General features: G+C 41.6%; 1 protein-coding gene across 1 annotated transcript; it reads right to left on the bottom strand.

The window, feature by feature from the left end:
- Nucleotides 1-28,937: 28,937 nt before the first annotated feature.
- On the bottom strand, nucleotides 28,938-69,967 carry LOC143933376 (sialic acid-binding Ig-like lectin 13). The gene is made up of 12 exons (XM_077456244.1): nucleotides 69,938-69,967; nucleotides 69,337-69,480; nucleotides 68,026-68,100; nucleotides 66,209-66,266; nucleotides 61,500-61,865; nucleotides 58,033-58,389; nucleotides 45,473-45,727; nucleotides 41,771-41,800; nucleotides 39,420-39,692; nucleotides 37,033-37,126; nucleotides 31,747-31,864; nucleotides 28,938-31,040 (listed from the first exon to the last, which is right to left on the bottom strand). The coding sequence occupies exons 1-12, from the start codon at nucleotides 69,965-69,967 to the stop codon at nucleotides 30,945-30,947; spliced, it is 1,896 nt and encodes a 631-aa protein (XP_077312370.1). The 3' UTR covers nucleotides 28,938-30,944.
- Nucleotides 69,968-72,089: the final 2,122 nt, after the last annotated feature.

Here is a 72,089-nt window from a genome sequence, read left to right as displayed (position 1 = left end):
ATGTATACATTACAGGAGTAACATTACTACTCTCCCAACATAGCAACTGATCGACATCATAAAACTTACTTTACTGCTATCTAAATATAAGCTTATACAGGTTATTATTTTGTTAGACATAAACCCATAGATGTATTAACTTACTATAGTCAGCGTGATATTGTTGCTTCTCTCCTTCTTTTGTGTAGTCGGATCTCATCGACGCCTCTACTAATGGTTATGGTTACTCTGACTCATAGTTATTCATAATGTCACTCTGCAAATTTACAGGAAGCCCAATATAGGAGGTGTCATATTGAGCGCACATCACTTCCTAATCATTTTTTAATTTTCAGTGACAGTGTATACACAGTAAATACCAATCAATTAATATATAATGAAACATATATTAACTAAGATTAGTATGAAATGTCAAATCTTACTGCTACTCTCATAATATACTGCATTTACCATGTGGCACCACTGTTTTTTTTACAGATAAATTATTTTTGTATCATGTAATATCAAAATTCTCCAAATATAAGTGATATTTTACCAGGTCACATCAATGCTCTCAAATATAAATAATGTATTATGTGATGTCACTGCTCCTAAATATAAATTATATTTTATCATGAGACACCACCACACTCCAAATATATATTATATTTTACTGAGTGACATCACTGCTGTCCAAATATACATTTTATTTTATGATGTGGCATCACCACGCTCCAGGTATTAATTATATTTTCTATTATATTTTTTCGTACCCTTTAAGTAAAAAAAAAAAAAAAAAAAAATATATATATATATATATATATATATATATATATATATATATATATATATATCCTCTGCTGCTGGTCACATGTTCAAAATAAAAACAGCCTACAGAGTAAAAATTTACCTATAGTAGGGTGCTTTTTCCTGCAATTTGACCTAAAGTGGAGGGCCACCCTGAAAAAAAAAATACATAAAAAAAAAAAAATGTATATATATATATATATATATATATATATATATATATATATATATATAACAAAGAGGAGTGTTTTTAATGGCATATAGTACACCACTCAGTGCCAAATTCAGCCAACCAGTAACTCTGCAGTATAGCGTACCCCTCCTAATTTCCCGTGAAGTAAAATTCATATAAGGGAAAGATTCAGCAGCCGTTTAAATAAATAGAAAAAATATAAACAATAGTATAAAAACAGTTCCTGTAAATTTAAATACTAAAACAGCGCTCAATTAGAAAAATGATCCTTTAAGCAAAACCATAAAAAAAAGTCCTTTGTGCAGTAATGGTGATGATAACAGTTCAACCAGCGTTAAAAGGTGATTTTGGTGATTGTTACAGCACCATCCACCAGAATTCCAAGGATTTCACCACGTGCGGCATACACCCCTCATCGGGTTAAACTCACCAGACAAAGCTGATAAACAAGCCTTTAAGGAAGTATTCCCTCAATAGGTTACCATTGTGCCATCATCATCCACTGGGGTCCAGCTGACATATGTGCTCTCAATCTGCTAGGTCGGCTCTCTGGGCAGCACAGGTCCCTCTGTCTTCCCCTTTCCCTGGAGCCATATAGTATCTCATGAAATTACACCCCTCACATTTTTGTAAATATTTTCTTCTTTTCATGTGACAACACTGAAGAAATGACACTTGTCTACAATGTAAAGTAGTGAGTGTATAGCTTGTATAACGGTGTAAATTTGCCGTCCCCTCAAAATAACTCAACACACAGCCATTAATGTCTAAACCGTTGGCAACAAAGGTGAGTACACCCCTAAGTGAAAATGTCCAAATTGGGCCCTAAGTGTCAATATTTTGTGCGGCCACCATTATTTTCCATTATTATGGAATGGATCTATTATTATAGACCTGCCAGGGTCTAGAAGGAGGATGTGACCAAGAATTCTCAACCAGACGGGTTGATGGGGCTCCAGGGAGCATGTAACATGAAGAGGAAAATGACCTTTCAGTTTCCTCAGTGTTTAGTGAAGTCCACTTTGGGACCTGGAGCTCAGGGATTTCTGACAGATCCAGGTGGAATGAAATCCCTAGTCCTGGGTCCTGGTGTTGAGAACAGCCAGCATACTGATTGGTCAGGTGTGTGCTGGGCTTTTAGTAGTAACCTGATCATGGTTCTGGGCTCCACCCCGGCAGATAGGAAGTCAGAGTACCAAGGGGGCTCCACATGGAAGCCAGAGCAGCAAGAGGCTGCTAGCTATATGCACCAAGGTGGTTGGTTGGTAAAACAGTCTGTAGGGTACAGACAAGGGCCTGGAGTGTAAGGCCAGAGCTGCAGTGCTGCAAGTGAGATCCAACTAGGCTGAATGTCATTTTTTTGTGTTGATGGAAAAAGGAATGCTGAAAGCCCCTGGGAGGGAAACCTATGTTGTTTGCTGAACTTGCTTTTAATAAAAATGGGCAAACAAAGCCCTTAAAAAGAAGAACCAGCGAGTGGCGGTGCCCTTGAAGCTCTACATTTGACACTAGTCCTTTACAATATATATATTCTTCGATACCGTTAAAGTCTGTATGGTTGCTCTTTCTATTTTTCTAAAATTCTTAATTTAGACGAGGTATCCACTTATAGCCTTTTATTCATTCTACAGATTATATATAGATGACCACTACCTGCTATATATATATATATATATATATATATATATATATATATATATTGTAAGGGATCTTCCCGGGGTAGGGTGTGTTTGGAGACAGTTCACAGCAGACTTGGAATTTATAAAGCAGATCTTGGCGTTTATTCGTGGTACAAACAGTCCAGCAAACAAAAATATACAGCAACACCGTGCTTTCTAAGTACAACAAAAATAAAAGTCCTAGCCCGGCTGGGCGCTTACTAACAGGTTCTGCTCACCTATCTGACACTTACAAACACAGCGTCTTTCGCCTGGATATCGCAGGGTGAGTTTTAGCTCCAGCAGTGGCAGTGCTTGCAGCTTCCTTCAACACACAGATTGTTCATTCCCTGGCTGAGAGCAATCACCTGCAGACCCTACAGAGCCTTTAGCTTCCCAGGCTAATTAGGATCCAAGCTCACCTGATCCCAAACCCAGAACTGGATCGGGGGATGTGGAATGACAGGTCCCTCTACCAAACCTACCTGCCATTCCATATAAACCCAGGCCCGGCAAAATTAAATAACAACTCAGCAGCATATCGCTGCTGAGAAACTGATCCATCCTGGATTTACCATCTCACACTGTGTAGCAACCTAGGTGAGATGTACACCCCCTCGATCACTTCTCCAGTGACATGTCTACATATCCCCCCCCTCTTTTTCAGACCGGAGGGCTGAGCCTTTTGTCCCCACAGACAACTTACCCTTGACAATGCGTCAGCATTTGCCTGTAATTTCCCTGGCCTGTGTTCCACAGTGAAATTAAAGTTTTGTAGGGAGAGAAACCATCTAGTCACTCTTGCATTTCTCTCCTTGTTTAACTTCATCCATGTTAGGGGGGCATGGTCTGTCACCAACTTGAATTTCCTGCCTAGCAAGTAATACTTTAAAGATTCTAGGGCCCACTTCACTGCCAAACATTCTCGCTCCACAATGGCATAATTTTTCTCGGCCGGGGTTAGTTTTCTACTCAAGTACGTCACCGGATGCTCCTCACCATTCACTACTTGTGAGAGTACTGCACCTAAGCCTGTGCTAGAGGCATCTGTCTGGACCAGAAATTCTCGCCTGAAATCGGGGGTGACTAACACAGGTGGTTGGCACAAGGCAGACTTAAGGCTTTGGAAAGCCTCCTCGGCCTCTGGGGTCCACGTGACCATTGCTGTCTTTCCGCCCTTTGTCAAGTCAGTTAGCGGAGCAGCAACTGAGGCAAAGTTCGGCACAAATCTACGGTAATAACCCGTAATACCCAGGAAAGCTCTAACCTGTTTCCTTGTCAGGGGTCTAGGCCAATTCTGTATTGCCTCAATTTTATTTAGCTGTGGCCTAACCAATCCTCTTCCAACAATGTAGCCCAGATATTTGGCCTCTTCTAGGGCTAGAGCACACTTCTCGGCATTTATGGTCAACCCTGCATCACTTATGGCATCCAACACGGCCTGTACCTTACAGAGGTGACTTTCCCAATCAGGGCTAAAAATGACCACATCATCGAGGTAGGCGGCTGAGTAATCACGATGTGGTCGCAGAATCAAGTCCATCAACCTCTGGAAAGTTGCAGGCGCTCCATGTAACCTGAACGGCATCACTACATACTGGAATAGCCCATCAGGGGTGGAGAAAGCAGTTTTCTCTTTAGCCTCGTCAGAAAGTGGAATCTGCCAATAGCCCTTTGTGAGATCGAGGGTGGTTATGTACCTGGCGTTACCCAACTTCTCAATCAACTCATCTACCCTGGGCATAGGATACGCATCGAACTTGGAGATCTCATTCAACTTTCTGAAATCGTTACAGAACCTCCAAGTTCCATTGGGCTTTGGGATTAGCACAATTGGGCTGGACCATTCACTCTGTGACACCTCAATTACCCCCAGAGCAAGCATACGTTTTACCTCGGCAGATACGGCTTCCCTACGTGCCTCGGGTATCCTATAGGGCTTAAGGTTTACTCTGCTTCTAGGCTCAGTTTCAATGTGATGATGGATGAGGTGTGTACGCCCTGGGAGGTCAGAGAACTTGTTTTTGTTTTTCTGTAGAAATTCCTGAGCCTCCTGTTTCTGTGACACTGATAGAGTATCACCTACCTTGACTGGAGGGATTGGTTGTGACAAATTATTAACAGTATTTGTCGCCCCCAAGGATTCCCTGTCTTTCCAGGGCTTGATCAAGTTTATGTGATAAACTTGGAAAGGCTTCCTTCTACCTGGTTGGTGCACCTTGTAGTTCACCTCACTGATCTTTTCAACAATTTCATAAGGACCTTGCCACTTCGCCAAGAATTTACTCTCAACAGTGGGGACTAGTATAAGGACCCTATCGCCTGGGTTGAATGTCCTGATTCTTGCGGACCGGTTGTAAATTCTACTTTGGGCCTCTTGAGCTCTCTGGAGGTGTTCCCTTACCAGGGGCATTACAGTGGCTATACGGTCCTGCATTTGTGCTACATGCTCAATAACACTCTTGTATGGGGTGGACTCATTCTCCCATGTCTCTTTTGCAATGTCTAGTAGACCCCTAGGGTGATGACCATAGACCAACTCGAATGGTGAGAACCCTGTGGACGCTTGGGGCACCTCCCTAATAGCAAACATGAGGTAGGGTAATAAATGATCCCAGTCACGACCATCTTTTGCCACCACTTTCTTCAACATATGTTTCAAAGTTTTATTAAATCTCTCCACCAATCCGTCCGTCTGGGGGTGGTACACAGAGGTACGGATGTGTGAGATTTTAAATAGTCTGCATAATTCCTTCATTACTTTCGACATAAATGGCGTACCTTGGTCAGTTAGGATTTCTTTGGGGATCCCAGTCCTAGAGAACATATAAAACAACTCACGTGCAATTGTTTTAGATGCAGTGTTTCTTAAGGGTACAGCCTCAGGATAGCGGGTCGCATAATCCAGGACTACCAAAATATACTGGTGTCCTCTAGCTGACTTTACAATGGGACCCACTAAATCCATGGCAATACGCTCAAAAGGCACCTCTATAATAGGGAGCGAAACCAAAGGACTGCGAAAATGTGACACTGGGGCACTAACCTGACATGTGGGGCACGTATTTTTTAATGTCATCATATATGGCCGGCCAAAAAAACCTCTGGAGAACCCTCTCTCGCGTTTTGTCAGTCCCCAAGTGTCCCCCAAGAACATGGTTATGTGCCATGTCAAGCACCTGACGCCGGTACGGCTTAGGTACCAGAAGCTGTTCCACAATCTCATCCTTAACCTTATTAACCCTATAGAAAAGATCATTAGTCACCGAAAAATGTGGAAATCTTTTTTCAGCATCTGGTTCCTGAGGTACCCCATTCATTACAGCAACCTGCTCTCTTGCATTTTTGAGAGTGGGGTCCTGTAATTGTGCAGCCCCAAAATTATCTCTAGACACCTCTAAGTCTAGTATATTTTGCTCAGTGGGAGGAGCCTCCTCCTCCCCAGCCAGGACCTGTAAAGGAAAACAATCATTTTCATCCTGCATACTTTTATCATTCACAGTGGACAAGGCAACCCCCTTAGAGGTATCCTCACTCCTTTTGGGGATTTTTCTTTTTTCCCAGAGAGCCCAGAATAATGGAAAATCGCGCCCCAATATTACATTATGCATGAGGTTTTTAACCACACCCACTTCATATTGTACGGTGCCTTGTTCAGTCCCGACTTTAGCCAGCACTATAGGGTACATTTTTGTATCACCATGTATGCACACAACACTCATATGCTTTTTAGACTCTAAGTCCCCAGTCACCAGGCTAGCATGCACCAAGGTTACAAGGCTTCCTGAGTCCATTAACGCTTTAACAGGAAAGTCATTGATTGTAATATTGCAGATTTGCGGTTCAGTCTCTAGTCCAGGAACTGCAGCACAAGATGGTTCCGCAAATAGCGACTGACGCCGGCTAGCGTCACATTCCATGGGTTCAGAGGTAAGAGGGCAATGGGCCGACACGTGTCCCGCCTCATGGCATCTCCAACACTGGATAGGGCCTGGTCTCTTTGGCAAGGAGTCCTTTTCAGAGCCCCTTAGCCACCCGGGACCATCACCAGTCTTTTGTCCCTGAGACACCACTTGAGCCCTTTTCCCCCCATCAGCACCCCTCCACACTCCCCCAATAGATGGAAGTCTCTTACCAGCTGACGGCACAAATCTGGCGCTCCGGGGAGGTGAAGATGCTGCAGGAACATCACGGAGGTAGTCCTCAGTCGCCTGGAACCTCTCCACAAGGTTGACAAGTTCGTTTGCATTCTTAGGATCACCTTGTCCCACCCAGCGTTGCAAGTCAGTAGGAAGGGCTCGGAGGTAGCGATCCATCACGACCTTCTCTAGGATTTGTGCAGGAGTAGAAGTGTCTGGCTCCAACCACTTTCTTGCCAAATGGATTAGGTCATACATCTGGGACCTCGCTGATTTGTCCAGACTGTAGCTCCAGTTGCGTACCCTCCGGGCACGGACTGCAGTAGTAACTCCTAGTCGGGCAAGCATCTCCTCTTTTAGCCGAGTATAGTCCTTAACCTCTTGCTCACTGAGGTCATAGTAGGCCTTTTGAGGTTCACCTGTTAAATAGGGCGCAATTACCTCTGCCCACTCAGCGGCTGGTAACTTCTCTCGCTCAGCCACGCGCTCAAATACTGTTAGATAGGCCTCAACATCGTCCTCAGCAGTCATCTTTTGCAGCGCTTTCTGCACAGTCCTTCTCCCAGAAAAAATCTCTGGAGCGGCTCCCATCACCACAGGCGCCTCTCGATTTGCTATCAGGTGCTCAATAAGTTGTTGTTGTGCAGCCATGGACTGTTCATGTCGTCTATTGGCCTCTATCTGAGCCTGCTGTTGTGCAGCCATGGACTGTTCATGTCGTTGCTGTTGTTGCAAACTCACTTGCATAAACTGCTTCAGCATCTCCTCCATGTTGCTGGACTGTTCCTGGAGTGTCATTGCAGCTTTCACCCAAGACATAAGCAGCTGTAGCCAAGTCTGTCCACACCGTTGCCCCTAGCAACCGACTTTGCCCGCATTCGAACACCAATTGTAAGGGATCTTCCCGGGGTAGGGTGTGTTTGGAGACAGTTCACAGCAGACTTGGAATTTATAAAGCAGATCTTGGCGTTTATTCGTGGTACAAACAGTCCAGCAAACAAAAATATACAGCAACACCGTGCTTTCTAAGTACAACAAAAATAAAAGTCCTAGCCCGGCTGGGCGCTTACTAACAGGTTCTGCTCACCTATCTGACACTTACAAACACAGCGTCTTTCGCCTGGATATCGCAGGGTGAGTTTTAGCTCCAGCAGTGGCAGTGCTTGCAGCTTCCTTCAACACACAGATTGTTCATTCCCTGGCTGAGAGCAATCACCTGCAGACCCTACAGAGCCTTTAGCTTCCCAGGCTAATTAGGATCCAAGCTCACCTGATCCCAAACCCAGAACTGGATCGGGGGATGTGGAATGACAGGTCCCTCTACCAAACCTACCTGCCATTCCATATAAACCCAGGCCCGGCAAAATTAAATAACAACTCAGCAGCATATCGCTGCTGAGAAACTGATCCATCCTGGATTTACCATCTCACACTGTGTAGCAACCTAGGTGAGATGTACACCCCCTCGATCACTTCTCCAGTGACATGTCTACAATATATATATATATATATATATATATATATATATATATATATATATATATATATCTACCGTATATCTATATCTATATATATTATTATATTATTGAACACGTCACCATTTTCCCTATTCTCCCAGGGGCACAGACAGCAAATATATACAAGTATTATGGCGCTCATAAAAACACCCACCCGCCTATCACTATTTTTCAGGAAATGAAAAACACTTAATAAACACAATATTTAAAAAACATATTTAAAAGGCATAATAATAATGCTGCAAGTAATAATGCTGTAGGTGCAATCAGCACAAGAGGGGGAATGGAAAGGGACGGGGGGAATGGGAGTGAAAAGGGCAGATGCAAGGAGAGGACCCCTTCCTTAACTAGGCCTAAAATCCGTCAGGGAAGGGGTTAATCACTCTCAGGGGTGTAAAAGCTCTCAGGGGGGTAAAAGTAAGGTCCAAACACGGCAGCCATCCAGTGGAAACTGAAACAGGTTCCCAATTAGTTCTGTAAAGATAAGAGAGAGAGAGGCGCCTCTGAGTGTAGACTGTAAAATTCTTATTTAATGCACAGGTGGTTAAAAACACTCACATTAAGTAGTACATTAACAGGCAATGTAAAGATTCCAAACCGGAGGGAGACCCTCGATGTGTCATCTGTATCCCTTGCGCTGGGGGAGTCCTGTCGGTGTGTGTCCGCTCCTGGGGGCTGTATTAGATGCGCAGACCCGGCCGATGTAGAGCAGTGAGCGTTAGTTCTGAGGCGTGGAACGCACGAGGAACTCCAGGCGACGGGAGATGATATCACAGGGGTGGCGACGCGTTTCCTGAGCTGACAAGACCGTGTATGACAGGACGGCTGCGCTCCGCACAGACAGCAATGAAAACCGACAGGTGTTCTAATCTCTCTCCACTCTCGAACCTAAACCTAAAATCTAAATCTCAAACGAAAAAAATAAAAAACATTTTTGCCTATAGTTGTGCTTTAAGGTCAGTTCCTGATGAACAGTGTGCACCCTAATAAGCCCACCCCCCCCCCATCCAAAAAAAACAAACAAAACAAAACAAAACAAGAAACAGCATGTTGCACCTTTATAGTGTTCTCTCAGCACTCAACCTTTTCTCCAGCAGCAGGTTCCTACAGCAGAGCGAGCTACAAGGATAACAAAATGCAGAGTTCAAATGTCACACCAGCATCAAAAGTAAAAATTGATCTGTTTTTAGAAAACATATGGAACAATGAATAACTGCTTGATGTGATTAAAATGCCCATGTCTACCCCTCCACCCATGCCTGGACACCATTTTCTTAGCATATTATTTTTTTATTTTTTGCAAATTTTAATAAAATGTTAATACTGCTTATAAATGTTTCAATTTGTTTTTTTTTTCGTACCAGTGGGCAAATATATTCTTGCAGAGGAGAAGCGTGCAAAAAATATTTTCACACCTACAACTAAAAAAAGCTCTAATCTATATCAAAGTTCAGGGGCTTTCAGTGCGGGGGGGGGGGGGGTTACAGGAAGCATGTCAACCTAATGCAACCTGATACAAAGTGAAAATTCAAAGGCAGCAGCGAGACTTGTCATATAAGCTAGACAGCAATGAGACAAACTGGGAATCAGATAAGAAGTTATCTCTCTAAGGCATGACCACGATATGACAGTGATAAAATCATGTGTACCAATGAATCAATGAACTCCATTTTACAAAAAATGACCTGCAAAATCTGAAATAGTTTATCACACCTGTTCTTATAAAACACTGTGTTTGGCTAAAGAAGGGTGGCTATTTCATAGAAGATCTTTATTTGTTCCTTTTTATGTTGTGTTCTTAGGGGTCAATTCACTAAGCTTTGCTGCATGAGGTAAGGGTATCATGTTACTGATTTGCATAAATGATTGCGGTAGAATAAGATTTAGCAGTAAACAAAAATTGTCGGTAAATATCGCAAAAAACTGTGCGCTGAGCTGTTAAATCCAATTCACAAATGAATCAGGAACTAAATAAAAGTTGCAATATTTACCACCACCCTTTTGGTGGCGGTAACCAGTGCGGTACCAGTAAGAAAGTGAGGCGCCGAACGGATAAGACAGAAAGAAAAAGTAGTGCAGGGCCGGGCATGACAGTGTGTTTAGGGGAGACAACGCATGGGTTAATATGAAGAGCTAAGAGGGGAGGGGACATTGAGTAAAGTCCAGGGCGGAGTGGTACTATATAAGAAGGAGGCGGGACTGGGCTGGGGAGCAGACAGTTGTGGAGAAAGAAAGGAGGAGGCAGTTTTTACCACCTGCCCTCCCTATATGTTATCTGTGTTTGTTGGTTTATGTGTTTTCTTTCTTTCAGGAGCATGGCAGATGGTCGTCATGGCAGCTGTGGATTGGAGGTGTTTTGTTGGTCTTTGACGGTGACAGTAAACATATGTGATGGAAAGGGGTGGGGGGCTCATCGGTAGTATGTGCCCCTCCGGTGTATTCCAGCGAAAGGTTAGCTGTAGTGTAGTACTGTAATGGTTGCACTGCGGGAAGGGTGTTGTCTCCGAGCTGATTATCCGCTGGATGGTTATCGTGTGGAAAAAGGTCCCGCAGTGTATTGGTGGAATATGTGTTGGAGTTCGGGGGTGCCATCAAAGACCAATAGACTCGAGTTAAACAAGTTGTTACGGATGTGATATTTTGGTAAATATTTGATATTGGAGTTATTTATATGGTGTGAACAATAAATAGGCTGCTATGGCCATTTATACTCCAAAATTAAGGTGTGGTCTCATCATTTTAGAGGGGGTAAGAAATGGGGATGTTAGAGTACAAGTGGTATAGCAGTAAGAGGCAAGTTAGGTACCTCTGAACTACACTGGTCAAGGGGCATTACACCCAGGAGAGCCCAATTCAACCCACAGAAAGGGGCCTAATTCCACCCTCAGGAAAGGGGTACAATACTACTCTCAGAGAGGTGTCTAATTCCACCCACAGAGACCCACAGAAAGTTGACACTATTCCACCAGCAGTGGCATTATACATCGCGAGTGCGCAAGTATTTTTTCTTTTTTTTATTAAATCAAAAATGCATGACGTGCAGTGCAAATGAAAAGCAAACATTGGCTGAAATTGAACATCAAGAACTTAAAAAAAAAAAAATAATAATAATATATATATTTTTTAAAGTAAACTTTTACAAAAGTGCAACAATGGAGTATGTCAACCATGACAATTACTCCAGCTAGAAGTGACCTCTTGAAGTGACCACTGTAATACTTATGGTTATATACACCATTACTACAAGTTAAACTTCGTAATTAAAAAAAATAAGCAAAAGTGCTTAAAAAAATTTGAGTTTTCTTTAGTTTTCACAATGTAAACAGAATTGGGCCAAAAACATAGAACAATCTAGGAAAGAGCACCTTTAACAACTCTAGTAGACCATACATTTACCAAAAAACTAATTTTTATGAAAGTATGGCATGATGGATTTAGTAAAGGAGCGCAACACAGCTTAACAGCTATTTTCAGGCAACATATTGTCTTTTCCACATGGAAAAGACAACAGCTTAGATTACCAAGCATCAGGAGCCATTTAAGAAGGTAGTTCAAATTGCAATACCTCCAAATACAGATTACTTTAAAAAATGTTATATTAAAAGATTCTTTTTTTGCAAAAGAAACATGTTAAAACTTAAAATATTATAAGGAAATAACCTTAACGAGTTCCGGACCGCCCACCGTACATTTACTGTGGCAGGGCGGCCCGGCTGTGCGAAACAACATAACTGTATATTGTGGCTTATTTCAGGTCTGGGCAGTGCCAGGACAAGGTCATCTAGAGCCCAGGGTGAACATGCCAAATTGCCCCCCCCAAAGATGTATGAGCATTATATGTCAGCGAAAACCCCCCCTAAAAAAAAAACTGAGCACTGATCTGCATGCTTACCCCCTAAGCATACATTTCCCCTCCTCCCAGTACACATTGGCCCCCTGCTGAAATCCTCCCTCCTAGCACAAATCTTTGCCCCCCATCCCCCCTCCCAGCTCAAATCCTCTCTCTCCCCATATGCCCCCAGCACAAATCCCCCACCCACTCCAAATTTCTCCACTTCCAGCACAAATTTCCCTCCCCTAATCTCCCACCCTAGCAAAATCACCCTCCCTCACACACAAATTTCATCTCCTAGCACAAATACCCCTCCAATCATCCCTACTAGTACTTCCTTCACTGTCTAAAGAGACAGGAAAAAAGTGGCAAAACTCAATTTTAATTGGTAAGAATAAAAGCGGAGCTACGTGTTGATGTCCCACACGTATCGAAAACTCGGAAGGATGGCTGCTATGAACTAGCCGACCGGCTTATGTGATACGAATGTGATTTTAACTTCTCCGTGATGTAAGTGCAAATATTTCTTGTTAAGAATAAAGCTTTTAAGAGTTTTACATGATGGTGAGTCTTTTTTATATTTTTGGTATTTCCAATGATCATGTCATCTCGATGGTGGATCTCCATGCTTCAAGAGCTTTCCTGGATGGAAAAGGCCCTAGCTGGGTTCTGAGACACAGGTGTTACTGACCTTCCATGGCAGGAGGTCCGTGCAAGCTGGTAAGCAAGCATTCTTTGCGGTGGAGGTCATAAATTAAAGCGGAGTGCCATCCAAAAGTGATTTTTTTTTTGGGGGTGTGGGTACCTAGTTTTGGCAGGTACGCATCTCCCGTTTCCACTCGGGCTGCCTAGGTGGCTTGAGCGGAAGTTTTCCTCTCCCCCTCCCTCCCTGCAATCGGGCCTCCTCCCCACAACCACCGGGCAAGGCTTGTGGGGATGAGGCCCTTAACCCCATCAACATGGGGACAAGGTACTTTGGGGAGCTATCCTAAAGCACCCTCCCAATGTTAAGGGCATGTGGCCTGGTACAGTTCAGAAGGGGGGCGCTCTCTCATCCCCCCTCTTTTCCTGCGGCCTGCCAGTTCGCTTACTCGGATAAGGGTCTGGTATGGATTTTTGGGGGGCTCCATGCCATTTTTTTTACTTCGGGCACGGGGTTCTTCCTAAAATCCATACCAGACCTGAAGGGTCTGGTATGGATTTTGAGGGGACCCCCACACATTTTTTTTTACATTTTGGTTCAGGGTTCCCCTGCCATTTTTATCAATGAACTTTTATGTGTATTGCCGGGACCAACAATTCGTTATAGCCGCGAGTACTTTTAAATGTCATTTTGCTCTCGTACTGTTCTAAACACGGGAAACATGCGCCAATTTACAGGCATACTATAGACACCCTCCGGTACAAAATTTAAAGGAATATTACACTTTTATTGTTTCACTTTAAGCATTATTAAAATCAATGCTCCCGAAAAAACGGCAGTTTTTAAAACTTTTTTTTGCATTGATACATGTCCCCTGGGGCAGGACCCAGGTCCCCAAACGCTTTTTAAGACTCGTACACATGATTGGATTTTCCGCAGACAAAACCACAAACTTTTGTCCAAAGGGCAATGGCCCCAAACTTGTCTTGCATACAAACAGCACACAATTGTCGGCCAACAAACACGAACGTAGTGACGTACTACGTGTTTTTTCAGCTCTTTAGCGCCACCCTTTGGGCTCCTTCTGCTAATTTTGTGTTAGTAGAAGTTTGGGCAGTGTTGATTCGTGCTTTTCACTATGTGCTTTTCAGTTTGCGATTTTCAGTTAGTTTCTGAGCGACTGTTTGTCAACCAGACATGTTGCGGAATCGGAGGAGATAACGTGTTATTTATTATTGGCCTTGGAGTTATTGTTTTGACCCAAGTCCAGTCCAGGAACAGGAGGAGGATTTCTTGGACCAAAAATTGGTTGCTTTATTAATGGTGACCAAGTATGTCATATGCCTTTACTGTGGGAGCTCCAGGAGAATAATCCGGATGTTTTTCGGAATTATCTCCGGATGACGGACCCCGGCTTTCACCAACTCTTGGCATTGTTGACCCCCTATATTAAGAAGCAGGACACATGCATGAGGCTTTGATTTGATTTTTTGGTTGAATAATGATTTGATTTGGTATATTTTTTTTATATTTTTGGATGCATAGAATGCACGTTTTGGTTAAGTTCTATTGGCAGATATCATGTCTAATTTTATTTGTTTTCTTTTTTTAATGCACAATAGAAAAATTGTGTAGAATAATACTTGGCTATGTGTTTTACTTCAAATGACAGTTTGGGAGTAGGCAGTTACATTTAAAAAAAATACAATGAAAAACTCACAAGGGACACCAACATAGTTGTATCTTTGATCTTAAAAACTACGGGATAATGGTGTTGTGGTAACTTGTACCAAAAAAAATAAAAAATAACAAGCATAATAATATTATTCTATCACTAGAAAAAAAAGCCTTTGAAAATTAATTTGCAATAACCATCAGTATCACCAGCAAATCAGCTTCATTATTATCCCATTAACCACTTCCCGACCAGCGCACGACGATGTACGTCGACAGCATGGCACGGGCAGGCATATTGGCGTACATGTACGTCCAATATTCGTTGCCGCCGTGCCATCGGGAGCGCGCCGCCGGCGGCGCGCTCCCGCGCTGGTCGGGACCCCCATGAGTCCGGTCGCGGGACTCGCGGACTCGCGGACTCGATCGCCGCGGGCATCCCCGCGATCGTCTCACGGAACCGCCGAATGGAGGAAATGCTGAATAAACAACATTTTCCCATTCTGCCTAGCAACTAGTGACGCTGATCTCTGCTCCATGTGATTGGAGCAGAGATCAGTGTACACTAAATGAAAGCCCAACCCCCCCACAGTTAGTAACACTCCCCTAGGAACACTTAACCCCTACACTGCCACCCACTGGTTAACCCTTTCACTGCCAGTGTCATTTACACAGGAATCACTGCATTTATATAGCAGTGATTACTGTATAAATGACAATGGTCCCAAAAATGTGTCAAAAATGTCCGATGGGTCCCCGACAATGTCGCAGTCACAATAAAAATCGCAGATCGCCGCCATTACTAGTAAAAAAAAATATAATAAAAAATTATTAATAAAAATGCTATAAAACTATCCCTATTTTGTAAACGCTATAACTTTTGCGCAAACCAATCAATAATCGCTTATTGCGATTTTTTTTACCAAAAATATGTAGAAGAATACGTATCGGCCTAAATTGAGGGAAAAAATGTTTTTTTATATATTTTTGGGGGATATTTATTATAACAAAAAGTAAAAAATAATGCGTTTTTTTCAAAATTGTCGCTCTATTTTTGTTTATAGCGCAAAAAATAAAAACCGCAGGGGTGATCAAATACCACCAAAAGAAAGCTCTATTTGTGGGGAAAAAAGGACGTCAATTTTGTTTGGGAGCCACGTCGCACGACCGCGCAATTGTCAGTTAAAGCGACGCAGTGCCGAATCGCAAAAAGTGGTCTGGTCTTTGACCAGCAAATTGGTCCGGTCTGAAAGTGGTTAAAGAAGAAGAGAATTGTGCGCTGCATTTCCAAATTTCATTATTTGCCACGTCACAAATGTTAATTCTCCATTATGAATGCTAGTTTACAAGACCGACCGCCTCTGGCTCGTCCTTGCTTCCGAGCATGCATGTTTGTACTTTGGACTTTAGTCTGACGGTCTTGTGTACACACGCTCGGAAAATCCGACAACAGACATTTGTCAGAGGAAAATTTTAAAGCCTGCCATCCAACATTTGTTCATGGAAAATCCGACAACAATTGTCAGATGGAGCGTACAAACGGTCGGATTTTCCGCCAACAGCCTGTCATCACACCCGGCAGAAAATCTGATCGTGTGTACGAGGCTTTAGATGAGTCCAAAGTGAAAAAGTAATTTTTCATACGGTGCAAAATAGGTGGATATTTGGACTTCCAGCCAAGGACGACCGTCAGAGGTGTGTGCTCAATTCAGCAAGGAAACAATATTCACCATCAAATGTACTATCACCACCAGTGAAGGTAGTAGGGTAAAAGGGTGTGGGCTACCTGCCAGCAGCAGAGAGCCAAACAAGCAAAACTGATGGGGTCTTTAACATCACAGGAACCAGCTTGTGGATTGTACAGCAGATGATGTCTTGGTAGACGAAACGTTGGGACGTACCACGCGGGCTCCACAACACTGTGTTCTTCTGCTTGTGATCACATTATACAAAGGCCTTCTTTTATATACATTGATGTAAGTGCAATACTTTATTTAATACATTTTTAGCCAATGATTTTATGCTATGGGGTGATCTTTTTTTGCTGTATGACTCCTATCTGTTGACTGGTCGAGCCGATGAGTCTCTATACGCTGAGCTTGGATCATTATGCTTTCTTGATGTTTTGGTCCCTGAAAGCTTTATTGTTGAATCTGCACTGCTGTACAATCCACATGCTGGTTCCTGTGATGTTAAAGACCCCATCAGTTTTGCTTGTTTGGCTCTCTGCTGCTGGCAGGTAGCCCACACCATTTGGTAAGTACCCTATTGCCTTTACTGGTGGTGGCAGCACATTTGATGGTGAATATTGTTTCCTTGCTGAATTGAGCACACACCTCTGATGGTCGCCCTTGGCTGGAAGTTCGAATATCAACCTATTATGCACCATTTGAAAAAATGTATTTTTTTCACTTTGGGCTCATCTAATGCCGCATACATACGATCGGACTTTCTGGCGGAATTGGTCCGGTGGACCAGAGTCCATCGGACAATTCGATCGTGTGTGGGCTCCAGCGGATTTTTTCTTCCCAAAAGTCCAGCGGACCTGGAAATAAGACTGGCTTCAAATTTGTCCGCCGGACTCGGATTTTAGCGGACAATCCGTTCGTCTGGGTGCTAGTCCAATGGACTAAAACCGACGCTAGGGCAGCTATTGGCTAGTGGCTATGAACTTCCTTATTCTACGTCATCACGTTCCAATCCGTTGGACTTTTGGAGTGATCGTGTGTGGCCAAGTCAGTTCATTTGAAAGTCCGACGGACCTCAGCTCCAAAGTCCGTCAAAGTCCAGTCGTATGTACGTGGCATAAGTGTCGACGCAGTTTAATGGACATCTTAATGGTTCTCAATATGTTTATGTTGTCTCACTATTTTGAATACTAGTCTTTGCAGACAATGTAATTAATGTATGTTTAATTGTGCACTGTCACTTATATGTTTGCATTATTACATATATCACTAGTTACCTAGCACTGCACTTAACTCCTTACTATATTATAGGAAAGACTTTAATGCTCTCATTACACAGCAGGGTGATCATTATTGTCCATTATTATTGTGGCATCTTAACCACTTCAATACAGGGCACTTAAACACCTTCCTGCCCAGACCAATTTTGAGCTTTCAGCGCTGTCGCACTTTGAATGACAATTGCGCGGTCATGCTACACTGTACCCAAATGAAATTTTTATCATTTTTTTCCCACAAATAGAGCTTTCTTTTGGTGGTATTTGATCACCTCTACGGTTTTTATTTTTTGCGCTACAAATAAAAAAATACCGAAAATTTTGAAAAAAAAAATGTTTATTTTTGTTTCAGTTTCTAAACTTTGTAAATAAGTACGTTTTCTCCTTCACTGATGGGCACTGATGGGGCTACACTGATGGGCACTGATAAGGCGGCACTGATGGGCACCAATGAAGTGGCACTGATAGGAGGCACTGATGGGCGACACGGATGGGCAACACGGACGGACACTGATAGGTGGCACAAATTGGCACTGATAGCTGGCACGGATGGGCGGCACGGATGGGCATGGATAGGCGGCACAGGTGGGCATGGATAGGCGGCACAGGTGGGCATGGATAGGTGGCACAGATGGGCACTCATAGGCGGCACAGGTGGGCACTCAGGCGGCACAGGTGGGCACTCAGGCAGCACAGGTGGGCACTCATAGGTGGCACAGGTGGGCACTCATAGGCGGCATCAGAGTTATAGTAATGAATGCCAATCAGTGCCAAACAATAATGCATGCCAATCAGTGATGCCCATTGTGGGCACTGATTGGCATCCATTATGGGCACTGATTGGCACCCATTGTGCTGACTGGCATCCCTGGTGGTCTAGGGAGGATTATGGCCTTTATTACCTTTTCCCTGGTGGTCTAGTGGCGTCCCTGGTGGTCCAGTGTGGGCATCCTCGGGGGGGCTGTGCTGATAATCGATCAGCACAGACCCCCCCTGTCAGAGGAGCAGCCGATCGGCTCTCCTCTACTCGCGTCTGACAGACGCGAGTGAGGGAAAGCCGATCACCGGCTCTTCCCATTTACACTGTGATCAGCCGTGATTGGACACGGCTGATCACATGGTAAAGAGTCTCCGTCGGAGACTCTTTACCGAGATCGTAGTTGCCGGGTGTCAGACTGACACCCTGCAACAATGATCGCCGCGATGCGCGCCCCCGGGGGCGCGCAGCGGCTCATAATCCTGATCACGTCATATGACGTCCGGTCAGGATTATGAAACCACTTTGCCACCGTCAATTCCCTATAGGGCGGGCGGCAAGTGGTTAAAGTATATATCTTTAATATCTTAAAGCTAATTTTAAAGTATGTTATACATTAAATACGGTAGGCCATAACCCATAACGATTTCAATCTACTGTATTTAGTGTGATTGATGTGGTTGTTTTGTTCTTTTTTTTGTGTAGTCACACCACAGTATAACTTCTAGTGACATAATTTATTCACAATGCAATTCTGCAGTTTTTACAGGAAGCACAATATTGAGGGTGGCATAGTTACACTACTTATTAAAGTGGAAGTGAACCCAAAAGCAAACATGTATTACCAGTAATTAGATGCAATGGCTGTATTTGTTTCCTTTTTTTAGCCTTTTTTTTTTATTTTCATCTAGTGATCCAACCAGTAAGACGTAAGGAAGTGCAGTTACAGGCACGAGACAGACTATTTACTGTAACACTGACAGGGGTGATTAAAATTATCAGCTTTTATTTATGTCACTGGCCAGATCACCAGTTGAAAACAAAGGGGGGGGGGGGGGGGGGAAATACCTACGAAATGATTGGTAAGCTGCAATATAATACATTTGTGGTTTTGAGTTTATTACCATTTGAATGCCCTCTTCCTTGCAAGAAAAAATGTATTATTGTAAAGAGATACAGCTAATTACAGCAACAAATGGGTTCATTTTAATTTCTGTATTAGCACATTAGGCCAAGGGGCAAGGTACCCCTGGGCCCCATATGCACTGCTTCAATATTTACCATTGTTAGTTGTTTACTGCTTTTATACGCTAATAAAGTTGCTTTTTTTTGCCCTCCATTGCAAAAATTCAAAGCCAGCAGCTACACATACTGCAGCTGCTGGGTTTTAATAATAGGACACTTACCTGTCCTGGAGTCCAGCGATGTCGGCAATGCAGCTGATGTTTCCATCTACTGTCGGGTGCATGCCACCGCCATTGCGGGTAAGGGAACCCAGCAATGTAGCCTTATGGCTCCGCTCCTCTCTCCTACTAGCCCGGTGGCAGGGGGAGGAGGGAGCCAAGTGGTGATGTCAACAGCCACTGCTCTGGTTCCCGAAAGTGGGAATAGGATACCTGTCAAAGACAGGTATCCACTCCCCCTTGAAAGGTGCCAAATGTGGCAGCGGAGGGGGGGGAGACAAGTGAGCGGAAGTCCACTTTTGGGTGGAACTCCGCTTTAATGCATTAGGTCTATATCCCCTATCTTGCATTGTTATCATTGCTACAGTTGCTGCATACTCTTGACCACTACAGGGAGCAGGACCGAGGGTTTTCTTGGATGATTCCCTATGCCTGAGTTGACCTCAAACTTTTAAATAGCCATTTATGGTCACTTTTCCTCCGTATACAGTACATAACAGTGCTCATGTACCTATTTTTTTGTGGGCATTATAATTCCTTGTCTTTAGTATAGTTTCAGTGCTCTTTATCACAGTGCTGGTGTCAGTGCTCTCTATCTCGGTGCTGGTGTCAGTGCTCTCTCTCTATCTCAGTGCTGGTGTCAGTGCTCTCTATCACGGTGCTGATGTCAGTGCTCTCTATCACGGTGCTGGTGTCAGTGCTCTCTCTCTATATCGGTGCTGGTGTCAGCTCTCTATCACGGTGCTGGTGTCAGTGCTCTTTATCACGGTGCTGGTGATCATCTCCTGCACCCTCTTCATAGCCTACCCTGACCTTTCCTCTCCTCCATTGCCTTCATGCGCTCCTGAGTCCTGAATTGTCAAAATTTCACAGATAAAAAAAGAATGCTTGTCGTTGTTGATCCCAGATTCACTTCATACTTTTGTTATGTCAGTGGCCATGTGGTGGAACTATGTGTGCACAGCTAGTAAGTATTTTGTGGCTGAAAATATGACCTGTAGGTTTTTAAGGTTCACCTGCCATTGAAGTCAATGGGGCCCGCCCCAAACTTTTGGCCGCGTTCACGAAACGTCCCATCGGAAGTTCGTCCATCTCTACTAATGGCGCATACACATGACTGGACTTTTCGACGGACTTGGTCCGGCAGACAATACGATGGACTTTGCAGCTGAGGTCCGCCGGACTTTCAAACAAACGGACGAGGCCACACATGATCACTCCAAAAGTCTGACGGATTCGAACATGATGACGTAGAATAAGAAAGTTCATAGCCAGTAGCCAATAGCTGCCCTAGTGTCGGTTTTACCGTCGGACTAGCACACAGACGAACAGATTGTCCGCTAAAAGCCATGTCCGGCGGACAAATTTGAAGCCAGTCTTATTTCTAGGTCGGCCAGACTTTTCGGAAGAAAAAGTCTGCTGGAGCCCACACACGATCAAATTGTACGACGGACTCTGGTCCGCCGGAAAGTCCGATCGTATGTACTCGGCATAAGGTGTAGATCTGAAATGAGTGGAAGCTCTGCTGATTTTATCATCCAATCATGTGCAAGCTAAAATGTTTTTTTTTTTTTTCCTTGCATGTCCCCCTCCGATCTACAGAGACTTTACTTCCAAATGCACTTGCAGTGCAAAGTGGATTTTCCTTTAGTAAATAACCCCCCAAGTTGGGCTAAATTTCCTAAAAGCAAAGGGTGGCTATTTCATAGAAGATCTGTGGGGTTCATTTACTAAAGGCAAATAGACTGTGCACTTTGCAAAGTGCAATTGCCCTCTGCAAGTGCAGTTGCTCCAGAGCTTAGTAAACGAGGTAAAGCTTCACTTTGCAAAGTATAACCAATCACATGCAAGGAAAATGTAAAACACAGCCTTTTTGCTTGCATAGCATTGGATGATGGAATTCAGCAGAGCTTTTCCTCATTTACTAAGCTCTGGAGCAACTGCTCTCGCAGAGTGCAACTGCACTTTGCAAAGTGCACCGTCTATTTGCCTTTAGTAGATGAACCCCACAGATCTTCTATGAAATAGTCACCCTTTGCTTTTAGGAACTTTAGCCATTTAGTAAATCAACCCCTGTGTGTTCCTTTTTATGTCAGAAATCTTTGAGTTAATCGTACAATTTACTGATTAATTCAATAGATAGAAAATGAAAGTGTGTTTTGGTATTCTTTCGGGTTTCACATCCTTAATAAGAAAAACGACTTCCTTTTTGTATTGAGTTTGATCAGCAAAGTATTGTTTTTAAAGTCTATTTATAGTCTGCTATTTTTATGGCATGTGATGATGACCCTCAGAGTGTAACACAATAACAACATTAAAAGGAAACTGTAATGGTTTTTGGTCAAATTTTAAATTCCTTTTTTTGGTTTGCAAGTAATGTTTTATGTATTTTTCGTTATTTAAAAAAAAAAAAAATCTTTACTTTATAAATGATGATTTAATGTATGGTACTTCTAGGATAAGCAGGGCACAGAGCACATTGGGCTAAATATTGCAGCAGTTGACTGCAAGTTGCCTCCAGTCAACTTGATTAACAGATTCAGAGATGTCAACCACTAAAATATATACAGAATATTACTTTTATTTTAATTATTATTATAATACAGGATTTATATAGCGCCAACTGTTTACGCAGCGCTTTACAATATAAAAAGGAGACAATACAGTTATAATACAATACAATAAGATTAGGAGGGCCCTGCTCAGAAGAGCTTACAATCTAATAGGTCACTTGCCTACTGGGCACCTAAACCCCCTTCCTGCCCAGATCAATTTTTCGTCTTCTCAGTGCTGTCACACTTTGAATGACAATTGCGCGGCCATGCAACATTGTACCCAAATTGTACCCAAATTACAATTTATCTTTTTCTTCACTCATAGAGAGCTTTCTTTTGGTGTTATTTAATTACTGCTGAGTTTTTCATTTTTTGCAATAAAAAGAAAAAAGACCCAAAATTTTGAAAAAAAACAGGTAATTTTTTTCATTGATGGGCACTGATATGTGGCACTGATAAGAACTGATAAGAACATTCAAAGAAAATTTTAAAAATACATAAAATGAATTCCGAATATGAATCCCGAATACAAATGGAACATATCAATCAAATTTAACAAAACAAAATAACTAAATTAAAGCCTCGTGTTTTTTCACCTAAATGCATCCTATGCATTTAGATGAAAAAACTTCTGACACTGACTGGCCCCCCAGCCCCCCATTTTACTCACCCGAGCCCGGTGTTCTCGGCTCTTGATTGGATAGATTGGTAGATGGGCACTGATCAGGCTGCATTGATGGGAGATGGTGAAGCTGCAGATAGACACTGATCAGGCTGCATTGATGGGCACTGACCCTTATTTTGCTTAAAAGTTCTTTATTTAAAAAATACATATTTTTTCCTGAAATTTCCCTCTTAAAATGAAGGTGCGTGTTGCATGCCTGTACGTGTTATGCCCTGTACACACGATAGGATTTTCCGACAGCAAAATCCATGTTTTTTTCAGACGGATGTTGGCTCAAACTTGTCTTGCATACATGCGGTCGCACAAAGTTGGTCTGAAATTCCGCAGTGACGTACAACACATATGACGAGCCGGGAAAAATTAAGTTAGATCGCCAGCGTTCCTCTTCTGCTTGATTCCGAAAAAGATTTTTTTTTTGCAGTAACTGATTATAAATTATGCCCTGGAGTTTGGATTTGATTTGTTATTGTAGTTAAATCTGCTAATACGTCTAACACCCTCCCCCCCAGACTGACAAAGCTGCTGTCCAAATCTGCCTCCTGTGTTCCTTCATCCAGAGTGGATGCACTCTAAGCCCTTGTACACACGGTCGGACATTCTGACAACAAAATCAGTGAGGTTTTTTCCGACGGATTTTGTCCGAAACTGGTGTTGCATACACACGGTCGGACAAAGTTGTCGGAAAATCCGATCATTCGTAACGTGATGACGATATTTCTTTACAAGGGGACTACGTTCAGGCTAGTAGCCAATAGCTTTGGTCTCGTAATTTGATCTAAGCATGCGTGGCACTTTGTCCAATTGGAATTCTCTACAAACGATCGGACAAAGTCCGATCGGATCATGTTGTCGGAAAAAATTTATATCCAGCTCTCAAACTTTGTTGGTCGGACATTCCGACGGAAAAAGTCAGATGAAGCCCACACACGGTCGGATTATCCGACAACACGGTTCGGTCGGACATTTTCCGTCGGAGTGTCCGACCGTATGTACAAGGGCTAGTACAGGAGGTGTGTTACTGACCAAATCACCAGGTGAAAACAGAAGCCTAAGTAAAGAAAACGAATGCAGCCACCACATCTAATGATGGGTAAGATGTAATACTTTATTAAAAAATAAAAATGTTTGGTTTTGAGGTTAATACCGCTTTAATGCCCTCTTCCTTCAAAGGAAATATGTATTGCTGTAAAGAGATACAGCTGGTTACAGCTACAAATGGGTCCATTTTCATTTCTGTAGCAGGATATCTGAGGGGCGTGGTACCCCTGGGCTTAATCCATTCCCTTCCCGCTCACTTCTATGCAGAAGTGAGCCTGAATTTGCACTTTCCAGCTTTAGTAAATAAACCCCATTGTGTACTTAAAAGTGAGGTATGCCTGTATAAGATAGTCACGCAATCCATATCCGTATACGGCTTCAAATGCAGTTGGATCACGATCAGAGAGGGTGCCCCTTATATCTTCACAGCGCCTTTCCAAACATTGTTACTCATGATCGTATTTCTCAGGGGTATGAGCACTAGATAAAAAGAGCTTTCATTGTGCAATGATTACTACTCCTGCGTGCCACACACAAGACAATTTCTCTCACATAACCTTGATCGCCAAGTAGTGCATTCAAACAATCAGCTGGAAGGAGGTGTTCCCCACACAGTCTTCCCTGCTTGCTGTGTTCACAGAGACTCCAACGAGTGACGTCACTGGCTCCACCCAATGCGTTGCATCACATGTCACGTGACTTTATACCCTTGATAGTCACGTGACATGTGATGCAACACGTTGGGTGGAGCCAGTGACATCACTCGTGCAGGTGCTGTAGCTGCCCTTGCGTCGTATTTGGTCCATCGGACCAGCAACTTAAAACATGTTCTATTTCTAACAGCTAAACTTAAAAATGTTTTTTTGTTTTGTTTTTTTACTATTTGGGCCATTTTCTTTCAACAATAAAAAAAGGGAGATATCTGTTACCATTTACCACCACAGTATAATCCACCTGGATACACTAAGTACTTGCAAAGATATGTACAGTTTTACTAACACGTGTCGAAGTTGCAAAATTGTGCTTAGGCGTTTAGATTTGTTTTACACTTAGGCATGAAGGTCAAGATTTATTCTTGTAAGTTGTTTACAGCTTTTATACGCTAATAAAATTGCCTTTTAATGTACTAGGTCCTTACCCTCTTATCATTGCTACAGTTGCTGGATACCCTTGAACACTAAAGCCACGTACACACGATCCGATTTTCCGACGGGAAATGTGTGATGACAGGCTGTTGGCGGAAAATCCGACCGTGAGTACGCTCCATCGGAAAATTGTTGTCGGATTTTCCACAGACAAATGTTGGATTGCAGGATTTAAAATTGTCTGTGGACAAATGTCTGTTGTCGGATTTTCTGAGCGTGTGTACACAAGTCCGTTGGACAAAAGTCCAAAGTACAAACACGCATGCTCGGAAGCAAGGACAAGCCGGAAGCGGTCGGTCTTGTAACCAACATTCGTAATGGAGAATTAACATTCGTGACGCGGCTAATTATGAAATCTCAAAATGCAGCGCACAATTCTCTTCTTCTTTAACCACTTGCCGACCAGCGCACGACGATGTACGTCGACAGAATGGCACGGGCAGGCAAATGGGCATACATGTACGTCCCTTTAAATTTGGCGCCCTGCCATCAGGAGCGCGCCGGCGGCGGCGCGCTCCCGCGCTGGTCGGGACCCCCGTGAGTCCGGTCGCGGGACCCGCGGACTCGATTGCCGCGGGCATCACCGCAATCGTCTCATGGGACGGCTGAATGGAGGAAATGCCGTGTAAACAGCTTTTCTCCATTCTGCCTAGCAACTAGTGACGCTGATCTCTGAATGAATGAATGAATGAATGAATGACTTGTATAGCGCTACCTATACGAACTGAATCGCCTCAGGGCGCTTTTCTTGTCACCATGTGATTGGAGCAGATATCAGTGTTCACTAAATGAAAGCCCAACCCCCCCCCCCCCACAGTTAGTAACACACCCCTAGGAACACTTAACCCCTACACTGCCACCCACTGGTTAACCCCTTCACTGCCAGTGTCATTTACACAGGAATCACTGCATTTATATAGCAGTGATTACTGTATAAATGACAATGGTCCCAAAAATGTGTCAAAAATGTCCGATGGGTCCCCCACAATGTCGCAGTCACAATAAAAATCGCTGATCGCCGCCATTACTAGTAAAAAAAAAAATAATAAAAAATTATTAATAAAAATGCTATAAAACTATTCCTATTTTGTAAACGCTATAACTTTTGCACAAACCAATCAATAATCGCTTATTGAGATTTTTTTTACCAAAAATATGTAGAAGAATACGTATCGGCCTAAACTGAGGGAAAAAATGTTTTTTTATATATTTTTGGGGGATATTTATTTTAACAAAAAGTAAAAAATAATGTGTTTTTTTCAAAATTGTCGCTCTATTTTTGTTTATAGCGCAAAAAATAAAAACTGCAGGGGTGATCAAATATCACCAAAAGAAAGCTCTATTTGTGGGAAAAAAAGGACGTCAATTTTGTTTGGGAGCCACGTCGCACGACCGCGCAATTGTCAGTTAAAGCGACGCAGTGCCGAATCGCAAAAAGTGGTCTGGTCTTTGACCAGCAAAATGGTCCGGTCTGAAAGTGGTTAATGGGATAATAATGAAGCTGCTTTGCTGGTGATACTGATGGGGTTATTGCAAACAAATTTTCAAAGGCTTTTTTTTTCTAGAAATATCAGTGATATCAGTCATGCGACATTGCACCCAAAATAAATTGACGCCCTTTTTTTCCCCCACAAATAGAGCTTTCTTTTGGTTGTATTTGATCACCTCTGTGGTTTTTCTTTTTTGCCCTAAAAAAATAAAAAAAGACAATTTTGAAAAAAAAAAATGTTACTTTTTGATATAATAACTATTCCCCAAAAATATATAAAAAAAGAATTCTTCCTCAGTTTTGACATATTTTTGGTAAAAAAACTTGCAATAAGCGTATATTGATTGGTTTGCGCAAAAGTTATAGCGTCTATAAAATAAGGGAGAGATTTATGGCATTTTTATAAATTTTTTTATTAGTAATGGTGGCGATCTGCAATTTTTATTGGGGCTGAAACATTATGGCGGACACATCGGAAACTTTTGACACTATTTTGGGACCATTGTCATTTATACAGCGATCAGTGCTTTAAAAATGCACTGATTACTGTGTAAATGACACTGGCAGTGAAGGGGTTAACCACTAGGGGCAATGAATGGGTTATGTGTGTCCTAGGGAGTTATTCTAATGTGGGGGTGGGCTTCAAGTCACATGACAGCGATCACTGCTCTCGATGACAGAGAGCAGTGATCTCTGTCATGACACAAGCCAGAGTGGGGAAATGCCTTGATTACATAGGCACTTCCCCATTCTGAGGCTCCGTGACATGATTGCCGGGAGACTGGCGGACATCGAGTTTGCCAGTCCCACGGGCACGGTCACGCTGTACGTGGCGGGCTACCCCCATCTCTTAAAGGGGACGTACAGGTAAGTCCATTTTCCCACTGCTGCCATTGTGCCAACGTATATCGGCGTGCAGCGGTCAGCAAGTGGTTACGATAGCACAGCACTCTCCTCTGTATTTTAGTTTGGTTTGCACAGGCATATGGGACGTGATCAGTGCTAGAAGCTGTCTAGATTAACTAATTGGCATATGTAGCGCTGGTATGCTTGTCTACTAATGTGTATTAGCAATTACAATGAAAGTCTATGGACAGTTCTGTGGCTTAGTGTTTGCCGCCATCTAGCAGCTAAATATAGTTGGTGAGATGAATGATTTTTGCTTTCACAGGCATTGAACTATTTACAGGAAGTGACTGTTATTTACATTGGGGAGTTGACCCTTTTTCCCAGGATGCCGGGTGACCTACCAATGGACACCCTCTCTTGCACTGCATGCTGGGTAGGACATAAAAGGACACCGAGCAGCCATTTTAGGCCTCTGGGGAATGCATGGCCTTCTGTGAGGACTTGTGCGGAGGCCTCCCAGAGGAAGCGGCCTATTGTCTTTGCAGAGCGCAACCCTGCTCGGTTGTGTGAGTGATCTGAAGTGCGAGAAACACAGTGATCGATTGAGAGGATCCAGAGACACTCGTTTGAGCATCGTCAGACCAGGTCCACCTATCGGAACGGAATGGAGTGACAGAGCTGGCTGACGCAGAAGCAAGCTGCAAACACCGGACCCAAGTTACCATACTGAGCTTCCGATCCAGTTGGTGAGCGGGTTGCGACCCACAGTTTTTTTAAACTTTACATCTATACAGGCCTCGCTGGGATACCTAGTCCCACAGAGGTGGAGTATAGCAACTGACACTAGGCAGGCATAAGGCCTACTTGCTATCACATCTCAAGCATTGTACTACATTTATGGAGGCAACACTAGGATCATCCTTAACTCAACTTTAACTTCTTTAACCTTGGATTACTAATTATAAGGAATTTTCATTGCTAGCGAAGATCAGAAGACTACAGACTGAGTACTTTAAGTGAGATCTCATGCATAGCTATAAAAGTAGGGGGAGCTCCCATATATATATATATATATATATATATATATATATATATATATATATATATATATATATATATATATATATATATATATATATATATATATTGTTTGTAACTGTTTTATCAAAATGCATTGTCCTGTCATTCTATGTTGGGATGACAGTACAATTGCTTTAATCACCTAATCACAAATATATATAGTAAAATATACTTTGTACCTCGTTGTGTGGAGTATTGGTTTCACCCAGCAGGTGGAGCCAGTGGATCCTGAGAGGACAATACAGGTATATTGTGATATATTATATTGTACTGTATTTTATTGCACCACAGCGTGTCAAGGGGGCTGAGGCAAGTTAGTGGGGTTTTGTTACTAGAACACAGGCCCAAATCAAACCAGCAACTCCTTCGGGGGTCAGTGCTACACATATATTTATGATAGTCCACAAGAATTTTACTATTTAGATAGTAAAAGCATCGACAGGATATCAAGCCATAATAACTAAGCAGCAGAAAGGCCTCATTCATGAAATTGAGAAATTGCTGGCGGTATGGAATGACGAGCAAATACTAAAAAGAATGAGTCTTTTATTCATTCAAACCAAAGCATGCAGTATTTTTGAGAACTTGAAAGTATACAAAAAGAGAGGAATCGACTGAACATTTACAACAAGCCATGGATGGTTTTCAAAGGTTTTGTGGGAGATTCAACCTCCATAATCGGAGTATCAATGGGGAGGCTGCAAGTGCAGATGTGGAAGCAAGTGAAATGTGGGGTTGAATGTAATGAAATCATCAAAAAAAGTGGCTACTGTCCAGAGCAAATATTGAACGTGGATAAAACTGGAAGTTTTTTGGAAAAAAAATGCAAGAAATTGCCTATGTACACAAAGAAGATAAAACAATGCCCATTTTTAAGGCTTTTAAAGACAGGGTCACGTTGTTGTGGAAATGTTGCTGGGTTCAAGTTAAAGCCTCTTTTCATCTATCATTCATGGAACCCATGTGCAGTGAAGCAGGTTAGCAAGCACACACTGCCTGCGTATTATCGTGCAAAAAACAAAGCATGGATGACACAATCTTTATTTGACGACTGGTTCATCAATTGTTTCATACCCTTGGTCAAGTGTTATTGTCAGCAAAAGGGTGTTCCCTTTAAAATTATCCTCCTGCTTGATAATGCCCCAGGCCACCCCCAGAATCTTAATGACCTACACCCAGGCATGAAGGTAGTGTATCTGCCTAAAAACACAACTACTATCCTCCAACTCATGGATCAGGGTGCAATAGCAGCATTTAAGGCCTACTATTTGCAAAACACCTTTTCCAAAGCTGTAGTAGCAACTGAAATTGATGAAGATAACCTTTGTGATTTTTGCAAAGCTTACAGCATTTTACTCTCCATAAAAAACATTACATCAGCTTGGGATGGAGTGACAGAAACGTGTATGCATGCAGGGTACAGTATATGGAAATAATGCTTACAGCGTTTTGTGAACAATAGCAAAGGGTTTGATGAAACATAGGTTGAAGTTATAAATCAAAAAAGTGTGCATCTTGCTAACATGCTTGACTTAGATGTTAAAGTGACAGATATTAAAGGATTTGTGCAATTTGTTGACGGAGAGTTAAGTAATGAAGATTTTATAGAGTTGGAAGCACTGCAGCACTTAGAACAGGAAGAGGAAGAAAAGGAGGAAACAATGGAAGAAGTACAAAAGAAATTCACAGTTAGGAGGTTAGCTGGCGTGTTCTTAAAAGCGAATGCAACTTTACTAGAGGGTATGGACCCAAATTAGAGGGTATGGACCCAAATGTTAAAATGTCCTCTAAAGTGGTACAGCAGATGAAGGAACTTATGCAATGTTATTGTGAAATTTATGATGAAAAAAAGAAAATGAAAAAAGAAAATTACAAAGCAGAGCACCTCAACAGCATTCTTCTTGCAAGCTACCCATACAAGTTCTATCATTTCCTTGTTGTCTTCTCCCTCATCTACAACTCCCAATGGCCTTGCAACTCCCAATGGCACTGATGACCCTGTTGGTAATTTCAATGAGACCCTGAAGCACTATCACCCTTTGAAGGACACTTGTATATGTTTACTTTTTGGGCACTGTACATCATTGTATCTTGTACAGTACAAGATTTTTGTTTTTTATATTTTTTGTGTGCTGTACTTGTATGCAAATTAAAACAACATTTTTTTTTCAGAATGCAGTACAGTAGTTAAGAATCCCTAAAATATTGATTAATTGCAGCTTCTTGTTTAATGACCAATAACGACCTGACCGATAGAACAGAACCTGGTTGTTAAGTGAGGAGAGCCTGTACAAAGTTCAAATGCTGTCAATGGGTGATGAAAGTTATGACCTGGAAGGAAAGATCCATAAAGGTTTAACAATTGTCAACGTGGAAGACAAGTAAAGTCCCTACTTTGACAAAAATAGTGGAGGGCATTAGCAGGCAGATAGTATCATTTGATGGATACTAAAAACAGAATCCTATGTATGAAGGTCAGTTGGTCACATTTAACTGCTTATCCACCTAAGCATTCTTGAGATATCTTCAGGAAAACTCATGTGTTTACATAAACAGACTCTTCTTCCAAAGAAACTTGCCCCTCTTCAAAATTCATATAAAGGATCTCTGGTTCAGTACTGTACTTTGTTTGCTACCAAAATAAAAAGAAAAAAAATATATAAACATACCCTTCATAAATTAAAAGCAAATCCTGATTATAACGAGTGGTGCGCTCCTCCTGTACAGCATTGTACAGAGCCTTTTAGCCTTAGTGATGGGTGAAGCACTGTGTTAGTGAGTGATTTTACTTCATGGATACCCCTTTCTTTCAATAAATGCTGTTACGTTATGACCCCCCCCCCACAAGCCATGACTATTTATGAAGGTAATATAAGCCAAAGCCATTGGAGGAAGGAAGCCAGTAGCACATTTATTAACAGGACTTGTATGACCAGCCTATTCAGTTAACTAGTCATCTCCATTTGGTGAGTCTATTTCTACAGGGGTTATATCCGTGAATAAACTTTTTTCTTGTTATACTCCTGGGGGTGAAAATCCCTTGGAGATTGGACAGCACTGTGGACACTATTTGGATTGCATTTGCTATGCATTTACACTTATTTCATTTTAAATTTTTGCACATAATACTTTAACAATTATTATATTCTGGAGCATGTTTTCTTTTTATTTACTATTGTTTCAAACTACTTCACACTGCTTGATGAAAGTCATCAAACTGCTTGATGAAAATGAAATAGGCTTTCTAAAAATTAAGATTTTAAACAATTATGATTAAAAGACATTTATAAACATCCATTAACGCAAGCTTTTTTTTACATTAATAACATTAACTTCACCTCTTTAGCATTGTTGGCGAATTTGTTGTTTTCATACACAGGGTCTAGTCGGTGTTCATACTGGTTCTTTGTAGAAATGCGATTCTTGGTTTTATTTATTTCCTCATTGTTCTTGGTCCTAAGAGTATAACAATATACAAATGAATAGTTTAAAACGGACATGCAAGAAACTGTTCACGAGACATGGCAATATTGGCATATGTTTTTGTATTATGAAAGGGGCAAGCGGTTGATGGCCTGAGTGGAGTGAGAGAAGTGTTGACTTGGGCATTTCTCTTTACAGTTTTATCTCTGTGGACACAGTATGGTTGCCTTGGTTGCCATGTAGGACCATTTGATGTATATATATATATATATATATATATATATATATATGTAGCACTAACCCCCAAAGGAGCTGCTGGTTAGATTGGGCTTACCGTTGCCTTCTTTTTCCTCACGGGGTGTCCCGTGGTAGATGGCCCAGTAACTTGAGAGACTGACAACAGATCCACTCAAATGGATTTTATTTGCAAAAGTGTAGACAATGAACAGTCTCTTAAAATGGGACCAGAGGGTTTGGAAAGGAAGTTCAGGTACTCTTAGTGTCAAAGTCAATATTGAACTTGCTTACTTTGACTTCATCCAGAGAATAGCCATTCACAACTGGATGTTCACTCAAGTTGGACAGTCCCTCTCTCACAAGGCCTAGCAGCCAACAAGGTGCTTACTCGGGAACAAGTCTCTGCCACAGACATTGTAGAACATACAAGGATAAGTCTCTGCCACAGACGTTGTTGTAGAACACGTAGGAAAACGAAACATGTAGAACACCCGTGTGATACCTGAATCTTTCAGCCAGCTTGGCGATATCCACGAGAGCGGATTCTCTTGGGTACTTCAGTTCCTCCAGGCTCTTGCTAAGAAACCAACCCATACGTGGTCTTCTTCTGAAGAGTCCTCTCCTGGATAACGTGATCACTGTCTCTCCCAAACCGGAGACGGCACCCATACACCTCAGAATCCTCTTTTAGTTTCCTTGCCTCGGGCTAGGAATCCGCAACCCAGGCCATAGCCTTCCTGGGGGCTGGTCAGGAGGACCATGAAGTCAGTACATCCTTCTGGACCGGAACTCCAAACCACGTGATATCCGCATCTTAAATACCCTCTCCCAGAAAGTACAGCAAGAGCGCCACTCCCACTGGGCAGGCTCCGAGAGAGAGTAACTTAAGCACCCAACCAGACCATAGTTCCATGCCTGCCTGGCCAGGCTGAACATCCCATAGTCCAGTCAGGCTGATGCTGAGGTCCCAATTTAGACAATTGTACCCAAACCAAACTGCAGTTCAGGTGTAACCTTAAATTTGAAAAACACATAGGGCGTGCTCTTCAGGAGCCGGCGCTACACACTCCCCCTGCCAATTTAGACGATGTCCTCATCGTCTGGGAAGGACAGGAAGAAACCCAGAGATAACAAAACTAGCTCTATCAAAAAATAAACCTAGAGTACCTGAATGTTGGGGTAGGAATGGGAAGAGGGAAGGAAAACAATAAACTTTCCAGTATTGTGTGAAGACATTTTTTAGACACAGAATTATCATACATAAAGATAACCACCCAAACTTGTCTACCTAAACCACCCATTCTCCGGCAGCTTAATAGATGCTTCTCGGTGAATCCTAAAAGAGAAAAAAAAAAAACATACAAACAACATGCTGTACACAGACTTATTAGAAGGCAGGGTTCCATCCAATCTCAATGGATCCCTCTCCTCTAAACCTTAAAACTTTTTTTTTTATAAAACAGTGCTAATTGCGCCAAAGCATGCCACCTAGTGGTATGAGCTGCTGAGGTGCAGTATTTCCCTAGAACAGGTTCTGTGTCCAATAAAGTAATCTTGACACTGTGTTTTTTTTTTTTTCTGGTTAACTGGCCCTGTCTAACTACCCCATAGTTCTATAGTTCCAGCAGAAAATGCAAAAAGATAAAGACCAAGAGAAACTCTCTTTGCAAATTCAAAGACTTGACTGAGGAATAGTTCACCAGTAGAAACAGGGATCAGGCAAAGTTAAATCTTTCCCCTGTGCATCCACAGCAGTAATGAAATAAACTGCACTGTCTTTCAGAGGTGTCAGCAACGACAGGTATCACCGCTGTGGAAGACCTCACCGAAGGGGCGAAGATGGCTGAATCCTCAGCTGTCACGCCCGTGGCCCAGTCCACACGGTAGGCCCTTGGTAGTACGATTGACTGCTCCACTTTAAAGAAATACTCCCCACAGGCAGAACAATGGACAAATGGCCAGGGATTCACCAACAGTCTTTCACACTTTCCACACAACATCCCCAGGGCCTCAACATCTCCCGATGCATACAGGACAAACCGCCCTTAAGGGGCCAGATGAATCCCTGTATCGGTCAAAGTAGCTCCTGGGAGTCTCACTCCCATCATACCTTCTCTCAATGGCATATGGGGTCCCATGCTGGGCGGCATTCTCGGTACTTGAAACATTTTCACGTTGAGAGCCTTTTCCTCCAACACTGTGAGAGAAAAACTAGACTAGGTTCTTCTCCTTATCAACTACTCTCTGACATAATTAAAATAGACACAAAACCCTCTTCTGCACTCGCATTGCTAGGTATAGTCCTTGACAGCTTCCACCCTTATGTAAGATGTATTGCCTCCCATATCCTCATTGCAGCCAGACTAACAATAGTTTTCAACTGGAAATCTACAGATGCTCCTGCCAGGGGCGAAGTGATATCCCTGGTGCATACTCATGGCTCTTATGAATGTATGTTTGCCTCCTCTGAAGGATGTCTATCCACAACTCAAGCTAATGGGTCTCAATATCTTGCATGGTTTCACCAGAACTCTATTAACTTGTCCTAACTACATCCATATACAACTTATGCCGCGTACACATGATCGGAATTTCTGACAACAAATGTTGGATGTGAGCTTGTTGGCGGAAAGTTCGACCATGTATATGCTCCATAGAACATTTGTTGTCAGACTTTCTGCAAACAAATGTTGGCTAGCAGGTTCTCAAATTTTCCACCAACAAATGTTTGTTGTCGGATTGTCCAATCATGTGTACACAAGTGTGTTGGACAAAAGTCCACGCATGCTCAGAAGCAGAAGCGGTTGGTCTTGTAAACTAGTATTCGTAATAGAGAATTAACATTTATGACGTGGCAAATTATGAAATCTCCAAATGCAGCGAACAAGTCTCTTCTTCTTTAATGGGATAATAATGAAGCGGTTTTGCAGGTGATACTGATGGAGTTATTGCAAACAAATTTTCAAAGTTTTTTTTTTCAAGTGATATCAATAATATTATTATGTTTTTTTTTTTTTTTTTTGTGCAAGTTACCTCAACACCATTATCCTGTAGTTTTTAAGAACAAAGATACAACTATGTCGGTGTTCCTTGTTAATTTTACATTGTATTTTATAAAATGTAACCGCCTACTCCCAAACTGTCATTTGAAGTAAAACACATCGCCAAGTATTATTCTACACAATTTTTTTATTGTGCATTAAGAAAAAAAAAAAAAATAGACATGATATCTGCCAATAGAACTTAACCAAAATGTGCATTCTATGCATCCAAAAATATAGAAAATATACAAAAGCAAATCATTATTCAACCCAAAAAAAAAAAAAATGTCAAAGCAATAACTTCAAGGTCAATAATAAATAACATGTTATCTCCTCTGACATGTCTGGTTAATGAACAGCCATTCAGAAACCAACTGAAAAACGCAAAATGAAAAATGCAAAAAGAAAAGCGTGAAGCAACACTCACCAAACTTCTACTAGCACAAAATTAGCAGAAGGCGCCCAAAGAGCTGAAAAACCACATAGTACGTCTAGTACGTCGCTATGTTCGTAATTGTTGGCCAACATTTGTGTGACCGTGTGTATGCAAGACAAGTTGGAGCCAAAACCCTTCAAACAAAATTCCACCGTTTTGTTATCAGAAAGAAAGATCGTATCTACGGGGCATTAGATTATTCAGCTGTACCTGTCCACATTCTGTGCATTATGTAGTAGCTTTTACTCCCTGTTCTGTCCATCAGATGTTATGTTGATTATTTGAACCTTTGTTGTTAAATTTACATGTAAAGTGTGCAATTTACATAAGAAAATCCTAAGTGGTGTGCAGGCTCCATCTAGCGTTCCTTTTTGGTATTTCTGCAGTTGTTCTGTTTATTTAGAGTTACTATGTGTAGTTAAGGTAGTTGTCAATAAGCAGGGACTTCTGGGTAGAATTTTCACAGGAAGTGAACCAGTCACCATTTTTACAAGACATTGCAGGAAGCAAAACATGTCTTTCTCAATCCGTTGCCATCACCCCTTAAAGAACTTAAAAAGTATGTTTTTACTATCTGATCCTATATTGTATATTGTTGTTATGGCAACGTATGCTGTTTTGTATGCAATATTGTACTTATTGAGGTCTATTTCTGTTATTTTGTAGTTTCACCTGGCTTGTTCTAATAAAACTGAGATCAAATAAATATGATATGTGAAGTTATTGGGACAAGAAGGTTTAGCTATATGTCCTTGAGACAGAACACTCCCCATTGTTATTTGCCTCAATGTTACTTCTCAGGGTCTATTAGTAAGGCAACCACTTTGCCACGTTAATTTACATTCTCTTTCCTTTGTTAAAATCCAATAAAAATCTATTGAAAGTAAAATAACAAACAGTGTAACGTTACATTACTTCAACACAAATGTTTCTTTGAGGTAGCTACTGATTGATTAAAGTGGAGGTAAACCCTCTCCTATACCCAGTGAATTGAATAGCCTCAAATGATACACAGAGATTAAACAAATCTCCCTACATAAATTTTACATGTATATCTGCTTTCTTCAGCTTTCTGCATTATTTATAAAGTGCACATCGTATTAGAAAATGTTCTTCCTGTTTCAGCAGTGGGAGGGGAGTCTGGGCTTACACTGTTTGTGAGCTGATTGGAGGAAAGGTACACACCCCCTTCACATAGGCAGAGGAATGAAGAAACTTGCAGAGCTGAACTGTGATTAGACAAGCTCTCTGCTAATCGATCTCTATGCACCCACCACAAAAAAAATCCAGCTGCTTTTATCTCTTGTGTCATGCTGATAACAGATGAATGAAGCAGCAGAAAAAAAAAACACGAGACTTGGAGATAGATAATTAAACACTGCAGATATATGTGCCCAGGTCAGATTTCATGAATGGGATTTACAATCACTTTAAAGCAATTTCTTTGCCAAATAAAAGTCAATATCCCACCTATAATAATATCTCACCTGCTATGCAACAGAAGCGTTAGTGTTACAGCAACCAACAAGAGGGCAGCGATTCCGACTACACCAGCAATCACAAAATACTTGGTATTACTCGCTACAATAAAAGATACATATGCAGTTATTTAATTAGCAATTCCACACTATATATTCTACTGAATTCTAAATACAAAAATTACTAGTCATTAAAAGCAGAACTAAGGGCAGAAAAAAAAAAAACACCAATTCAGTATTAATGTATAAGAAAACATTAAGGACGTGTTCATGCTGGAACCAGCTCCGGATCGCAGAAGAGCGATGCACATCTCTGTTCCCCATATGAGGGCCGAATCTATATCTGAATTTGGCCCTGAAACGGAGCCAAAGACGCACAGAATTTCTATGCAGTGCGCTCCGCAGCTCCAACGGAGATATGTGAAACGGCTCCATAGGGAGCCAGTCACGTTCTTCTGCTATGCGAATTGGATGCGGGGAAATCCACATCTAATTAGCATAGGTGTGAACCCAACCTCAGTGATTTTTAAAAGCAACTAATCTAAGACTGGATTCACATCTATGCATTTTTAGTGCTTTTTGCATGTTGCAGATTTTGCACTACAGTCCATTTAACATGGTTTCCTATGAACCACGTTCTGTAGTGCAAATGTCTCAACATTTCTGCAAGTGTAACAAATAATTCCTATAATGCTTTTAATATGCATTCAGTAGTTTCCTTGTTGCCTTTCCCTGGGCAAATGTAACACCCCTAGTATTAGTTCATATGAGAAAAATCCACGTATGAAACAAAAAATAAATAAGAAATGGTAAAATCATAATAAACATATAAAATGTATAAAAAAAAATCACACTATATTATAATTATACAATTGAGTTATGACTCAGACTCTTTACATTTGCACTATATGAGAGTGTGATTTTAACTATATATTATGAGCTGGTTTGATCCAACATCTTTTGACCACTTTAAGAACGGGCCTCTTTTTTAGATTTGGTGTTTACAAGTTAAAAAACGTTTTTATTGCTAAAAAATTACTTAGAACCCCCAAACATTATACATTTTTTTTCTAACACCCTAGAGAATAAAATGGCGGTCCTTGCTATACTTTCTGTCACACCGTATTTGCGCAGCGGTCTTACAAGCATACTTTTTTTTTTTTAAAAACACTTTTTTTAATTAAAAAATAAGACGACAGTAAAGTTAGCCCAATTTTCTTTTTCTATATTGTGAAATGTCATGCTTCAAAATTGTGCCTGCTCGTGGAATCGCAACAAACTCTTATCCTTAAATATATCCATAAGCGACACTTAAAAAATTCTACCGGATGCATATTTTGCGTTACAGAGGAGGTCTAGGGCTAGAATTATTGCTCTCGCTCTACCGATCGTGGCAATATCTCACGTGTGTGGTTTGAACACCGTTTTCATAGGCGGGCGCTACTCGTGTATGCGTTTGATTCTGCAAGCGAGTTTTTCTTATTTATTTTACCTTTTATTTTTTATTTTTACACTGTTTTAAAAAAAATATATAAATTGTGTCATTTTTATTCCTATTACAAGGAATGTAAACATCCCTTGTAATAGAAAAAAGCATGACAGGACCTCTTAAATATGAGATCTGGGGTCAAAAAGACCTCGGATCTCATATTTGAACTTAAATGGAGAAAAAAAGAAAAGAAAAATGTGTCATTTTGAAAAAATGACAACAAAAAAATGTGCCTTTAAGACGTATTTGCGGAAGTGACGTTTTGACGTTGCTTCCGCCCTGCTATGGTATGGAGTTCCATCTCTATACCAAGCAAGGAGACAGATGCGATCGCCTCTGCCACTGCCTGACGGCTCCGGTAAGTGGCGGAGGGTACAGAGACCACTTTTATCTTGTAGCCGCCTGCCGGCTGCTAGCTGCTGCCATAACAACTATATCCGTCCCCAAATTAGGGACGTACATCGGCGTGCGGCAGTCGGCAAGTGGTTAAACCTTGTGTAAACAATAAAAAAAAAGAATTGTTTTTATGGATTTTTTTTGTTCATGTTAGTGATATCTGGTATAATTTCCTAGACAAGTGTTTCTCAACTCCAGTCCTGAAGGTGCCCCAACAGGTCATGTTTTCAGGCTTCCCATTATTTTGTACAGGTGATTTGATCAGTTTCACTGCCTTAGTAATTACCACAGCCATTTCATCTGAGGGAAATCCTGAAAACATGACCTGTTGGGGCGCCTTGAGGACTGAAGTTGAGAAACACTGACCTAGACATATTTAAAGTCCCTTTAATTTGTTATCTGTATCACTTTCTATATTATTTGGGATGATGCTCCCAGCACCTTAGGAATTAGATACCTTATAATCCTACCACCATTAATTTATTTATTTGCAACAGTACATATAACTTACATTGCACGATGATATTGATGGTTTGATTCATGGCCCCAACATTATTTTGAGCCAAGCAATGATATTTATCTGCCCCACTGGCTGGTATTTTGCTCAGATAGAGCATAAGTTCGCTCCCATTGCCCTCATTGAGCACGTTCCTCTCTCCCTTCATCCAGGTCACATGAGCTCCTGGGTTACTGTCCACCATACATTTCAGAGCCAGTGAGCTTCCTTCTTGTACTGTCACTTCCTGATTTGTGGTGCGGTCAGTGCTGGTGTGGTTTTGTATTTCTGTAAGACAAGAAAAAAAAAAGTTATTAACCACTTCAATACAGGGTATTTTCACCCCCTTCCTGCCCAAGGCAATTTTCAGCACTGTGGCACTTTGAATGACAATTACGCGGTCATGTGACGCTGTACCCAAATACATTTTTTTAGATTTTTTCCCTACAAATAGAGCTTTCTTTTGGTGGTGCTTGATCACCTCTGCGGTTTCTATTTTTTGCGCTATAAACAGAAGAGTGATACGTTTTTTACTTTTTGCTATAATAAATATCACAAATTAAAAAAAATTATAATAATAATTTTCCTCAGTTTAGGCCGATATGTATTCTTCTACATATTTTTGGTAAAAAAAAATTGCAATAAGCATATATTTATTGGTTTGCACAAAAGTTATAGCATCTACAAAATAGGGGATAGTTTTATGGCATTTTTTTTTTTACTAGTAATGGCGATCTGCGATTTTTATCGTGACTGCGATATTGCGGCGGACACATCGGACACCTTTGACACCATTTTGGGACCATTGGCATTTATAAAGCGATCCATGCTATAAAAACGGTAAAAATGTCACTGGCAGGGAAGGGGTTAACACTAGGGGGCGATCAAAGGGTTAACTGTGTGTCCTAGGGAATGATTCTAACTGTAGGGGGAGGGGACTCACAAGGGGAGGAGACCGATCGGTGTTCCTCTGTACTAGGATCACATGATCGGTCTCCTCTCCTCTGACAGGATGTGGATCTGTGTATTTACACACACAGATCCACGGTCCTGCTCGGTTAATGGGCAATTGCGTTTGCCCAGCAGACATGCACATGGGGTCCCAAGTGACATGGCGGGGGTGCGAGCGTGCCCCCCAGAAGGCCGGGGAGCCCAGGACGTCATATGACGCCTGCTCAGAATGAGAGATCCCATGTGCAGAGGTCATATGACAATGGGCAGGTATTGAAGTGGTTAAAGAGGGACTGACATGTCTGTGAACCCCTCTCTATCCCACTGATTCTTATCTCTTCAATAATCCCCCAACGCTCCTTCATTGATCACAGCTTGAGCTCCTGAGCTCTGTAGACAACTGCCTTTTTGCTACAGGAGATAAGGAGACACTGGAAAATGTGAAAAAGAACTGAGAGCACAACATGCTAGCTTTACAGGAGATATAAAAGCGGGGTTCCACCCTAAAGTGGAACTTCTGCTCATCGGATCCCTCCCCCCCTCCGGTGTCACAGTTGGCACCTTTCAGGGGGGAGGGGGGTGCAGATACCTGTCTAAGACAGGTATTTGCACCCACTTCCAGGCATAGACTCCCACGGGAGTCTATGCTGTTTCCTGTCCCGGCGCGCTGTCTGCTGGGACGCACACGGGTCCCAGAGACAGCGCGGACCATTCCCATTGCGCTGCACGACTCGTGCATACGCAGTAGGGAACTGGGAAGTGAAGCCGCAACGCTTCACTTTCTGATTCCCTCACCGAGAATGGTGGCGGCGGCAGCCGAGAGCCGAGTGATCGATCAGCCTCGGCTGCCGACATCGCTGGACCCTGAGACAGGTGAGTGTCCATTTACTAAAAGTCAGCAGCTGTAGTATTTATAGCTGCTGGCTTTTAATATTTTTTTTTTCCAGTGGAATCCCTCTTTAAATTTAATATTTCATATTTATAATTATATAAAGGAGTAAAAATTATAACATTATTATTATTATTATTATTATTATTATTATTATTATTATTATTCACGATTTGTATAGCGCCAACAGTTTACGCAGCGCTTTACAATGTGGAGGTGGGACAGCACAATTACAGTACAGTTCAATACAGGAGGGCCCAGCTAGTAGAGATTACATTATAGAGGGAGGGGTGGTGGTACAAAAGGTAATAGATGCGGGGAATGATTTGATGGGGTTGTTAGGTGGGTGTGGGATAGGCTTCCCTGAATAAGTGAGTTTTCAGGGATCTCCTAAATGTGGACAGGTTAGGAGCTGATCGGATATACCGGGGTAGGGAGTTCCAGAGGATGAGAGAGGCTCTGGATAAGTCCTGAAGTTGAGCATGGGAGGAGGTAACAAGGGAGCTAGAGAGCATTTATGAAATACCTGATGTGGTAATAAAGATGGATGGTGGATCTGTAATATAAGCAGAAACAAAAGTAAACCAATACACATTGGAATAAAACATTTACAATTTCATCAGATGATCAGTATTTTGTAACCTACTTATTCTGTGGCTACCATAGCACAATTTTAAGTGAATCAGTCACTATTTTAAAGCCCAAAACCAAAGACATGCTTGCAAAAAAAACTCCCATGTACTGTAGGTGAATTTTTTTTTCTTTTGTGTCAGATACTTGGTACTCCTCTACACGTTATGATTTCTTTCTCTGGCTCCTATGTCACCGTAGGATAAAATAGTGATGTAGGGCCAACAGAAGGAACCAAAGAGCTTTGGGCATTTCACACTCATCTAAGTGTACTGGAAGATGTTTCAGCCAGCATAGCTCTTGAAGCTTTTGATTTGGGGTTTAACCACTTAAGGACTAGGCCTCTTTTTTAGATTTAGTGTTTACAAGTTAAAAACTGTTTTTTTTTTGCTAGTTGCACTTTTTTTAATTACAGAGGAGGTCTAGAGCTAGAATTATTGCTCTCGCTCTACCGATTGTGGCGATATCTCACATGTCTGGTTTGAACACTGTTTTCATATGCGGGCCCAAGTCACGTATGCGTTCGCTTCTCCCCGCGAACTCGGCGGGAAGGGGTGCATTTAAAATAATTTTTTAGATTATTATTTTACCTTTTATTTTTTATTTTTACACTGTTTTAAAAAGAAAAATGTGTAACTTTTATTCCTATTACAAGTAATGTAAACATCCCTTGTAATAGAAAAAAAGCATGACAGGACCTCCTAAATATGAGATCTGGGCTCAAAAAGACCTCACATCTCATATTTACACTAAAATGCAATAAAAAAATAAAAATAAATAAATTGTCATTTAAAAAAATATTTAAAAAAAATGTCCCTTTAAGAGCTATGGACGGAAGTGACGTTTTGACGTCTCTTCCGCCCTGCAGTGTCATGGAGACGGGTGGGGGCCTTCTTTCCCTCACTCGTCTCCACGCACAGCCAGCGAGAGGAGCGGATCTCCTCCGCCGCTGCTGATGGCTCCGGTAAACGGCGGTGGGCACTGATGCACAGCGGGAGGGGGGTCACTCCCGCTGCCGATAAAAGTGATCTTGTGGCAGATCTGCCGCAGAGACCACTTTTATCTTGTAGCCAGCCGAACACGGGGATACCGAGGTTATGGCAGCTAGCTGCTGCCATAACAGCGATATCCGTCCTCTGCAGTCGGCAAGTGGTTAAAATAATCATAAGCGCTGATCTAACCTACAAGAAGTGTGGACTAGCAAAAGGGCCAAGCTGCCTACATAAATGATATATTTTAATAAACTATACAGCCATTACAGAAAAAAAAAAAGATGGTGTCACCCTTTACTGCCGGAACTGTAATTTAAAATAAGGTATTAAATTGGAAAAATAGGTAAGAGGATAACATCTATGTACAGTACTAGCAGAAGGGGAAGAGACTACTGCCAGGAAATCTCACCAGTGGGATATGCAAGAGATAAAAGAAGGGGGATGGTTCAACCTACTGAAGAAGATGAAGAGATTGGTACCAGACCTTTGAATGGCAAATATTCAGATGTAAATGGCATGAGTAAAGTGGCAAAAGCTTTCGGATGCGTGAAAGAATGTGTTGTTCCAATGAGAGCACTAGAGCAAGAAGCTAATGCCGCGTACACACGATTGGACTTTCCTATGGGAAATGTTCAATGTGAGCTTGTTGTCGGAAAGTCGGACCGTGTGTAGGCTCCATCGAAGATTTACTGTCAGAATTTCCGCCCACAAATGTTTGAGAGCAGGTTTTCCAATTTTCCGACAACAAACCTTGTCGGAAAGTCCGATCATGTCTACACAAGTCAACAAACAAAAGTTCACGTATGCTCGGACTCAAGCAGAATGAGCCGCACTGGCTATTGAACTTCTTTTTTCTAGGCTGGTCGTACGTCTTGTACGTCACCACGTTCTCATGTTCTGAATTTTTGGCCAACATTTGTGTGACAGTGTGTATGCAAGACAAGTTTGAGCCAACATCCTTCGGAAAAAAATCCACATCCAATTCGCGCTAGTGTGAGCCCAGCCTTAAATTCATACAAGAAGGCATAAAATAGGCAATACATTTTGGGAGTTAAAAGAGTTCCCCTTTTATCAGGGCTAGGAAAAAAATACAATGGTGATTATATGTAACTATATGAAATTATATGCTAGTCAAATCACATTGAAATGTGTTTATCCATATATTTATTAATCCATAAATGAAACAAAATTGACACCATGAGAATCAGAAAAGAAATGAAAAAAAAAACACTATATTATAATTGATTTGTTTTCTAGTAAATCTTGAAGAAAGAAAATGGTTTTTAAAAGTTTTATCAACAATGGAATCAATTATGATATCATAGTTTTTTATATTTTTTCTGATTATTTTGGTCACATTTTGTTTCCTATATAAATGATAGAATTTGAATATAATTTGAGCAACATAGAACTTCAGTTTTTACTACCCCCCCTTGTATTTGTCCTAGTCTACCCTGAAGAAGAGAGAGAACTTTGAGCCCCTGAAGCATGATGGCTGTTTTATGCTTTCTTGTATGAATTTACATCAGTATTAAAAAATAAAATATAGAAATTCTTAGCCCTTGTACACACGGTCGGATAATCTGTTGGATTGCTTTTTATCGGACCGTGTCGTTGGATAATCCGACTGTGTGTGGTATGCATTGGACTGATTCCGTCCGAATCTCCGTCCGACCCAATTTTCCAACATGTTGGAAATATTTCCCGACCAACTGGGCCGGACGGACCTAATCCGATCATATGTAGAGCATTTTCATCGGACCAAGTGCCACGCATGCTCAGATCAAATTCCTACATCAAAGCTATTGGCTACTAGCCTTAACGTAGTCCCATTGTAACGAAATTATGTCATCACGTTCTGAAAGATCGGATTTTTCGCCAACTTGGCCCGACCGTGTGTATGCAACAGCTTCGGACAAGATCCAACGGACAAAATCCGACAGGCAAAATCCGACGGATTTGGTTGTGGAAATCTCCGACCGTGTGTACAGGGGCTTAGCGCTTTGGACTGGCCCTCTCATTCGAACCATAGGAAAAAAAGAACCTGTTCTACTATAGCCCAAACCAAAAAAAAAAGGCTTATGCCATGTACACACGAGCGGAATGTCCGTTAGAAAAATTCAGAAGGAAGCTTTTCATCATATATTCCGATCGTGTATATGCCTTTATTTTTCGAAAATTCTGACAGACCTAGAAACAGAACATGTTCTAAATATTTCCAGCAGAACCAATTCCTATCGGGAAAACCACTCGTCTGTACGCTGTTCCGACGGACCAAAAACGATGTATGTTCTGAAGCAAGTACAAGACGGAAGCTATTGGCTACTGGTTATTGAACTTCCTTTTTCTAGTCCCGTCGTACGTGCTGTACGTCACCGCGTTCTTGACGGTCGAACTTTGGTGTGATCGTGTATACGCAAGACAGTTTCAGCGGAATTCCATCGGAAAAACCTTCAGAGTTTAATCCGACGGGAAAACCAGTCATGTGTACAGGGCATGAGCGTTTAATATACTGTAATGGTGAGATGGCACATTTCATTTAAAACTTTTGCAAAATTTTAATTGGTGGTGTTTTTTTTTTCCCCAACCGCATATTTTATACTCACACTGAACAGATAATGTGATTTTATTTTGGGTATAATTCTCGAATGATGGGAAGGTCATCTTACAGGTCAATGAAGTTTGATGGTGACTCCGAATCGGGACAAATGTCAGGTCTCTTGAATTATTCCATATTCCCGTCTGATTCTTCCATGTAATTAGTGCGTTGGGGCATCCTCTTGGTGCAGTACATTTTATCGTCACCTTTTTACCTTCGGTCAGTATTCCGGGGTCCGAAATGACAGGTTTTTCATTCAAATCTACAAGAAGCCCCACCCCCAACAAAACATTTTAAAGGATTTTAAAAGACAAAATGTTGTAAACATTTTGGTGATATTGTTAAGATTTAATATTTAACTACTGGGCACGTTACTCCTTTAGCTTTGTGACAGAGGTTCATAGCAAAGGGAGGAGAATTTGGAGAAACACATTGCAGCCTACAGTGCAGAGAAATGATGGCAGAAGTGAGTAGCTTTCTCTTTCAATACAACGTAAATGCCAAGAAGAGAAGCCAGACAAGAAACAGCCTTCTGCTGGGGCTCTTTTTACTGTTTATCACTCTTTTATTTATTTCATGTACTTATACAGCGCTGTCAATTTACTCCGTGCTTTACATATACAATATCTCACAAAAGTAAGTACACCCCTCACATTTTGTAAATATTTTATTATATCTTTTCATGTGACCACCCTGAAGAAATTACACTTGTCTACAATGTAAAGTAGTGAGTGTACAGCTTGTATAACAGTGCAAATTTGCCGTCCCCTCAAAATAACTCAACACACAGCCATTAATGTCTAAACCGCAGGCAACAAAAGTGAGTACACCTCTAAGGGAAAATGTTCAAATTGGGCCCAATTAGCCATTTTCTCTCCCTGGTGTCATGTGACTCGTTAGTATTACAAGGTCTCAAAAAGAGAATGGGGAGCAGGTGTGTTAAATTTGGTGTTATCATTCTCACTCTCTCATAGTGGTCACTGGAAGTTCAACATGGCACCTCATGGCAAAGAACTCTCTAAGGTTCTGGAAAAAAAGATATGTTGCTCTACATAAACATGGCCTAGGCTATAAGAAAATTGCCAGAACCTTGAAACTGAGCTGCAGCATGGTGGCTAGGACCATACATCGGATTAACAGGACAGGTTCCACTCAGAACAGGCCTCGCCATGGTCGACCAAAGAAGTTGGGTGCACATGCTCAGCATCATATCCAGAGGTTGTCTTTGGGAAATAGACGTATGAGTGCTACCAGCATTGCTGCAGAGATTGAAGGGGTGGGGGGTCAGTCTGTCAGTGCTCAGACAATACGCCGCACACTGCATCAAATTGGTCTGCATGGCTGTAGTCCCAGAAGGAAGCCTCTTCTAAAGATGATGCACAAGAAAGCCCACAAATAGTTTGCTGAAGACAAGCAGGCTAAGGACATGGATTACTGGAACCATGTCCTGTGGTCTGATGAGACCAAGATAAACTTATTTGGTTCAGATGGCGTCAAGCATGTGTGGTGGCAACCAGGTGAGGAGTAAAAAGACAAGTGTTTCTTGCCTACAGTCAAGCATGGTGGTGGGAGTGTCATGGTCTGGGGCTGCATGAGTGCTGCCAGGACTAGGAAGATACAGTTCATTGAGGGAACCATGAATGCCAACATGTACTGTGACATACTGAAGCAGAGCATGATCCCCTCTTTTCAGAGACTGGGCCGCAGGGCAGTATTCCAAAATGATAATGACCACAAACACTTCCAAGACTACCACTGCCTTGCTAAAGAAGCTGAGGGTAAAGGTATTGGACTGGCCAAGCATGTCTCCAGAGCTAAACCCTATTGAGCATCTGTGGGACATCCTCAAATGGAAGGTGGAGGAGCGCAAGGTCTCTAACATCCACCAGCTCTGTGATGTCATCATAGAGGAGTGGAAGAGGACTCCAGTGGCAACCTGTGAAGCTCTGGTGACCTCCATGCCCAAGAGGGTTAAGGAAGTGCTGGAAATAATGGTGGCCACACAAAATATTGACACTTTGGGCCCAAATTGGACATTTTCACTTAGGGGTGTACTCACTTTTGTTACCAACAGTTTAGATATTAATGGCTGTGTGTTTGAGGGGACAGTAAATTTACACTGTTACAAAAGCTGTACACTCACTACTTTACATTGATGCAAAGTGTCATTTCTTCAGTGTTGTCACATGAAAATATATAATAAAATATTTACAATAATGTGAGAGGTGTACACACTTTTGCTAGATACTGTATATTGTACATTCAGATCAGTCCCTGCCCTCAAGCAGCTTACAATTTAAGGTCCTTAACTCACATTCATACTAGAGGCAGTTTAGGCAGGATCCAATTAACCTACCAGCATGTCTTTGGAGTGTGGGAAGAAGCCCACACAGGCACTCTTAGCAATAAAGCAACACTAAACCATTTTAAAATTGGGACAATAAAATATTTCCTCTTAACATAAATGCACAACATTTATTATTTGTAGAATAACGTTCTCAGGCATAGCTCTCCATGCTGTGACAATCTTTTTCTTTGTTGCAGCTGTAAAATGGCACTGGCACTCCATTCTAACTTGGAGGCAGCTCTGTAAGTCTCAGATTTATGACAAGGAACCAATCAATAATTTCTGATCATTTCATCCCTTTGACAGCCAGTCATGGTGGTCACTGGAACTTTATTGGCCTCTCTCTCTCCTTTTCTCTATTTGCACACTTTGTACACAGAGGGAGGCACAGTGCCACCTACAGGTTGAAGAGATACAAAATTACACAGCTTTACGGTATGTATAAAAAAAGTAAAATTTTTGATTGAAAACTGTTATGTGTATATTATACTAAAAAAAATTTTTTCCATGTGTGTCTGTCAGCTTTTTAATTAAAAAAAATACTGAAAAGGTTACCTTATATATTTTTTTCTGAATTCAATTGAATTTGGACCTTTGATTATTATTTCTGGATGCCTTGAACTTTGGTTGTTCAGATGTTGCGAACGCCGAACAATATGCGTTGTTTGGGGCAAATTCGAAAGCCGCCAGAACACCGTTAAAGTCTATGGGATACTAACATGAAAAATCAAAAGTGCTAATTTTAAAGGCTTATATGCAAGTTCTTGTCATAAAAAGTGTTTTGGGACCCGGGTCCTGCTCCAGGGGACATGTATCAATGGACATGTATCAATGTCGATTTCTTTTTTTTTTATTGAATGGCCGTTTTTTCGGGAGCAGTGATTTTTTTAATGCTTAAAGTAAAACAATAAAAATGAAATATTCCTTTAAATATCATGCCTGGGGGGTGTGGCTTGGATGTTCATGTGAGAGGACATGTCTCACACTAGCTCCAGCATCCTGACCCACAAAATCCTGTTATGAGCCCAAAATACTGCCGCAATAGGCAGGACACTTCGCCACTGCTGTGGAATCACCCCTACAGTGACGCCCGGTCGCAACACAGCCAAAGCAGGGATGAACATGAGGAAAGAGGAGCGCTTCACCGCCAACAGACTGGCCCAAAATGGCAGATGCCTGCTCCAGCAGCATGCGGGAAAAGAGTCCTATGCAGCCAAACTGGGCCAATTTGCACATGATCCGGATAGTCCTAAGACCGGGCAGCAGCCCCAATCATTCAGCACTGCTAAAACTACAAAAACTGTGCCCACTGTGAAGCCTCCACATTCAACACACCATGTGGCAGAGAAATTGGCGCCCACAGCCTCAGGGACTGCAGTAAGTACTCCATCCTCCCCTCTCCCATCTTCTGACATAGCTGGCCCGTCTGACACTGAACACAATGAGCCCTCACTGCAGGACATTCTCACCGCTGTACACACTTATGGTTCATCTCTCACTGAAAGTGGAAGTAAACCCATGGATTTAAACAGTTAAAAAAAAAGGCATGCCGGAAATGCTAACTGCACATTGGCTGTGCTCTCAACCAAACTATCAAACCATCCAATGGCTGGTGTCATAACGAATCACATGTGCAGCACCATAGCAGTTGAAGATTAAACAGAGGCAAAGATGGCAGCTTCCTTGGCTGAAAATGATAGGGGAGTTTACTTCCACTTGAACTATCAGTTGAAGACCATGTAGGAAGGCTTACTGTATATTAGGCAGGACATGCAGAAAATCAGAGGGCCATTGCTTTGGAGGGACAGGTGAGCTCCATTGAGGATGAATCATACCTCCCAACATTTTCAGATGGGAATGAGGGACACCTACTAGCGAAGGTATGTAGGCATAGCACACTCCCCTTGTCATGCCCCCTTAAAGCGGAAATAACAAAAACAGTTTAATTAAATCTACAAGTGCTTTTTTTTTACCACTACTATTCCTTTATATTGGCTTTTAAAATTGAAAAATGCAGCAATTTAGAATTTGGAAGAAAGGTTTAGCACTTGCAAACACTTTTTGAAATATAAAAAGTGCATTTTATACACAACTATATAGATCTGGCCAAAATGAGGGACAAATGAGGAGGAAAGAGGGACATTACTCCAAATCAGGGACAGTCCCTCAAAATCAGGGACAGTTGGGAGCTATGGATGAATTACTCCCCCCTCACTCAGGAAGTGCACATAACATCAGCTAAGACTGACTAAACAGCAGAGAGAGTTGAGGACATGGAGAACAGGCTGAGAAGATCTAATATCCGCATCGTTGGTATGCCTGAAAAATACGAAGGAAAGCATCCGGCTGATTTTATTGAAACAAGGCTAGCAGACCCATTTGGAAAGAATAATCTCACTCCATTTTTCTCAGCAGAAAGAGCCCATAGTGTGCCTTCCCAACCACCACCACCAGGGGGCAATGACAGACCATTCTTATTGAAGCTTTTACATTACAAGGACAGAGACATTATTCTCTGTCTGGCTAGACAGAAAGCTGACATAGAAATACAAGGCTCTAAAGTATCCATATACCCATGTTTCTTGGCTGCTATCCAAAAGCAGAGGGCATAATTTACAGAAGTAAAAAAGAGACTGCGTGCAATCCCAATAATTTACTCCATTATATACCCTGCCAAACTATGCATGGTGGCTGATGGATCAGTACACTTTTTTGAAATCATGGTTGCTAACTGGCTCGATCGCCATGAGAGACAATTGTGGAGAGTTGCTCGGGGACACGCACCAGCTTAAAAATCTGCATAACCTGCATACTTTACCTCCTATCCCTCACCTTGCTAGAGAAGGAGCTCACGGAGAGACACAAATGACTTTGTTACCCCCCATGTACTACCAGCAACCCTTGTGCTTTGACTTTAAAGACACGGGGTCCTAGCCCTCATTATTACCCCTCAAATAGCCCTGCGGGGCACCCACAGAAGGTTTCTGTTGAGTTTGTGCTTAATATGCCTGTTTTTGTTATTGACAGACTATTTTTTTCCCTTTTTTATGACTGTTATTTTTCAGCCCTGGTTGGGCGGGCTGTGTCTCTGCAGGTACCTTTCCTATATGACCCTGCTTCACATCTCTATATCCCGGATTGAATTGAACGTGACGACACGTATGTGGTGCCTTCTGCTTCTTGATTGCTCAGGTAACCCTTGGGACTGGGTAGTCAGGTCCCCTTCTCATGGACTGGACCCTAAATGGTTTGGAATCCTATCATTAACCCCCCCCCCTCACTCCAATGGGAAAGCAGATGGACACAATCCTCTCCTGGAATGTCAGGGGCCTACATGATCCTACAAAGAGGACTGCCATATTTACGTTCCTCTCACAACAGTATCCCGCTGTCATTTGTTTACAGGAATCCCATCTCACTATTGACACTGCTCACTTACTACATATGTCTATATACCCTATACAGTACCACTCTGTGCATACCAGATACTCCTACTATTTTCAGAACTGCTGCATTCACTAAGCATGATGTATATATAGACTCTGAAGGCAGATTTGTTTTTCTGATGGGTTTATGGGAATCTCAAGCTTGTGTTATTGATAATATATATGTGCCTCCGCCCTTTACACTAATGCCGTGTACACAAGATCGCACATTTCTACAACAAAATCCATGTTTTTTTTCCGACGGATGTTGGCTCAAACTTGTATTGCATACACACGGTCACACAAATCTTGTCGGAAATTCTGAACGTCAAGAACGTGGTGACATACGACGAGCTGAGAAAATTGATGTTCAATAGCCAGTGCGACTGCTCTGCTTGATTCCGAGCATGTATAGAATTTTGTGTGTCGGAATTGTGCACACACGATCGGAATTTCCGACAACGGATTTTGTTGTCGGAAAATTTGAGATCCCGATCTCAAATTTTGTTTGTCAGAAATTCCGACGGAAAATCTCCCTGGATGTGCATAAAAAATACTCCCCCAGGGCCCCAGACTATGTACGCCCTTAGCTAAATTTATAAATTAACTCGGACTGGTGGATCATTGGTGATGTAAATCCCCCATCCAGGCTCAGTTCTCCTGCTATTCACTGACACACTCTATCGAGCGTAGACTTTGCACTGGGGAATGACTTGACTTACCGCTATGATACTGTAGTAACATATTTGGCCAGGGGCCTCTCCGACCACTCCCTGGTGCAGCTTAGTCTAAATTTCCATAAAGCAAACCTGCCTGTGCACTGGAAGTTGAACCCATTTTGGATCCAGCTGTTCACTGACATGGCCAGTATGCAAGTGAACATTGACTACTTTCTGGAGGCCAACAAACCTTCAGCTGCACCAGGTGTAGTGTGGGACACCCTGAAAGCCTTTATTAGAGGGATGTGCATTAAAGAAATTAATATGATTAAGAACAGGAGCAGACAGTGGGCCAGGAATGCCAGTCAGGCAGTGTAGAAAGCGGAAGAAGTATTTCTGGCATCTCCGACACCTGAACACGAGCAGCAATGGATAGAAGCTCTACCGCACTATACATCAACAGCAAGCTGACAACAAACAATTGTTTACCTCTCAAACATATTTTGAAGAGGGTGAGAAATCTGGCCACATGCTGGCCATGATAGCGAGGTCCCAACAACCTCCTCAAGTGATACATAGTATAGCCACATCACCATCACAGACGGTTACAGATACACAGATACATCCTTCTTCCAGGATCTATACTCTTCTAAGGTATCTTACCCTGTAGACGAGTTGACACATTTCCTGCACTCTATCATTCTCCCTGAGCTGCAAGAGGCAGATAGGACATTTTTAAACGCACCTCTCACCCTTGAGGAATTGCAAATTTTGCTGGCCACATTCCCGAACTTGAAGGCCCCAGGCAATGATGGCCTACTAATTGAAATGTACAAAAAATTTGGAGGTGTACTCCTACCGGATTTACTCCATACACTTGCAGCAGTGTTTTCCTTAGATTCTTTGCCAAGATCTATGTATGAGGCGGTGGTGTTGGTCCTTTTAAAGCCAAGGAGGGCCTGATAAACCCAAAATCTATAGTCCTATCTCCCTGTTGAATACAGATTTAAAACTCCTTACTAAGTCATTGCCATTAGACTCTCAAAGTTGGTGTCTAAACTAGTGCACCCGGACCAATCCGGCTTCATACCAAACAGGTCTACGGCAAATAATCTCCGCTGCCTATGTCTCAATATGCAAATACCCACTGATAACCAGGGACAAAGAGCTATCCTCTCGCTAGATGCCACTACATATGGGGAGTGCTAGAAAAGCTTAATCTGGGAGAAACCATAATTTTCATGGATGAAATTATTATACAAGGCGCCCAAAGCATGTATTAGAATAAACACCACCTTATCTCCATCCTTTGATCTGCACAGGGGTACTAGGTAAGGCTGCCCTCTATCCCCATTACTATTTGCCCTGGCCATAGAGCCCCTGGCTGCTGCCATAAGGGGGAACCCAGAAATAATTGGATTTAAGCGGGGTGCGCTAGAAGATAAATCGGCACTTTATGCCGACGATGCACTCCTCTTTTTGGGGACCCATCTACATCTCTGGTAAAACTTATGGACTTAATCCACACATTCAGGACCTTCTCTGGGTTCAAAATAAATTGGGACAAATCCACACTAATGCCTTTGGATCCACTTGCGGTGCCCCTACCCCAGGTAGCTGAACAGATTAAGGTAGTGTATAAGTTTACATACCTGGGTATAGTTATACAACCCAATCTAGACCAGTATATTAAGCTTAACATAGACCCACTGATTAAACAATTTCAGGAAAAAATGCCTAGCTGGATCAAGTTGCCGTTTTCCGTAGTCAGCCGCTGCAACTTAATAAAAATGATTTGGAACCCGCAGCTATTATATGTACTCCACAATGCCCCTCTCTGGATCCCTATCCATGTGTTTAAAAAATGCAATACCATTTTTTGTACATTGATCTGGAGGAAGAAGGTTCCAAGAATTAAATTGGAGACCTTACAGGAAGCGAAGGACTCGGGTTGCCCGGTAGTCCCTAACCCATTTTACTACATCATGGCGGCTCAGTTGCAGCACCTAATGGGCTGGCTGGACCCTGAGACCTCTGATCATATTCGGAACATTGTACGCACACAGTTGTCGGTGGAATGCATAGAGGCAGGTGAGTTGGGGGCATTGACCCCATACCCCACACTACTACTTATAGATAGAATATGGAATAAGACTAAACAACATTTGCAATATACAGCCTACACTAACTGCTCACGTATCTGGAATAACTGAAATTACCCGGAATTAAACAAATTACAGGGCTTCTCAAATTGGTCTATAAGTGGAGTAGATTATATCCCGCAATTATATTGCAGGGGCATGCTTCGAGACTTCCAATCACTGCACGAGGAATTTAACTTGCCAAATACTTCATTCTTCCAGTACCTACAACTTAGGCACGCTATAGCGGCACAAACCACGATTTCCACCTGGGAACTAACTAGGCCCACGGTACTCACACAATTAATCTCGCCATCTTCTCGGAAGGGACAAATTTCCTCTATATATAGGTATCTTCTTTGTCATGTATCTAAAGCTATGACCTTGAACTTTAGAGCTGGATGGAGAGATGACAGGACTTATTTCAGAGGAGGAATGGAACACCATACTATATAATGTACTTAAGGTTTCACTATTCTCCTCTCAAAAACGTACCCAGTTGTTCATTATCCACCTCACATACCGGACACCGGAGAAATTACACAAATGGCATAGAAGGGGTGATCCACTCTGCCCTCGCTGCCTTATAGACAGCAGTAAACTTGTCCATATGCTATGGAAATGCCCAAAACTACAAATATATTGGGCCACAGTGATAAACACTATCAATAGCATATGGAACTTTAAACTTATAGCTGACCCTAAACTTTGCCTGATTGGATGGCTAGATGATGAACAATATACACCACACACATATACTGCCATTCTTTGGGTACTATTCTTAGCTAGGAAACTCATAGCTAGAAAATGGCTATCAATGACACCTCCCACACACACAGAATGGACTGCCTCAGTAAACGACTCTCTTATTAAGGAACAACTAACATACAAACATCGAGGTAGCCTGAGAAAATTTGAGAACAGATGGGATCCCTGGTTGGACACCCCTGGTCTAGCTCCACTACTCCTGGTTCAAAATAGGATCCTCGGGGGCAGGACAACATCAGCCCCCACTTCCCTATAACCTATTTCCAAGAGGAACTTGTAAGGGACAAGCGGGGGGGTGGGGGATTCAACGGGACTCCATGTACACAACTATTCCAATGGGAAGCGCCACTCATGATACTGTCAGGTTCTGCAAAGGTTACATTTTTTTGTGTGTGGTTTTACCCAAAGGTTAATTAATATACAGAATCACAATACACCACACCCCGCTGCTTATGGGATGATGGTGCCCCTGTTCTGCTCGGTAGCCTTGAGAAAGACCAGGAGCGGAAAGGGAAATATGCACATAATGAGGACACGCATGACATGTAACAAGACCAAAAAACAAATACCTCATTTACCTCGTTATGTAAATATATATTTTTTACTGAATGCACTGTTGTAATTGTATAAACGTTTGCTATGTATGGCCATCTGCCCATTTATAATTAATACCTATGAGTCCTCACAAATATAGGACTTGTTTTTTGTAGTGAAATTAAAAAGTGTTTTTTTTTTTTTGTGTTTATTCACAATAAAAATGATCTGATTTAAAAAAAAATATTTTGCCTGGGGGGTGTCTATAGTATGCCTGTAAAGTGGAGCATTTTACCCGTGTTTAGAACAGTACCACAGCAAAATGGCATTTCTAAAGTAAAAATTGTCAAATTAAAAAAAAAATGTAGGAGTCATACCATACCAGACCCTTCAGGGGAACCCTGTGCCAAAATAAAAAAAAATGGCATAGGGGTCCCCCCCAAAATCCATACCAGACCCTTATCTGAGCATGCAACCTGGCAGGCTGCAGGAAAAGAGGGGGGATGAGAGAGTGCCCCCCCCTCCTGAACCATACTAGGCCACATGCCCTAAACACAGGGAGGGTGCTTTGGGGTAGCCCCCCAAAGCACCTTGTGCCGATGTTGATGGGGACAAGGGCCTCATCCCCACAACCCTTGCCCGGTGGTTGTGGGGGTATGTGGGTGGGGGGCTTAGGGCAAGGGTTGTGGGGATGAGACCCTTGTCTCCATCAACATGGGGACGAGGTGCTTTGGGGGACGACTTTGTTGAGGGCATGTGGCCTGGTATGGTTCAGGAGGGGGGGCACTCTCTCGTCCCCCCTGTTCCTGTGGCCTGCCGAATTGCGTGCCCAGACAAAGGTCTGGTATTATGATTTTGGGGGGACCCCATGCTATTTTTTTTTATTTGGTGCAGGGTTCCCCTTAATATTCATACCAGACCTGAAGGGCCTGGTAATGGACTGGGGGGGGCATATGATATATGACATATGACAATAACTTGCACATAAGCCTTTAAAATGAGCACTTTTGATTTCTCATGTTCGTGTCCCAAAGACTTTAACGGTGTTCGCATGTTCTTCCGAATTTTTTGCCTGTTCGGTATGTTCTGGTGCGAACCGAAGCAGGGGGTGTTCGGCTCATCCCTAATAATGATATGTCTTTTAAGTATTAGTTAACCTTTTAAGAAAAATGAAAAGGTGACACTATACACTCTGAACTAACACTCATCATCGCTGTACTTATCTCCTTGGGTGATGAACTGTTAGTGCCCATGTAGCTGGTGCAGCAGTTCTGTGATTTACAATCCCTGCTCTTCTCTTCTCTCTGCAGCACTTCTGGGATGGATCAGAGTAATGTTATGTGCCAGCGATGATCATTTAAAATTGCTCTGATCTGAACTGGAAGTCTTGCAGAAAGAAGAGAGAGAAGAGTGTGGCCTTCAAATCTCCAGACCAATGCACTGGCTGTGTGGTCACTGGCAGCTTATTCTCCATGGAGGTATGAAGCAGGGGCAGATTGGAGAATGCCCTTTTATTGTTCCAGCATGACTATGCCCTGCGTACAAAGCCAGCTTCATAAAGGCATAGTTTGAGGTGTTTGGTGTTGAGGAACTCAAGTGTCTGCACAGAGCCCTGACCTCAACCCTACTAAACACCTTTGGAATGAGTTGGAATGCTCAGTACCTGACCTCTTAAATGTTTTTTTTTTGACTGAATGGGCACAAATTTCCACAGACACACTTCAAAATCTAATGAAAAGCCTTCCCAGAAGAGTGGAGGAGGGGGGAATTAATTTCATATTAAGGTTTTGTGTGTGTCTGTGGAAATTTGTGCCCATTCAGTTAAATCTTGGATGATTTTTCCGATGGAATTCTACTCAAGCTTGGCTTGCATACACATGATCACACAATAGTTCTCTGAACTTTCCACCATCAAAAACGTGGTGACGTACAATACTACGACGAGCTGAGAAAATTTAGTTCAATGCTTCCGAGCATTCGTCAAATTGTTTCCGCGCATCGAAATTGCTAAAGACATCGGAATTTCTGATAGGAACTTTTTCCGTCGGAAAAATAGAGAACCTGCTCTCAATCTTTTGCTGGTGGAAATTCTGCCAGCAAAAGTCAGATGGAGCGTACACACGGTCAGAATTTCTGAACAAAAGCTCACATCGGACTTTTGCTGGCAGAATTTCCGCTTGTGTGTACGGGGCATTCAATTCCAGTTAAGTTAAACAGCTTAAAAAAAAAAAAGAATTAGATATTGCACTTTAATACTTTCTGTATTGCTGGTTAGGTATAAATATGCAACTCAGGAGTTACATTTTTCCTTACGGAACGCTTGACCCAAGACAGTGACACAAAAAGTACTGAAACCTGGGGCTGCCAATCAACAAGCATTTTCACATTGAGTTCAGCAATGGCAGCCTCATAGGTATCAGGCAACAGCTTGTTTCCATTGAAATAACTTTGAAGGTTCAAAAGGGAATCAACAAAACTTGCAATGTCTTTTTTTAGAAAGTGCTGTGCCTTAGCAATAAGCATGTCAAAAAAGGTTCCAGCTGGCTTTTGAATAAAAATCATAAGTTCCATTAAATTCTGCTAGGTGGTGTCTGTTTGAACCTTCAAAGCCTCTCTATTTATCTCAGTGCAGGAACACTTTAACGTGTTGAACTTTAGAATACGCTGTTGACGTTTATGGACAATAAACCTACCTGTGACATTTATTTGTATCATTTTGGATGTAAAGCTGTATTTTCCGTTGTTGACGTTCCCATCTTCAAATGCAAAGTGATAGGTTCCAGAATCTTGCTCCTTGGCGTCAGTTATCATCAGTGTGCAATCTCCATTATCTGGATTTCCTATCAACTGAAAATTTGGCTTTATACCAACAGTTGACTTGTCACTGGAGGCTACAAATTCTTGGCATATCGTCTTCCAGTGACCTCTAGAGCTGTTAAAGGATTTCATGTAATCAGCGGTAAATGTACATGGAATGGTGACACAAAGACCCTTCTGAACAGTGACAGTCTGATCCACCTGAATAGAATAGCCATCTACTTCTCTAATGTCTAAGAAAGAAAGATGAGTAGAAAAATGTTACCATATTCATAAAACATTTAGAAAATATATGTAAAGGCAAAAGCAAAACTTTTGTTTTTTTAGAAAGGGTTAGACCATCTTTTACATTTTTAATGATGTCTGTGTTCCCTGTTGTGATCAGAGAGCAGCCTAGGATGAGAACATGGTCCTTCTACACAATGTCTTCATTATGTATATGCTCCCTTGAAGGAATATGCACTCCATTATATAACCATCAAAACCAAGCTTCACTTATTTTGGTCCAACACTATCACACACATCAGAAACTTTTTTCGAGGAAGGGTTAGACCATCTGTCAAGTTTTTATTGCTGTCTGTGTTCCCTGTTGTGATCAGAGAGGTAGCAGCCTAGGACTAGAAAACCAACCATCTACACTATATCTTCATTATGCATCAGCTCCCTTGAAGAAACACCCACTCCGTTCCATAAAGACATGGTTTGAGGTATTTGGTGTTGAGGAACTCAAGTGTTCTGCACAGAGCTCTGACCTCAACCCTACTGAATACCTTTGGAATGAACTGGAATGCTGAATGTGAGTCAGGTCTTCTACACCAGTACCTGACCTATTAAATGCTGAATGGGCACAAATTTCCACAGACACACTTTAAAATCTTGTGAAAAGCCTTCCCAGAAGAGTGGAGGAGGGGGGAATTAATTTCATATTAAGGTTTTGGAATGAAACATTCAACAAGCTTTGCTGTACTTGCTACATATTTGGACTTTCTCCTAAATCAAGTTTTCTGCGGTTAGATTCTTAGATTCTAGTTATATTCTGGACAGCTTAAAAAAGCGTTTCCCATCAACTGAAAATTTGGCTTTGTACCAACAATTAACTTGTCACTGGAGGCTACAAATCCTTAGCATATCGTCTTCCAGTGACCTCTAGAGCTGGTAAAGGATTTCATGTAATCAGCATTAAATGTACAAGGGATGGTGACACAAAGACCCTTCTGGACATTGACAGTCTTATCCACCTGAATAGAATAGCCACCTACGTCTCCAAAGTCTAAGAGAGAAAGATGAGTAGAAAAATAACATATTCATAAAACATTCTACACAATATCTTCATTACGTATATGCTCCCTTGAAGGAATATGTACTCCATTCTATACCCATCAAAACCAAGCTTCACTTCTTTTGGTCCAACACACACATCATAAACTTTTTTTTTAAGGAAGGGTTAGACCGACCATCTTTCAAGTTTTTATTGCTGTCTGTGTCCCATAGATTTGTTCTCTCTATTTATTTTGGTGACCATTGTCACCGGTGTGAAGATGGAACTGTCAGCCTCACTGAGCACAGAGATTTTACAGCTTTTGGTACAACAGTCTCTCTACTATAAGTAATTGTCACTGGGGCTCGGGGCTCTTTACATATGCAGTTGAATAATGTTTACAGGTAAAAAATGCTTTAAATTCCTCTAATATTTAGCATGTGATGCATACGGTTTTACATGGGTGCAGTGCAGGGATAATGGTAACCCATTTATAATGTAACTGATACATTTTTGTGCTTTGTGGTGTGCAGTCCTTGCCTTTGATCTGTAAAATCTTAGTATGCAGATATATCAGGTCTGGACTGACCAAGGGTTGGACAGAAAAGGCAACTGCCTTGGGCACTTCTGGGATGGGGGGTGGGGCAGAAAAGAGCAGAAACTGAAACCTATCCTGATTGCGTTGTCCACAGCTCATGAAGAGGGACAGTGCAAAAAAAAAGTGTAGAATCTGCAATCTATCCTGATGGGGTAGTGCACAGCTAATGGAGAAGGGTGGCATTCTGGGCATTTCACCTTAAAGGTGCTAAAGGACCTTCTCTGGGCATTGACACCGAGTAGTTGATAAACCAATGAATTACATAATGCATTATAAATATAATAATACACTAACTTAATTACTTGACTGTAGACTTTCCTGAAAATTATGTCTGTGAAAACACTTTCAACCAGGGGTTTGTAACCAGCAGGAATCCATACCTCTGGGGGTATGGAAGCCAAATGATGGGGGCAAGGAACTGAATCATTTATAGCAAATCTAGAGTAATGCCGTGTACACATGATCGAAATTCTCATCGGAAAAAGCTCTGATGGTTTTCCCGTCAGAATTCCAAAGGAATTTCACTCAAACTGTCTTGCCTACACACGGTCACACCAAATTCCAAAAGTCAATAACACCACGACATACAACACATTCAACTGCACTATAAAAGGGAAGTCCAATGCTTCCGAGCATGCGTCAAATTGTTTCCTAGCATGCGTCGGAATTTTGCGTGTTGGAATTGCATACACACGATCGAAAATTCCGATAGAAAGGTTTTCCGTTGGAAAAATTAAGAACAGGCTCTCAATCTAAAGTCCGTCGGAAATGCCGACAGAAAAAGACTGATGGGCATACACACGGTCAGAAAATCCGATGAAAAGCTCCCATCGGACTGTTTCCATTGGAAATTCTGGCCGTGTGTAAGCGGCATAAGAAATATTTTCATTTGGGAGACATCCCTTCACTTGCATTTTTAGAGACACAGCAGGATATGAAAATAAATATTTTTTAAAGAGTGGCGAAATCTCCATTTTAGACAGCTGTCACCAGAACTTCCATTGGAAGATTTGCCTTCACTTTCTATTCTCCATACAACTGTAAACTTTAGACAAGTTTACATAACATTTACATTATTGAGTATTGAAACCCAAAAACAAATGTAATATTTGCAGCTTATCTGCCTTTAGATGTGATGGCTTTGTTAGTTTTTTAATGAGGTTTATTTTCTTTATTTCATCTATTAATTTTGCAAATAACACACCTCCTGTCCTAGAGTGACAACAACCACTCATTTGTATTATACTTATAGAGGCAGCTATGGTTGATATCCAGGCTGGACTGCAAAAATGTCTGACTTTGTTCATTTCCATTATATGAAAAACATTGTTTTTCCTCTTTCAGTTCACAGGAAGTGACAAGAAATGTCAGGCAAGATCAACAGGTATTTCCTGTACTTGATGCAAATGTTCATAGCATGAAAAAAAAATGATGTAATATATAATATTTTTGTTATTGGTTTTAGTTACCCTTTAAGTTGCACTCACCTGTTACCTCTACCTTTACTTTAAATTCTAAATAATTATATGAATTTATACTGTCTACTTTCTCCACGAATCTGAAGTAGTAAGAGCCAATGTCTTCTTTACTGGCGTTGGTGATTTTCAGGGTGCAGTCACCATCATCAGGGTTACCGATTGCATGAAAGTTTTTCTTCGTCCCTTCCGACATGTTAGTAGAAGCTACTATGACTGTGTGCTTTGTACTTGTTCTACTCTTCCAATATCCTTTTGAATTGTAGAATTCCTCTCTACTGTCAGCAATGAATTTACAAGGCACAATGGCACACATAGCCTGCGGGATTCTCACTTCTTGGTTAACTTGAATGGTGTAGTTAGTGGATATCACAGTCTCTGTGGGGAAAGAAAATTTTGTAACATTTTATACATGGATATGCTTCATTAAAGGAATAGTTAGATCAGAAATGTATTATAGGTGGAGCATGGTGGGCTGAGACTAATGCTGGCTTCAAATATGTCTGGAATATTCAAACGGTGAGATCTCCCTGCCATATTTCCAAAATGTTTTTGTCCACCTGGGTGTTCTAGATTTTTACATCCACCTTTGTTTTCCATCTCCCCCGGTACATTCTCAATAACATAAAATATGTAAAAATTCAGCTAGGATTGTGGGAGCCCTTAATAATGGGCTCACTGTGTGAGAGTATCATTTCACACGTGCACCATCTAAAAGATGTCTAATTCCGCGTACACACGATCAAATTGTCCAGCAGACTTAATCTGGCAAACAATCCGGCAAACAATCCTCTGGACTTTCTAACGAACGGACTTGGCCACACACGGACACTCCGAAAGTCCGGCGATTTCTAAAGTGATGACGTACAGCACGTACGACAGGATTAGAAAAAGGAAGTTCAATAGCCAGTAGCCAATAGCTTCCTTCTCGTACTTGCTTCTGAGCATGCGTCATTCTTAGTCTGCCGGACTAGCACACTGACGAACAGATTGTCCGCTGAAAGCCAAGTCCGGCGGACAAATGTTGAGTCAAAACTACTTTCTAAGTCTGCCGGACTTTACATTGAAAAAGTCTGCTGGAGCCCGCACACGATCGAATTGTCCGGTGTAATGCGGTCCGGCAGACTAAGTCCGCCGGACAATTCGGTCGTGTGTACGTTGCATAAACCACCCTAAAGCACATCTTCTGTATTTTTTCCCTTCTCTCTCCTTTGTGATGTGTCATCATGCAGGTATAGGTTCCCAATACAATACTGCAGAGAACAGCACTCAATATATGCACACGTATTAGGAAATTTTTTTATTAACTGGTTTCCAGGGGATGGGAGGGTCTAGAAACACATAGATGGACTTTAAGTTTGCCTTTTCAATTTATTGCAACGCAGTTTACAAAAATGATGAAATTTTGGTGACGGGAACTCATCACTCTATGGGAGTATAGTACCCACGCGTATATGTATAGAATGTTGCATGGGTAAGCGAGTCTCACGCTTCAATCCCACCCTACAATCTCACTCCACAATCCCACCCTACAAACCCACCCACAATCCCAGCCTACAATCTCACCCTACAATCCCACTCGACAATCCCACCCTATAATTATCCCCTGCAATACCTTCTGCATCTAACTGAGAGCATGATCCCCAGTGGATCCAGCTTACTCACAGCCTGGAGAGTGGGCTTCCAGAGTGAATTATTATAGGGTCAAATAATACCCTTCCAGAAGATCAAATTATTTTTCCCCTAGACCAGGGCTACAATATGAAAGAAGAAATGAAGAGAGTAGAATATATATATATATATATATATATATATATATATATATATATAAAACCTAATTCCTGAAAGATGGAAACAAAAATGATATAAAAAGATAAAAATAAAGTGACTTCATATTCCCAGCACCTAAATAATCTTTTCCTTAAAAAATGCTAAATTGCTAAAATGCTAAAGGGATGAAGGACACATATGATAAATATATTGTTGTTCATGAAAACCATTGTGAAATGGAAGATTCATATATATGCCATTATTTGACAATAGTAGAAATCAGAAAATACTCATACTACTAAAGCATTTAAAAGGCTGTAAAATATAACTAAACTAAAAATAAACTAAAACGTAGAAATGAGGAAACAGATGCTAATACTGATAACATCTATGTTCTATAAAGTTCTGACATTTTCTCACAGACCCATTGAAATGAGGAACAGAATTGTCACCAGTGGTAACCCGAGGCGTCCATTTTTTCTTGTCCACATCCTGAAACTGAGAAACCACTGTGCAATGAGCAAGACCTGTGAACAATAATGATTTATTAGATGAATTTACAAACAAATGCATTTTATATGACAGCGAAAGCTTAATCACTTAAAGACCAAGCCTCTTTTTGAGATTTGTTGTTTACAAGTTAAAAATTTCTTTTTTGCTAGAAAATTACTTAGAACCCCCAAACATTATGCATTTTTTTTTCTAACACTAGAGAATAAAATGGCGGTCATTGCAATACTTTCTGTAACACCGTATCTGCACAGCGGTCTTACAAGCGCACTTTTATTGGAAAAAATACACTTTTTTAAATTAAAAAATAAGACAACAGTAAATTTAGCCCATTTTTTTTATATTCATCACATTAAATATATCATGTTGTCAAAATTGCGGCCGCTCGTGGAATGGCGACAATCTTTTACCCTTAAAAATCTCCATAGGCGACGTTTAAAAAATTCTACCAGTTGCATGTTTTGAGTTACAGAGGAGGGCTAGAATTATTGCTCTCGCTCTACCAATCATGGCGATACCTCACATGTGTGGTTTGAACACCGTTTTCATATGCAGGCGCTACTCACATGTGCGTTCGCTTCTGCACGCTTTACCTTTTGTTTTTACACAGTTTTTGATTTTTTTTAAAAAAATTCCACTTTTATTCCTTTTACAAGGAATGTAAACATCCCTTGTAATAGAATAAAAGCATGACAGGACCTCTTAAACATGAGATATGGGGTCAAAAAGGCCTCAGATCTTATATTTACACTTAAATGCAATTGAAAAAAATAAATAAAATGTGTCATTTAAAAAAAAATGGCCCTTCAAGAGCTATGGGCAGAAGTGATGGGGCGGAAGTGATGGGGCGGAAGTGACATTATGACGTTGCTTCCACCCTGCATTGTTATGGAGAAGGGTGGGGGCCATCTTCCCCCTCACTCATCTCCATGCCCAGCAAGGGTGAAGATCTGATCCCCTCCGCCACTGCCAACGGCTCCGATAAGTGGCGGAGAGCGGTGGGCTGATAAAAGTGATCTTGCGTTGAATCTTTCGCAGAGACCACTAACCGGTAACCAGTCCGCCGGCTGAACACGAGGATACCGGGGTTAAGGCTGGTAGCTGCTGCCAACGATATCCCCCTTCAAGGCAAGGATGTATATCGGTGTACGGCAGTCTGGAAGGGGTTAAATTACTTGCAAATTCAGTTATTAACATGTCTTGCTTTCAAATGTTACTCTAATGTCTGAGTATCCCAATTCCCAAATTTTGCAAGAAGACAGTTGTGCACCATACTGGAGCATCCTCTCTTGAGATTTGGGAAGTTCATCGTTGACAGGATCTAGTCAATAGAACTTCAGTGTCACCCTTGCCTAGTCACAGTGGTAGTACGGTACATGTTTAGATTTTCATGAATAATGATTTGGCATCCGGGAAGACTATTTAATTTTGGTCCAAGGTCAGCTTTATGATTTAGTAATGAGTGGCAGAGACGTGAGGTTGCCTCCTGAAATAACAGCCTCACAAAACTCTCACCTCATTAATAGAAGAAAATCGCATCACTGAATAGGTAGGACTCTCCTGTCCCCAGATGAAGTCACGTAATGTGACGTAACGCATAGGGAGTGGCCGTAGTCAGACGTACACCGTAAGGGACGTAAGAAGGCGCTAAGAACGCAGTTTCACTGTGTTTGCCTGTTTTTAATGTTATCCAATATCCATGTAAGAATCCACCTATTTGTTATTCAATGAACCCACCCACATTATTTTAACTCACTACACTATTAGAGGCATGTTTCTTCTCTCTTCCCCCCACCCTGGCTCTGATATTATATTGGAGCTTATTGGGACAGTCTAGTGGAGGAACCATACTATTGGAGAAGTTACCCTTGACTGCAGTGTTATTGTATATAAGCAGGAAAAGGACATAACTGGATGCCGTGGTGAGTCCTACCTATTCAGTGATGCGATTTTCTTCTATTAATGAGATTAGAGTTTTGTTAGGCTTTTATTCCAGGAGGCAATTTGTGGAGCTGTTGTGGACAACACATTGTCCATCCCTTCTTCTACCCACTGTGTCCACCATATTTTGAACTATATTTCCTCCTAGCATTTTATCTGCTTTGCAGGACGGAATCTATTGGATGTTCTTTTGAGATTCTTCAGACACACATCTCAATTTTTATTTTAAACCAAGAGTAGATAGGGACTTTGGGATTTTAAAGGCACCAGTATAGGTTCAATAAGAAAATAATGAGTTAATATTTTTTATATAAATGTATTCAAATATTTTTAGACACAGGGAATATATCCACGCATATAAAGATCTACATGAGATACACATCGCAAATCAAATGATAAATTTCAAAATCTATACAGGAGAACTAGTCACCCAGAAGACACATAGATTAATGTATATGAATGCTATGGTGAAGAGCTGATGTAGAATCCACAGAACTTGCCCGACATGTTTTGCGTTGTTAGGAAAAACGCTTCTTCTGGGGCGTGAGTAAAAACACTCTTAAAAATTCAAAAGAAAGAACAGAATGCATGAATACATCTTACAACTAGGTTACAAAACTTTAAAACAAAGACATATAAATTGCTGAATGCATATTGATCAAGAATTTGTATACACCAAAATAATATATACGAGAATGAAAAAACAGTACTTGTCAGAGAAGGACCATGCGGGGTTAGGGGCCATGTGTGCCAGTCATATATGGGGCACTGTAGGGGGAATACACGTTATTATGAATATTTAATATTCATTGAAAAGGAATAATGCATTAATATATATACAAGTAAAACTAAAAGTTAGATGTCCTACCCCAAAACTTTCTGTAGATGGCGCTGATAATACACAATAAAGGTGGTGTTTTTATATAATGTAGTAGCTTGTTTCATGTAGATAGAACTGAAAATAAACATATCATCAGTATGGACAAGGAAGTTCCACAGATGCATATTGAAATGGATATTTTGATGATAGGCAACTCCTATCCTCATATTGATTAGTGGTTCCAAATTAATAACTACTGCAGTAGGGAACAGACACAAAAGATACGCTCAGCATCTTTCCAAATAACCGTTCTCCTTTATTATGACGCATTTGAAGGTTTTTATACACATGATTACGTAGGTATCACATTAATATTACAATTGTACGTTTATGGTAACAAGGGGCGTTACATAGGCAGACTAATTCTAATCAGGACTTGAAAGAATGCAAAACATGTACTGAAAACATTGTTAGTGCCGTGTGCACAGTGAGGGCATTGTGCAATACATATAAAATAGAATACAATTATATACAGAACCTACAAATTTCCATTACACATATACAGATTAAAGGTATGTATATATATAGTATATAGAGTATAGGCACTCACCGCGCTGGAAAGATACAGCCTATGCCAACCAGAAAGATAAGGAATATGCTGATGTCCTTTTTTATTTTGTGCGGTGGGTAAAACTGCACAAGGCAAATCTCTGGGGATATAATATGAATATTGATAGTAAGGTTGTCCCAGGGATGGCAGAAGAGGGGAGGGTGGGAAAAATATAGGGACTCAAATGAAGTTGTCATATACTGAGGGAAAAAAAAAAAAAAAATGCTTACCTAATGTGTGTACTGGCGTGAGACATCCGCCATACACGTGTGTAGCCTGCAGAGTGAGGAGACATCTCAGAGAGACGCTGATGATTGCGTCTCTCTAAGTACGTGCATGTCCCGCCCACCATTATGTGATTGGCCGAAACGCCAATCCGTAAAATGTAGTGGGCCGGCCGATATCTCCGGGTGTGCAACACCCCGCCGGACCGCCCACACCTCCCGTGCGCCTGCGTCATGCCCAGGAGTGAAGGGGGCGAGACGCAGGGATAAGCAACGCCCAGGGAAGGAGTTAGGAACGTCGGGTCATATGATGTAAATACGGCCCACGTGCGGACTCCTAATGCACCAAAAAACAGGAAATACCTGTGGCGCTTACCTGCCGTACAGTGTCCAAACGGCCGGCACAGCGCCCCCCACCGCAGACTCCCTGAATGACAAGACTATAATAAACATTAGAAAAAACAAACTATAAATTTACCAGAGAAAATAGACTTGGTATAAGTAGGTACAAGTATATAATCCCAATGGACAGGAAGAGAGATGGGAATGAATAATAAAAAAGGAGGAAAAAACAAAGGAAGGGAGAGAAAAGTAAAGATGGGGAAGAAGGGGTAAGTGAAGAATAACATAGGATAGGGTTAATGTGTAAAATGTGTTAATTACTGGAAGGGGAATATCAGAAAGGGTGTATATTGAAATATTTGTTGTATAATCATCAGTTTTAAAGGAACAGAGAAGCTATAATGAAAAAAACAGGGCAAAAAATTGTTTATAAAAAGGGTTTATAGGAATGCCATTAGTTTATTCCGGGGGGGAAAATCGCATTAAGTTTTTCTATCCATAAGGTCTCCTTTCTCAAGATGGATTTATCCCAATCTCCACCACGAGGTTTGGGTGGTATCACATCCAATGCGATAAACGATATCACTGATGTGTTGAATTTATGGTAGAGATCGAGGTGTCTACTGATGGATGTCACCATTTTGCCCCCTGATGAGAAGTAGACATGGTCCTTTATTCATGCCCTAAATTGTCTGATCGTTTTGCCTATATAAAAAGCTGAGCATTCACACGTCATAAGATAGATGATGCCTCGTGTATCGCAATCCGCAAATAATTTTGGGGTAAAGGTTTCTCCGTTTGGCAGAACAAAGGATTGGCCAGTTCTGATCAGAGGGCAAAATGGAGATTTTCCCCATCTAAAGATACCATGAGATGGGCGACTCTGGGGATTCAGGCCGAAGTGACTTGCAGTAAGAATGTCTCGTAGGAATCTAGCTCTGCGGAAGGTAATTTGGGGTTTCTTTTCTATGTATTTAGCTACAATAGGGTCTTCTGTAAGAAGGGGCCAGAAGGTGTCCAAAGTATTACGTAGTATTGAATGATGATTGGAAAATTTAGTTATGAAACGCACCCTATTCATCTGCTTCGACTTGTTTTGTGGTTTATATAAGAGAGTAGCACGGGCTTGGCGTTTCGCCCTATTATATGCTTTACGCAATGTTGATTTGCTGTAACCCCTGGCTTTTAGGCGTTTTTGAAGCAATTTGGCTCGAATCTCAAAGTCAGAGGTATATGTGCAATTATGTCTTAGCCGGATATATTGAGCATAAGGAATGCTCCGCAGCAAGGGGTCTGGGTGTGCACTGGTAGCGTGCAAGAAGGTATTGCCAGCTGTTCCTTTTCCGATAGAGACTGGAGGCAATATAACCACTGTCATCTTTTCTAATAGTGAGGTCGACCCTGGATGTGGAGGCATTATATTTCAGCATCCCTCACGAGCAGGGTATCGCGACAGCGCGCACATTCCTTCAGGAGCAAACGAATCACAATTGGGACTTCTGTGAGTTCATATTGGACCTGTTATTTTTTATTCTTACCCATAATTCTTTTGTCTTTGGAGATTCCCACTTCCTCCAGGTACAGGGCGTGACTATGGGGACTGTATGCGCCCCGGCATACGCTAACCTGTACCTGGGGGGGTGGGAACGAGACATTTTCTCCAGCGATGCTTTGTCGATGTATACGAGCCAGGCCATCTGCTTGCTCCGATACATCGATGACATTTTCGTTATTTGGACTGGAACCCAGAATGAGCTCATATCCTTTGTTGCACAACTAAATTCAAATAATTTTAATTTGAAATTTACCTTTTCAAGTCATTTGTCTCAAATTACCTTTCTCGACCTCACTAGTAAAAAAGATGACAGTGGTTATATTGCCTCCAGTCTCTATCGGAAAGAGACTGCTGGCAATACCCTCTTGCACGCTACCAGTGCACACCCAGACCCCTTGCTGCAGAGCATTCCTTATGCTTAATATATCCGGCTACGACGTAATTGCACATATACCTCTGACTTTGAGATTCAAGCCAAATTGCTTCAAAAATGCGCCAAGCCCGTGCTACTCTCTTATATAAACCACAAAACAAGTCGAAGCAGATGAATAGGGTGCATTTCATAACGAAATTTTCCAATCATCATTCAATACTACGTAATACTTTGGACACCTTCTGGCCCCTTCTTACAGAAGACCCTATTGTAGCTAAATACATAGAAAAGAAACCCCAAATTACCTTCCGCAGAGCTAGATCCCTACGAGACATTCTTACTGCAAGTCACTTCAGCCTGAATCCCCAGAGTCGCCCATCTCATGGTATCTTTAGATGTGGAAATGCCCATTTTGCCCCCTGATCAGAACTGGCCAATCCTTTGTTCTGCCAAACGGAGAAACCTTTACCCCAAAATTCTTTGCGGATTGCGATACACGAGGCGTCATCTATCTTATGACGTGTGAATGCTCAGTTTTTTATATAGGCAAAACGATCAGACAATTTAGGGCACGAATAAAGGACCATGTCTACTTCTCATCGGGGGGCAAAATGGTGACATCCATCAGTAGACACCTCGATCTCTACCATAAATTCAACACATCAGTGATATCGTTTATCGCATTGGATGTGATACCACCCAAACCTCGTGGTGGAGATTGGGATAAATCCATCTTGAGAAAGGAGACCTTGTGGATAGAAAAACTTAATGCGATTTCCCCCCCCCCCGGAATAAACGAATCGCATTCCTATAAACCCTTTTTATAAACAATTTTTTGCCCTGTTTTTTTCATTATAGCTTCTCTGTTCCTTTAAAACTGATGATTATACAACACATTTTTCAATATACACCCTTTCTGATATTCCCCTTCCAGTAATTAACACATTTTACACATTAACCCTATCCTATGTTATTCTTCACTTACCCCTTCTTCCCCCTCTTTACTTTTCTCTCCCTTCCTTTGTTTTTTCTTCCTTTTTTATTATTCATTCCCATCTCTCTTCCTGTCCATTGGGATTATATACTTGTACCTACTTATACCAAGTCTATTTTCTCTGGTAAATTTATAGTTTGTTTTTTCTAATGTTTATTATAGTCTTGTCATTCAGGGAGTCTGCGGTGGGGGGCTCTGTGCCGGCCATTTGGACACTGTGCGGCCGGTAAGCGCCACAGGTATTTCCTGTTTTTTGGTGCATTAGGAGTCCGCACGTGGGCCGTATTTACATCATATGACCCGACGTTCCTAACTCCTTCCCCGGGCGTTGCTTATCCCTGCGTCTCGCCCCCTTCACTCCTGGGCATGACGCAGGCGCACGGGAGGTGTGAGCGGTCCGGCGGGGTGTTGCACACCCGGAGATATCGGCCGGCCCACTACATTTTACGGATTGGCGTTTCGGCCAATCACATAATGGTGGGCGGGACATGCACGTACTTAGAGAGACGCAATCATCAGCGTCTCTCTGAGATGTCTCCTCACTCTGCAGGCTACACACGTGTATGGCGGATGTCTCACGCCAGTACACACATTAGGTAAGCATTTTTTTTTTTCCCTCAGTATATGACAACTTAATTTGAGTCCCTATATTTTTCCCACCCTCCCCTCTTCTGCCTTTCCTGGGACAACCTTACTATCAATATTCATATTGTATCCCCAGAGATTTGCCTTGTGCAGTTTTACCCACCACACAAAATAAAAAAGGACATCAGCATATGCCTTATCTTTCTGGTTGGCATAGGCTGTATCTTTCCAGCGCGGTGAGTGCCTATACTCTATATACTATATATATACATACCTTTAATCTGTATATGCATCTGTGGAACTTCCTTGTCCATACTGATAATATGTTTATTTTCAGTTCTATCTACATGAAACAAGCTACTACATTATATAAAAACACCACCTTTATTGTGTATTATCAGCGCCATCTTCAGAAAGTTTTGGGGTAGGACATCTAACTTTTAGTTTTACTTGTATATATATATATATATTAATGCAGTATTCCTTTTCAATGAATATTAAATATTCATAATAACGTGTATGCCCCCACAGTGCCCCATATATGACCGGCACACATGGCCCCTAACCCCACATGGTCCTTCTCTGACAAGCACTGTTTTTTCATTCTCGTATATATTATTTTGGTGTATACAAATTCTTGATTAATATGCATTCAGCAATTTATATGTCTTTGTTTTAAAGTTTTGTAACCTAGTTGTAAGATGTATTCATGCATTCTGTTCTTTCTTTAGAATTTTTAAGAGTGTTTTTACTCACGCCCCAGAAGAAGCGTTTTTCCTAACAACGCAAAACATGTAGGGCAAGTTCTGTGGATTCTACATCAGCTCTTCACCATAGCATTCATATACATTAATCTATGTGTCTTCTGGGTGACTAGT

This window comes from Lithobates pipiens, unplaced genomic scaffold (assembly GCF_037356315.1).
Source record: "Lithobates pipiens isolate NorthernLeopardFrog02 unplaced genomic scaffold, aLitPip1_a1.2 Scaffold_27, whole genome shotgun sequence".
Lineage (NCBI taxonomy): Eukaryota > Metazoa > Chordata > Amphibia > Anura > Ranidae > Lithobates > Lithobates pipiens.
Note: the sequence above shows the minus strand (reverse complement) of the source record. Positions and strands in the feature narration are given on the sequence as shown.

What these genes read in the sequence shown, in the direction of transcription:
- LOC143933376 (XM_077456244.1), bottom strand. Translation starts at nt 69,967, where the DNA reads ATGTCTCGTAGGGATCTAGCTCTGCGGAAG. An exon ending in GGGATCTAGCTCTGCGGAAG is followed by an intron (nt 69,481 to 69,937) that starts GTAATTTGGGGT and finishes ATTTGAATTTAG; the next exon opens with TTGTGCAACAAAGGATATGA. An exon ending in TCTCGTTCCCACCCCCCCAG is followed by an intron (nt 68,101 to 69,336) that starts GTACAGGTTAGC and finishes TTTTCATTATAG; the next exon opens with CTTCTCTGTTCCTTTAAAAC.